The sequence below is a fragment of the Bactrocera tryoni genome, unplaced genomic scaffold (genome assembly GCF_016617805.1).
Source record: "Bactrocera tryoni isolate S06 unplaced genomic scaffold, CSIRO_BtryS06_freeze2 scaffold_11, whole genome shotgun sequence".
Classification (NCBI taxonomy): domain Eukaryota; kingdom Metazoa; phylum Arthropoda; class Insecta; order Diptera; family Tephritidae; genus Bactrocera; species Bactrocera tryoni.
Genome location: NW_024395824.1, coordinates 6,525,552 through 6,597,640, shown reverse-complemented (window position 1 = coordinate 6,597,640; position 72,089 = coordinate 6,525,552). Strand labels below are relative to the sequence as shown.

The following is a 72,089-nucleotide window of genomic DNA, read 5'->3' as shown; positions in this document are numbered from 1 at the left end:
GCTATTCCATAATCAAATTTTACCACTTAATTACCTTATTTGGAGTCGAAGAAATCTTCTACGAAATAGAGGGATTAGAATCGGATCTCCTTTTGGGATATAATTTCCTTAAAAATATTGAGGCACTTATCGATTTGCCCAATGGAAAAATTAATTATAGGGTAAAAATTATTTGGAAAATGAAAATAAAAGTATGAATACTTATTTGGAAAGCAAACTAAAAAACAGGAAGTTTCCAAAAAACCATCCGACGGAAATACCGGCAAATATAAAAAATAAATACTGTGGGGCAGGAAAGCTCTACAACGCCGACAAATTAAATAAAAAATATATTGTGGAACAAAGAAGTTCTACAACGGCAGCCGATGATAATACCGGCAATTTAAATAAAAAATATATTGTGGAACAAAAAAGTTCTACACCGCCAGCCGAAGATTTTACCGGCAATATTATACTAAAAAAATTTATTTTGGGACAAAAAGATCCTGAAACGCCAGCTGAAGATTTATACCAGCAAAATGAAAATAGTAATTATAAAGAAAATATTGTGGAACGAAAATGTTCTACAACGCCAGCCGATGAATTTGCCGGCAACATAAATGATAACTATTCGATACTGGGTGAAAGAGGCTCAGAAATTAATACCGATAATGATTATTATTCGGAAAAGAATTCCGAAATGTTAAATACTAAAAATCAGGATGAAAAATTAACTGAATTTAAAACAAAAATAAAAGGAAAAATTGCTCAAATGCATTCAAACATCAATACAAGCTTTCCCTTCATGACAAATGTGAAAGCGGAAATAAGAATGAAAAATGAGGACCCGATATGGAGCAGACAATATCCATATCCATTATCTGTAAACTAATTTGTTAATGAAGAAATAAATAGAATGATAAACGATAATATAATAAGTCCAAGTAAAAGTCCATATAACTCACCAATTTGGGTGGTACCAAAAAAGGGTACAAATGATAATGGAACACCAAAACTTAGAATGGTGATCGATTACAAAAAAATAAATGAGCATACAATTTCTGATCGTTATCCTATTCCGGATACAAACGTAATACTGTCTAATCTAGGCAAAGCAAAATATTTTTCAACAATTGATCTAGAATCAGGTTTTCATCAAATTTTAATGACAGAAAATGATATTGAGAAAACAGCCTTTTCCGTTAATAATGGTAAATATGAATTTTTGAGGATGCCTTTTGGGTTAAAAAATGCCCCTAGAATTTTTCAGAGAGCAATGGACGATATATTGCGAGAACATATAGGAAAAATCTGTCACGTTTATATGGATGATATAATTATTTTTTCGAAAAACGTAACTCAACACTTAAAAGATTTAGAAACAATTACAAAAATATTAAAAAATGCTAATATGAAAATTTCATTAGAAAAATCAAAATTTTTCGCGGAAGAAATAGAGTTTTTGGGTTATATAATAGCTCAAAATGTCATCAAAACAGACCCAAACAAAATAAAATTAATTTTAAACTATCCAATACCAACAAGCTTACGAGCATTAAGAGGATTCTTGGGACTTGCAGGATATTATCGTAAGTTTGTTAAAGACTATGCTGCAATAGCCAAACCTCTGACAAAATACCTATCAGGAGAAAACGGTAGGATTTCTAAAAATAAATCAAAAAAATTGGAAATAACTCTAGATAAGGAAGGAATATCTGCATTAAATAAATTAAAAAAACTATTGGCTTCAGAAATGGAATTGATACAGCCCGACTACTCAAAAACATTTGTATTAACTACCGATGCATCTAACGTTGCAATGGGTGCGGTACTATCACAAGGGGCTAAACCAAATACCTTCATTTCAAAAACTTTTAATAAAACAGAAAAAAATTATGCAACTAATGAAAAAGAGCTTTATGCTATTGCTTGGGCATTAAAAAATCTACGAAATTACCTCTATGGAGTAACCAATTTGGAAATACAAACTGATCACTAACCATTAACATTTGCTTTATCGCCTCGCAATCCTAATCCAAAAATGAAAAGATGGCACGCAATTATATAGAAGAATTTTCTCCAAAATTTGTATACCAACCCGGTAAATCTAATATTGTAGCCGACGCATTGTCGCGTCTTGAATTATATAACATTTCCGATGATTCTCAAAGTCAGGAATCTCAACATTCAGCACAGAGTAGTGAAAGCGTTCAAATACAGGAAACACAAAAACCCATTAATCAATTTAAACAACAAATAATATTGTGTAAGAACAGATTTACGGTCCATGAGTTAATTGAAACCTTTGGAAATAAAAGGCATTTAATAGAATTTGATACAGTAGAAAACTTATTAACAGTTTTGAAAGAATATATTCAGCCAAAGTTAGTAACGGGGATTCACTGCACAGTTGAAGATTTGCATGAAGTCCAAGAACCTCTCAAACAAACTTTTCAGAACAAATTTGTATTTACAAAACTTTTTCCAATGGATATTATTAATAGAGAAGATCAGTCCGGATTAATCGAACAAACCCATAACAGAGCTCATCGAAGCTATAACGAAAATGTTAAACAAATAGAAAAATTATATTACTGGCCAGAAATGAGGAAAAGAATGAAAGAATATGTTCGAAATTGTATGATATGCAATAAAAATAAATATGATCGCCATCCCAAGAAAATACCAATAGGCAAAGCCCCAATCCCGGAAAAAGAAGGGGAACAACTTCATTTAGACGCTTATTCAAAATTTTTAATATTAAAACATATAGAAGACAAGTCAAATATCGAAGAAAAGGTTTTAGAATTACTTCAAACATTCACAGATGTAAAACAAATTACTTTAGATAATGAACCAAGCTTTACCACACCAACATTTAAATCCTTAATGCAAAGGTTAAATATTGAAATTTACTTTTGTGATCCACGTCACAGCACAACTAATGGACAAGTTGAAAGAGTTCATTCAACAATAATTGAAATAGCCAGATGTATAAAAGAAGAATACAATATTGTCAGTAATTTAGAAACAATACTTAGAGCAGCGCAAAAATACAATACAACAATACATTCAGTAACGAATTTTAAACCAAATGAAGTACTTTATAATAAATTAAACCATGAAAATTTGCCAACAACTTTAAAGCAAACACAGGAGAAATGCTATCGTTTCATAATAAACATAGACCAGATAAGCAATATCATCCCCGCCAAATCATTTACGAGAAAATAATAGGAGAGAGAAATAAGTTAGAACCTAGATATGAAAAACAGCAAGTTAAGGAAAATTTAGAAAATAAAGTAATAAGTAATAATAGAAATAGAAGTATTCATAAAGATAATATAAAATCATAATTATTATAGGTTTCCAAAATGATCATTTTAATTTTGACTGCACTAATCAGCTCAGCAACCGCTGATGTTATAGATTACACCCGACAAGACTACGTACTTATCGAAAATGGAGATGTTTCCATTTATGAGGAATACGGGGACCTATTTCACATTACTAATTTATCTTACTTTGAAAATATAATAGCAGACGAAAATAGAAATTTGTACAGTAATAACGAACAAAATTGCGACAGCTTAGGAATTATTACACAGGAAACAGAATCAGAAATAATTAAAACTTTATTGGAACAATTAAAACAAACCCATTTTGGGCAAAAAAGAAATGAATTGGGAACACTTTGGAAATGGATAGCTGGTACACCAGACCATGACGATTTTGTAAAAATTAATGAGAAATTGGACGAACTAGTAGTAAATAACAATAAACAATATACAACAAATTCAGAAATTTTTAAAATATTAACAGAATTAACTTTCACAGTTAATAATATTAAAGGTGATACCATAAATAGGAAAATAAAGAGAAAACGAAATCAATATGTTATACATGAACTGCAAAATTTAATAAATACAATGCAACCCTTAGTGTAAAATTGGAATTTTAAATCAATCAACAATTTTACACTTTGATGAACTAAAAAACATAACATACTACCAACACGGTATAATGACAATAACAGATTTAATGGACATTTCTAAATTCAAAATAGCCCAAAAAGGAGACATAATTATAATTTATATAAAATACCCTAAAATAGAACTAACATGTAAGTACTATGATGTAAGAGCCATAGCTCAATTAGATGGTAAGCTTGATTATTGACCAGAACATAATATACTGTAATAAGTTAAATTTTTCAATATTCAGAATTGTAAAACAGAAATTTCAAAACCTACTGTAAACTAAATAAAAAAAGCACATGTTTGTCAGAAATTTTAAACAAAAACCAAGGAAAATGTAATAAATTAAAAGAAAAAAACCTACAAATTGAAGAAATTAAATCAGGAGCGATATTAGTTTCAGGAAAAAATATTGTAGATAATCAAACATTAAATGGAACATATCTAATAACATTTGAAAATTATACAGTAATAAATAATCAATCTTATGAAAACATTGAAGTAAAAATGTGGAATTATTTTAAAAGTACCAACATATAAACAATTTTGAAATTTTAGAATATTTTGAAACAACCAACAAACTGTTAAAATTAGATAATATCAAGATTTTAACAGAACGGAACAAGAACATAACAGTCCATTCATATTTTTGGTACATAATTTTTAATTTTGGGAATCATTTTCATAAACTTACTTATTACTAAAATTAAAAGCAATCTCAAGTGAAATTCCCAGCATCTCAATCCAAAATACGCAATTTCAAGAAATCACTTATAATGCTCTCTTTGGACCAAATATATAAATTAACTCAAAATAATAGTGAATCGGGACGATTCATTTTAGGAAGGGGGGAGTTAACGATAGCCTCCGCATAGAAACCTTACCCTAACTGTAAATAAAATTGAATCTTTGCACTTTGCAATTACATTGTGTCATAAATTATAAATATAATTAACGTTTTTGATTATTTAAGAATTCGATATGCTTTTTCGTTCTGACTCCAAAAATCCATTATTATCAAAACAATATCGCTCGCCCTCACAAGAAGGCATAACAATAACAATCGTAAAGAAAACAGAACGCTTAACGTTCTGCTGGAATTTGCTGTCGCAGCTAAAATTGTAATTAACTCTTTGTTCTGGATTCAATCAAGCTGATGCTTACACTTCAGCTTTAACTTTAAGTAAATAAAACCAAAATGTATATATATTAGTATTTCTGAAATAAAGAATTGTTTTGTATCTTGCAATCCACTAGAACCACACGTGTTCTCATTTCATCCGCGCGTTCGCGGATATAAAATATATATTTTTTTAAAATTCCCTCGTTGCGGGAATTAATTTGCATATATGTATATAAAAATTTCTTGGTTTATGTTCATATACAATTCTGAAACGCTACTTTAATACGATTCACAAAGGATTTAACGAAAATAAGCCGGCATTACACATATTAACTAATTAAAAACTTATTGCGTACCTATACTTTGCTTTGTGTATTCAAACACATATGTATATATACATATTTAATAAATACAAATATCAAAGCAAAGTCTATTATCTATTTATTTGCAATACTTTCCGCCAATACCCTTTATGCTCAATAAAGCAATAAGCAGAAGAAGTCAAAAAAGCGAAGGCAAATCGATAATATAACAAGAAAAGAGAGTTAAATCAATTAATCATACATAAATTTACATACATACATATATGCAAACATACATATATACAAACGAACATATGTAAGTGCATAAGTATAACTGCATACATCAATTAAGAAATATTATTAGAGAATATAACACAAAATATAAAAACAGAGGCACAATTCCGATTTCTTTGGCGCCGCGATTTGAAGGTACCGTTGGAAAGAGGAAGTCCTCCTAATTAAAAAATATACAGGGTTATAGGTACCGCAAACGCTTAGTTTACGAGATATTCGACCTTAAAGTTCAAAAATTCGCAAAATTCGAACTTTTCAAGAAGCTATTTCACCACGTTAAACCCACTTTATTCACATTTTTCTCTTCAAATTAATTAAATTACACTATAATCTTTTAAATAAATCCACATTTTACACTTTTAGCAGGTTTTTTATTTAAAAAATCTTTGTTTTATAAATTACATTTTACGCTCGTTTGAACCTCATTTGTTTACCAAAAATTACGAAGAAATGGAGCGCTGCCATGTGATGACAAGGCAATTCGCTGAAATTCCTCTTTTTCGCAAAAATTCCTCTATTCATGCATATGGATATTTTCTTTTTTAAATTTATTCAGCAAATAAGTAATATTATATACATGTATTAATAATATTATATAATAATATTATATATGTATACATATGTATAAGTAATATTATATAATAATGTTACGTAATAAGGTGTAAGGTTACAGTACAGTACGAAAACTCAAATTTTGTTTCAATATGAGTGCATGATAACCGTAAAATATAACCACTTTATATCCAAAACTCATATTTTAAATATCATTATCACCTAATATACAAACCAATGTATCATAAAAAATAAATTGAAATCGCTGACAGATATAATACCAAAATGTATAAATTTTATAACGAAAACTTAAATTTTGTTTGAATATTGGATATAAAGTGGTTATATTTTTTGGTTATCATGCACTCATATTGAAACAAAATTTGAGTTTTGGATATAAAGTAGTTATATTTTTTGGTTATTATATCTGTCAGCGATTTCCATTTATTTTTTATGATACATTGGTTTGTATTTTAGGTGACGATATATACTTATATTATTATATTTAAAATATGAGTTTGAGTGCATAATAACCAAAAAATATAACTACTTTTATATCCAAAACTCAAATTTTGTTTCAATATAAGTGCATGATAACCGTAAAATATAACCACTTTATATAAAAATAAAATGGAAATCGCTGACAGAAATAATAATCAAAATTTATCAATTTTATAACGAAAACTTAAATTTTGTTTGAATATGAGTGCATAATAACCAAAGAATATAACCACTTTCACCACTTTATAACAAAAGTCAATATATTTTTTTATTTTTAACGCAGAAAGGAGTACTACGCGATAGTACTTCAGTCACCCCGGGTATTCGCTCGGCCAGGGTTATTTTTTTAGAGCGCGGCCGAAGGCCGTCAGCGCAGAAAGGAGTACTACGCGATATTACTTCAGTCACCCCGGGTATTCGCTCGGCCAGGGTTATTTTTTTAGAGCGCGGCCGAAGGCCGCCACCCAGAAAGGAGTACTACGTGAAAGTACTTCAGTCACCCCGGGTATTCGCTCGACCAGGGTTATTTTTTTAAAGCGCGGCCGAAGGCCGCCAATGCATAAAGGAGTACTTCGCGAAAGTACTTCAGTCACATAAATTACGTATTACACATATACATATGTAGAAAGTATTTTTTATGGTTAATATAGAAAAAAGAATCACGCGATAAAAAAACAAAGAAAAATTGTTAAAAATCCTACATATTTACTGTTTAAGATGTCGCAAGGCTCGTTTTCCTCATAATTGTAAACAATCTAACCTTTTCAACGATGAGTGTGCTAAGTGATTTTTAAATTAATAATTTTAGGTAAAATATTGCAAAATAAAAGTGAAATGTAAGCTTATTTCAAAGCTTAGAGTGTGTATTTAAATATACGAAGTAAAAAATGTGAAAAATTTAGTGAAACATGGAGAAATACCATGTGTTATTAGTGCAAATTTTTGAACTTTTAATCGTGAATATTTTAAAAAATATTAGTAATTTTTACATTATTTTTGGATATTCCTCCTCTGGAGAAGCTCCCCTATCCGTACATACCCCATTTATACGGAAATTCGGTTTATTTACCCCTCCGCCAAAGTAATCGGAATCGTGCCAAAACAGATACAAAATAAATCTAACCCATATAGATATGTTTGTATGTACATATACATCTATAATGTCTATTAGACGGCGGGTCTAATAGAAACTACACAAAAGTGCATTTTAAGAGCACAAAGAAAAATTACTTTTTCCAACTCCGGTTTCAATCTCACTCTCCCTTTCAAAATAATATAGTAACACAAAACACAAAATCTCAAAAGAAAAAACAAATACGTTTAACGAAACATACATAACTTGTGAGAATTATAGAAAATACATATTAGTACATACCTACTAATAATTCGTGCATACTTAGGTACAAAGCGAATTGATCTCTTTAACGAGCTCTCAATTGCTTACGAACAAAGCATATTCATAAACACACAAACAATTCTTGCATACTTATGTAAATAGCGCATTGATCTCTTCAACGAGCTCTCAAATGCACAAAACATAAGCACATACAAGTCCAAGTATTAGGGTGTACCTAAATACAAATCATTCGGACATCAAATATTTTAATTAATAAAAAACGCGGTTTTTAATACCAATTAACAAATCAAATATTTTTTCGAACTAAAAAAAAATACTATTATTTTGCAAAAATGGCTAACAACAACAATAATCAAAAAACACCTGCAGGAGCTACACGCCCAAAACAGGTTGCTAAATTTATTTCAGAAAGTGACAGTTTAACAAGATACTGAACTAGATTTGCGGTTTCACCGATTCAAGAAAACTCAGAATCGTTATTAGAAATTTCAAAATTTGAAACGATCGGCTTACGCAATATACGAAAACTGCTTAGACCAGTACGAAGAAACAAAAGCTATGATCTCCGATCAACTAAAGCTCATTAAAGCAATTGTACCTACTCCCCACAGTAGAGTAGAGCTGCCACAAATAGACAATTAAAAAGCAAGTTCAGGCATCCACCTCGAGGTGACCGCATGTGACATGAAGGTTATGAAGAGTGGCCGTCCTTCCGGGACACGTTTACAGCCGTTTACATCAACCATCCACAACTATCAAAAGCACAAAAATTGTATCACCTCCGATACAAGACAAAAGGTCAAGCAGGCGTCATAGTAAAACAGTTCGTTCTTAATGACGATAATTTCAATTTGGCTTGGGAAGCTCTAAAAGCTAGATACGAAAACGACAGAATACTGGTCGATAAACAAGTAACGACACTAATGAACTTGCCAAAAATTAAGAAAGAAACAAGTGTAGAATTCATCAAACTAGAATCCACTGTTTCTAATTGTTTGTCGGTTCTATCGACACTGAAAATCCCCGCAGACAGCTGGGACCCTATTCTGGTAAACATATGCACCGCAGCATTACCGGAAAACTCGTTACTTCTATGGGAGCAATCGCTCTCATCACGAAAAAAGTGCCCAACGTGGCAACAAATGAAAGATTTTCTCACCACCCAATATGAAATTGCGGAAAGGTTAGAAGAAAAAATAATCAAAAGTAAGAACACTAAATACGACCAAAATGGAAGCTTAAATAGACCCCAAGCTAGAAGCAATAAACATTTAAACAAAAGCTTTTACAACACGCAAACGTTCACATCAGAACAAGGAAAACAAACGGCATGCGAACTATGTAAAAGATGGCATAAACTTAAATCTTGCGGGAGGTATAAAAGCTTAAAAGTTAACGAACGAAATAATTTTGTCAGGTCAAAAACACTTTGCACAAATTGTCTGTCACATGCGCATACATATACAAATTGCAAAAGCAAATTCAATTGTTTATATTGTCAAAACCGACATCATTCAATGCTTCATTACAGCACATATCCAATCTCACTCCAAAGAAGCGGTTTTACAAAAAGAACCAAGGGCTTAGTTGCAAAAGCAAATCCCGAAGTCCACAATTTTAAAAATTGCCAAGAGACACCACGTTGCTCAAAGGCACAAAAAGTTCAAACGCTGCACAGCGAAACACAAAGTGGACTAATTCCAGAACCAATTATCACTATGACAACTCAAGTTGAGAAAAAACAAAATCAATACCTTAATTGACAATTAAGTAAATTTCGAGATATAGGGAAACTTCCTCCTATATTAAAAGCACATACAATTTTTCGGCCCCGCAGGATGGCTTTCGCCAATAATGAAAAAATAATTCTGAACAGATCCTAGAGCGGTGGCGGGCTACTAAACGCTAAATCAGTGCATATATAAAAACATAAAATATAACAAAATCTTAAACAAAATTGAGGTTCAACGAGCACCAAATGCCCAATGCGATAGTGTGACGCACCTGGACTTACAAAAAGCAAATATCGTTCTTATCGTTCTTACATAAGCGCTCCTCATAAGGGTAGTGGATGGGAATCTGTTGTCAATTTTTAACATTCCACTTCAAAAAAGTAGCTAGAAATTACCACGGTACAATTCGAAATGAAGCCGTTCGCAATTCACGGCCATTCTCTTGCAAGATCCTTCTATTGTCACAGTCCTAACTCCAGGGCTAAGGAGTACCCATTCTGAGCCAGACGTGGAGTTACTATCCTTCAAAAGCCGATCATAAATTAAATATCATAAAAAAATTGCAACCATTGCCAATAACACAGAAAAGCCAAATAATAAATAACCCGCAAAATAAAGTTGCTTCTCTTAAGCATCTATTTGCAATTTAAAATTCATGTTCAAATATGTACATTAGGGTGAATAAAAAAAAATATTTTTTTTCGTTTGGTACTCGTAAAAATAGGTTCCTAGACACCTCTAAGAAAGCCTCCCAAGCATAAGTTTTTAATTTTAACGGGAAGGTCCTCCTACATACAGTTTTCTATTTTTTCTTATTATCAGATACAAAAATTTATATCTCGCTTCCAACTACTTGAAAAAATATCTTGTTCCTTAGAACTTGAATGCTCTACAAAAACGGTCGCCACGATTTTTTCGTGAGCCCAAACGTTTAAAGGATATTAACAGTTGAAGTTTGATTATTTTTGGGAAAATTTTTTATTACTTATGAATTTTATAACTCAATGAAAAAAAATTATTATGAATGATGAAACTCATAGTTTTATAGGAAATTGACTGCTCTATAAAAAAGTTCTCCTATGATTTTTCGATTAAGTTTACGAGATATTCATCATGAAAAATCAATGAATATTAAGGTGGATCAAGAAAAACATTTTTTTTTTCGTTTGGTACTCTGAAAAATAGGTTCCTAGACACTTCTAAAAAAACCTCTCCAAAAACCTATGAGTTTCATCACTCACAATGATTTTTTTCATTGAGTTCTAAAATTCATAAGAAATAACAAATTTTCCCAAAAATAATCAAATTTCAACCGTTAATATCTTTTAAACGGTTGGGTTTACGAAAAAATCGTGGAGACATTTTTGTAGAGCATTCAATTTCCTACAAAATCTAAGGAACAAGATATTTTTTCAAGTAGTTGGAAGCGAGATATAAATTTTTCTATCTGATAATAAGAAAAAATAGAAAACTGTATGTAGGAGGACCTTCCTGTTACAATTAAGAACTCATGTTTGGAGAGGCTTTCTTAGAGGTGTCTAGGAACCTATTTTTCCGAGTACCAAACGAAAAAAAGGATTTTTTTTGAATCACCCTAAAGTACATGTGATATATTTTAAGCCAAAAGCTGTTTTCCACATACACGAATAAATATGACAATATTACAACGCCATTATTAAATACTTTTGCTGTCAAATCCATGCCACTCCATCGGCAATACGGCGAAATATGTGCAACAACATATGTTTGGAATACTGAGCACCCTAATACGACAGCGCAATTCACCACAGCTGATGACACTTCAACCGACCTCACCACACCTGTGCTCCTACCCACTAAACAAAAAGATAAACAACAGGAGAGGACCCCTTTCGTTTACACACTGCGCCGCGTCGACACTTTTCGCCAGCACCTACAATCAACAACATTCACTCATCAACATCCAACAAGATATTCGATTCTACGCGCCACATCAACTTCTTCTACAATCGCTCAGCAGTACGGTTGGCGAATCATATCCACTCGCTTCGTACATTCGGCTATAACTTTATATTTTGTAAACATACGTCTTAAGTAAACAATAAATAAAAATGGTTATACATTTAAAACGTGTGAGCATCTTTATTTAGGTGCGAAAGTGGTTAGTGTTATTATCAAAATAGTCACATTACAAGCCGAAGTTGCAAACCCAAATAATGGGAAATTTGCCGGTTGAAAGACTTCGAGCGTTACGACCCTTTCTGATATGTGGCGTAGAATTTTGTGGTCCCATATATACGACGTTAAAAATACGTGGTCGACCACCCGTAAAAACGTATATAGCAGTTTTCGTTTGCTTCACTTTAAAAGCAGTACATTTAGAACTAGTCTCGGACCAGTCTACTAATTCTTTTATTTTTGCCCTCAAAAGGTTCATTGGTCGCCGAGGGATGTCACAGAAAATATTCAGCGACAACGCAACCAATTTTGTCGGCGCCGACTGCAAGCTGCGCGAGCTGAAGGAGGCGTTTCTAGCGCAAGCCCCAGAACTAATGGTATTCGCAGCCGAAGAAGGATTCAGCTTCGGCTTTATACCACTCAGGGCGCCGCACTTCGGCGGATTATGGGAAGCGGAGGTGAAGTCGGCCAAGCATCTGATCGTTCGCGCACTCGGCAACGCTCTACTAATGACGGAAGAGCTCTCAACGCTACTGGCCGAAGTGGAGGCCATTTTGAATTCGCGTCCCCTAACACCATTGAGCCAGGACCCCAACGACGGAGAAGCACTAACTCCAGCCCACCTTTTAATCGGTTGTCCTCTGCGAGCACTGCCACCAGCACAAGTGCCAACGGTCCCAATTCGTTGCTGCGAGAGATGGCGACTTGTTTGCTGTCTCAAGCAAAAGTTTTAGCGACAGTGGTCCAACAAATGGTTGCATCCCAAACGCAACCTGCAGCCAGAAGTTCGTTCACGAAGACAACGTAATCGGACGCGTCGTCGCAACCTTCGAAGGCCAAGACGGCAAGGTGGGAGTGGCAGACGTGGCAACCAAGGCAGGCACCATTAAGCGCACAATTCATAAACTCGCATTATTGCCTATGGAAGTTGAAGGATCCTGATCCTGTCAAGGCGGCCGGTGTTGCGCCAAGTGACTTATGTTCACAGCTAAAACGAAAGAATTTTAATTAAGCTAAATTTAAATATATTTTTGAAATATTATATTTGAATTATAAAGTTTTCCTTTCATTTACTTACCCTAATAATATGAAACATACTTACATTAATCTATTACTATCAGTTAACAAAACTAATTACTCACCTCTTTTTTGTACATACCTGTATACTTCCATTCCAACTGTTGTATCCCGTTAGTTTTAAGATTTAGGCTAAGCAACTAGATGAATTATTATTATTATTATTATTATTGTAATTAGACAGCAATCGAACTCACACGCGTTTCTATTTTCTCGCCGTCGCAATTTTCGGAATACTTAAATATTCTATGTAGGTTCAGGCAATTGGTTTATTTCTGCGAAGTGAAATATTTAAAATAATTACACAAACACACATCCCAGAAAAATTTTTATTATGTGATGTGTGATCTTGATTTTAAGATAAATTCGTACAAATTTTAATATTTTTATAGATAAATATTGGCTTCTTAGAAATAAATATTTATTTTACCGAACATGATACGGTTCTGCACACCTTTTCGCGCATGCAAGTGTCACGTGATCCTCATTCCAGGCGCCTTCCGAAAGTAGGTGAACGTTCTGAGACTTTAGTACAACTAAAACGTAGATAAATCTATGTAGGATGGAAGCAAGGTATCGATGTTGATGGGATCGACACGTGATGGCACATTACTGCAAGAAAATGTTATAAAAGTTGTCTCTGTTGAAAAATATCATTTTTTTCGATATCTATCTCTCAATGTACTTTGTGTCTACTTATTTTTGAAAAGAAATCTGACATTATAAATATTTCAGTTATATTATTTTATGTTTTGTGATTTTTGTAACATGAAAATATAGATTTAAAAATGAATAAGAGCAAGTTTTATAAAACCATTGATAGTTTAACGAACTTAATAATAATGGGCACAAATATATCCAAAATCGATCGTATATCTAGGGAAACAAACCACTGTAGACCAATGTTATTATTAAAATGAACATTAATTTTGATTTATATAACGATGGCAGAAATATTGCAATAAAAAGTGATGTGCTACGCACAAGAAAAAGTCTCGTGATCAGTCAAATCCACTGAATTTCCAGCCAAAGTTTTACTGATAACACTGTGATAGCTTTTTTCAAAAAAAAAAGACAAGAAAAAATTCGACGGTTTCTTCCTATTTGGGGTCCTACGAATCGAACTGCATCATTACTTTTTTGAGTTACAATCATGGTTTCATACAAAAATTTTTGTTGAAGTTTTTCATCAAAGTGGCCCATTGTAAGAGAAAGGCACATTTTTCTTCGGTCTTTAACTTTTTTAATGTTGACTTTTTTGGTAAACTTTCTTTAGCAAATTTATATAAATATGTCCGTTTTTCAGTTCTTAGATGACTGTTAACCCCAAAATCAATGTTTTTTGTGTCCTTATAGCCAATATGTCGAAAAAACTGAAATTTAATCCATTTTTTTAATGTTTTTTCCCGCACGTTTCGTCAATATTTTAATTTACCCTTTGATACTTATACATTAAGTGACATCTTGTAATAGTAAGAAACTTAAGCAAAGACAACGTTCTGAGCACACTAACCATTAGAAAAAAAACTTAACAAAATTTGTATTTTTTAAAAAAGCTACACTAACTATGTTTGTGTGCTGTTTTATTTTTTTTGTATCTTATAAGTGTCAATAAGTATCATAAATTTGTACACAATATTTAAATTAAATTTAATAAGACTCATCTATCAATGTCCAACACAAATCAGCAAGCAATGAGTCAAGCTTTTAACCACTGCACTGATAAGAAATACGGAGGCTGCTATATACATTTCGGGCCTAGGCAACACTAAGTGTTGCCAGATGCAATCTGACATTTCCATTGGAAAGTTTGACATTTTTTAGCATAACATCACTTAGAACGTTTTGTCATTTAATCGTGAATTGTTTTATTTACATGGAATTATAAAATTCATCTCGGCCAAAAAATAGAATTAACTCGTGAACATTTTCGTGCGATCATTTTTCACAACTTTCGACGTGGATTATCACGACAAGAGTGCATCGATGAACTAAAATCTTTGTATGGCTATGAAGCACCATCCTATAGCACTGTGAAAAACAACTACAACGAATTCAATCGTGGCCGACGCTCGCTCAAATACGAATTCCGTGAAGGTCGTCCAAAAACAGCCGTTGTGCTACAAAACATCGATGCCGTACGTGAACTGATAATGCAAGACCGTCATGTAACATACCTTCAGATAGAGGCATGCCTATGCATTTCTCCCACCAGCATACATTCGATATTGCATGAACACCTGGCCGTAAAAAAGGTTTGTTTTCATTGGATCCTGCACAATTTGACAATCGCTCAAAAAAAGGCTCGTGTGGATTGGTGTAAAGAAATGCTGAAAAAATACGATCGCGGTGCTTCAAAAGACGTTTATAAGATCCTCATAGGTGACGAATCATGGATCTATGAGTATGAGCCCAAACAAAACAGTCTTCCAAGACGAGCCAAATCCAACGAAAGTTGTTCGTGGAAGAAGCACTTCGAAGCAAATGGTCGCCTGTTGAGCGACAAAACTGGTCATGTGGCGACTGTTCCGCTTGAGCAACGTAGGACGGTCAATTCTGAGTGGTACACCACCATTTGTTTGCCTGAAGTCTTCGGAGAAATTCGAAAAACGAACAAGAGAAGACGAATCATTGTGCACCATGACAATGCGAGTTCTCACACATCGGCGCAAACCAGCGCCTTTTTGACCGGCCAAAACGTCGAATTAATGGGTCATCCGCCGTACAGCCTTGACTTGGCACCCAATGACTTCTTTTTATTCCCACTCATCAAGAAAATAATGCGTGGTCAACGATTTTCGTCGCCAGAAGAAGCTGCTGAAGCATTCAAAAACCATGTTTTGGAGGTGTCTCAATCGGAGTGGAAAAAGTGCTTCGAAAATTGGTTTGAGCGCATGCAAAAGTGTATAAATCTTGATGAAGAATATTTTGAAAAACAATTAAACCATTTTCGTTGATAAATATTCCTATTTTCATTATTAGGCCAGAAATATATATAGCAGCCCTCGTAACAACAAGTAACGTTTGAAAGAAACGTTAAATGCTTTCCTAAGAGTCAAAATTTAAGCATAGATTGCAGTAGTTAATTTGACTTTGACTTCGCGGAAAGAACATTGTTTTAGTGCCTTGTATATTAAGAAAATAAATTAAAATGAATAAGTGTCCAATTGGCCTATCGTTGTTCTGCTACGTATAATTAAAGATAGTTCCCTTTAAAAAATGATTCATTTTGTTTTGTTCCTTCGGGCGGTAATTATCAACAACATTGCATCTTAAATATGTTATCTTTGAGCTAACGCAGACTCCGATCGAACCATTGATGGCTGCTAAGAAGGGGTTTAAGAAATTATAAACACTGTTGTTGTGCGTAGTGAGTAAACTGAAATGCCTGAAGAGGAGCAAAACTTTTCAAAAATTTAGTTTTTTTTTTAATGCAGATGGTTCAGTTCAAAATTGTACATTATTTCCATCATATGTGACATTCTGCGAAGAAAAGGACTTTGAGTTGCAAGTAAAAAATTTCATAGTAAATAAAAAATTAGATCCGCTACTGGGCCAAGGAATGGGAAGGTTCGATGGGAGCAGGTAGCATGGATATCAATACTAAAGGTAAGTCTTATGGGACTTTTAATTGTCAATTTTGAGTTTAAGGGAACAAGAGTCCGATTTAAAAGAAAAAGAATTTCAGCGGAAGGAAAAAATTCTCGAAAGTCAAGAAAAGTATAAAATTTTTGAACTTGAAATGAAGAAATGATTAGCTATGGCTGCAATAAACGCTATTTACGTTTTAAAGAAATCCTTATACAAAACTGTCAACCCTATGAGGGTTTTTATAAATTTTTCATCATACATTTTGTATAAATACTTTTTACTTACATACAGACATATGAACATATATTGAATAAAATTACTCCGTTTAAAAAACTCCTTTGTTTTTATGTTGTTATAAATAAATAATTAAACAAATTCTAAATGACCTAGTTGTTAACAAATTGTATTTTTTGAAAAAAAGTTTATAAAAAAGTTATACTCTTGCCACTTGCATAAATAAAAGCTAGACAAATACCTTAAGATCCAAAGCACTATGTGCTTATTAAACGACTGCCAGTATCTTGTTTATATAGGGCAAGACCGACCTACATACGTCTAAAAAATTAATTTCCTCCAAAAAGTCACATTGTGACGCATTATCATTATAATTTTCAATCGAATCTTGGGAAATCTTCGGTATTTTTGAAATACTACCTATCGCTATCGCGAAGTATTTTTACTGCTTTCCTTTCCTGAATATGTCGATTATTATAGGCCACCGGACGTTGACTAAAGTTTTGGGATGCCATTCGGGTTCTTTGAACCCCGCTCAGCTCTCAAATTGGGGTTATAACTCCCTCCTTGGCTGTAGTGCAATATAATATAATAATATACCACTTGTTTATAATAAAGTAGTGGTATGAAGCAATTGTCCTTCCACCTATTATTCCCACCCGAGCTGCATCCACGCTATTGTAGAAGGAGTTTGCAAGAGAATATCAAGCGTGATTTGCTTCCAATGCTTGTGTTAATGCCAAGCCACTAGGCATATCTTTGGGTTGCGTCGAAAACATAATGTCGGTCGTTGGCTTCCTCAAGAAACAAAAACCTTCAAAGCACCTTGCCTATATTTCTGACAAAGTGTCTCTATCAGTTCCTTTTTGCCTTCATTTAACATAGTTGTTTTATTTATTATCAAATTCAATGTCTTTTCAACCTCGTCGTAAAACTCAGCAATTGAAAGTCTTCCTTGCCTAAGTGTTGACATTTCTTGTTTATTCAATCCAGTCTGTTTGTCGGCCGAACCGACAATTTTATTTCTTATGATTTCTACCGCTTGGTAGTATTTTGAACTATTTTTGTAGTTTTTAAACAACTATAGACAGCAAATGCAGCTTGCCTCCAACTAACATACCGTGACCTTTGGCCACTGAATTCATTCAGAGATTTAATTATTTTAAGAGAAACGGTCGGGTCTATAGTCACTGCATCGTACTCTTCCAATTTTAATGGTTGCTGTTGCTGTAGCGAAACTTTATCCAATTTGGCGGGTGTTGTTGTTGTGTGGACAACACGTGAATTGCAGTAGCTGCGGGGGCTATGTCAAGTTTTCACATAATTGTATCTATTTTAGGAACAAAGATATACAGTTATGAATAAAACATGTTCTGTATTGGCCGATATATCCAGCATAAAGCACCTGGAAGTTCGAAAATTCAACCCATTTTTGACTATTTAAGTACTATTGTTAGGATTTCAATTTGAATTCTGTCTGAATTTCAATTGTAAGTATATCTCAGACATCGACCGATATTTTCGGTCAAAAGTCAACTATAGATACTGGGGTCTAAATATTCGGTATATGAGCTTGAACAGTTTTGGTTGAATTTGGATAATTTTTGGTCATAAGGTTTTCATAGTAGAAGAAGGTAATTTTTTGCCAATTTATTTTTTAAATATGGATTTTATTCGAACCATTTGTACATTATTGAGCACACTTCTGACAATCTAGGGTAACTTGTTCAATCAGGAATATTAAAGCATAACTCGGTTACAGAGCTTCTCCCAGAACGTCTTAAGAAAAAAACACTTTGCATTGTTCGCCATAACTCGGCTGGAAATTATCCGAAAATAAAATTTTCTTTATTTAAATTTTTGGCGGCCATTTAAAGTGAAAACAGCCTTTTTCCACTAAAAAATTCCTCCATTTTGTGGGTAGAAAACACCCTTAATATGAAAAACAAAAATATAAGAAACGGTGGGGAAGGTATTTTATATGTCAAAAATATCTACAAAGTTTGAAATGAATCGGTCAAGTAGTTTTGAAATTACAGTGAACACGAAGTGACAGTGAACGGAAAAAGCAGTTTTGAGAAAAACGCGTCTAATATTTGTAAACTAAAAAGATTACGAAAAAACAATTACGCTATATTGTCAAAAGTGTGCTCTACAATGAAAATTGCTCACATGCTTTTCCCACTCTCCTTGCACTGTCCCTATTTTTTTAGTAGAAACGCCCGGATTTATATATCGTTATTTTCAGATTTATTCCAGAAATATATGTACATTTCGCATTATTATTATTAATAGTTATTATGAATATAAGAAATATATGCTTCAAAAACTGGTTCACAGTGGTTATTATGACATATAATATGTATATAAGAAATATATAGCATGTTTCGAAAAATATTTATTTCACAGTAGTTATTATGAAATTCAAATGCTTTACGAACGAAGTAACTATAACCAGCTATGTAGCAGGGCGGCGATCGAAATGGCGATGTGTGGGCTCAATAGTTAATCCAAAAAAACTATCTGCCGTGCAGCGGGGACTTTTGTTGGCTGGTATCCCGTTCCGTATCATCGAGTGTGGTGTGTATTTCAATGTGTGGATGTGAGATGCTCTCGTATGTGTGTTGTATTGATGTGGATTGTGGTGATGTCGGGGTGAGTGTGGTGAGTGTAGCGTGTTAGTGATGTATTTAGGAGTTGTTTAGGACGGGCGGCTGAGGCTCATTTAGCCATCCCGGCCCCCTTAGGCAAATATTTCAGCCTAGAATTCGTTGCAGTTGCTGAAGCATGGCTACAACGCTACTAACGCCTGAGGTGCGGCCCATTCTGTGGCCGTCAGATACTGGATGATGATGGGCCTATTGTTCGACGGGACCGTGCATTCCAGCTTAATGGCACTCGTTGTACTACGCCGCGGTTGCGGCCGGCAGGATGTTGACCGATGTCTCCCTAGTGGTTCGGTGCAGCATGGTGTGATGAGGCCAGAGGTACAATCTTTGGTGGTGTGGGTCGGCGTCAGGCAATTAATAAAATGGCCGTACGCCTGGCGTTGTTCAGGTAGCAACTCCTTTAATATGGCGCATTGTGGCAACCGGTGGGTTCGACGACATATACGGCATTGGAGATGCTGTGGGTCTGCTGCTAGTGTGAATGTTGATGACAATGCTGCCGTTCCACTACGAAAAGCCATTGGTGCGGTGGTTAGAGGCGCTGCAACTGAGGCAACCGCTTGGCGTGCACATTGACAGTCGAAGGAGTGGTTGGTATCGGAGCTGGTGGCATGTCTGCATCCATATAGATCTCTATGGTAAAGTGTTGTTTGAATTATAATTTTGTTGCATATGGTGGATATGAGCTTTGCTGCCACGTTATGAGGCATGAGTGGGTCGCTATGTTAAACGACCACTTAAGTTGTTTTGGGAGTTATATTGAAATATTTCTTTATATTCGGTTTATTTGAGCGGTTTATCGGTTTTCGTTTCGCGGTTATCGGTGGTCGGTAAAAAGCATAGTTTGACGAGCGGTTACCTGATTGCGTACGGAGATCGACTACGCGAATATGACCGTCGGAGCCTTGGTAAAGCTTCTTTATGCGGTCAAGCCGTCATTCGGTAGAGGGGAGACAATCATCATGAATCAGGACACAATTTCCAATTTTTGGCGCATTTTCTTTTATATAGTCTTCTTTCCATCGGCTACTGAAATTGTGATGGAGAATTTTTATTCTTTTTCATCTATTTAATAAGGATAGCGACTTCATGCCTGGCTCAGTTGTGGCCAGAATGGCCCTAGAGCTAGGGCTGTGAAATCTGAGGGATCTTGCGAGAGTGCCGTGGGTAGAGAGCGGCTTCGATTTTAGCTAATAATGTCGTGAATTCTTCATAATTAAATTTGTAGTTGCCAACTAGCTTCTTGAAATGAGACTTGAAGCTCTTTACAGCTGATCAAATCATCCATATGAGAAGCGTTTGACGGTATAAATTGTCAATTGATACCTTGGGTGACGTACTTTTGTACGATATCAGAGGACACTTGTTTTAAGAAATCCACAAACTTTTTTATCGCATTGGGTGTAAGTTGCTCCTTTAACTTTAAGTTCTATGAACTTGAGTATATAGGGGACTACTTTGAGGGATCGGGGCAACGATGAAAATCGATTAAGGATTTTATTATCATCCAATATTGTATGATAGGTGTCGATTTTTCGGCTTTCTGGGGCAATTATGTTGCGCATTGCCAATTGTGGCCAAGAATCGGTGGATTCTGTTAACCATCGGGGCCAATCCAACAGAGCGTGGCGGTGGCATGATCCATGGGTTTGCACCCTCTTGTACCTAGATCAGCAGGATTGTCGGCACTGGCTATGTGTCGCCATGTGACTGATCCTACTAGGTCAAGTATTTCAGATGTTCGATTAGAAATATATATTTTCCACGCGTGTAGTGGCTTTTCTATTCAGGCTAGAACTACTATGGAATCGGACCATAGATATAATTTGTATTTTGTCATGTTCAAGTGGGTCTGCACTATGGAAACTGACTTTGCTTGTAGCTGAATGCCACAGACTTCAAGTCGTGGTAGACTTATCATTTTTAGAAGTGCTACTTTTGTTTCAGCCGCCAGTAGGTGGCGTGTGGTTGCGGTATCGCACATACATAGTGGCACAATACGCAGTTTTAGAGGCATTGCAGAAGCCGCGAAGTTCCACTTTGTATTCGGGGGAATAGTTTAACCACCGAATTTGTATCTGCGAAGTGTCTTTCAGATTATTAGCAAACTGGGACCACTTTTCTAAGCGAAGAGGTTCACTTGTTCGTCCCAGTCGGTTCCGTCTGGCCATAATTCTTGAATCAAAATTTTCGCTTTTATCATAATTGGCGAGAGCCATCTTGTGGGGTCAAAAAGTTATGCCATTGAGCATAAAATATGTCTCTTTGTTATGGCGGATAAAGCGGATATGGAAATTCTGACTTTGAGTCTTCTGCCAGTTCGTGGAGTAAACGAACGGCTAGGTATGAGGCACAGTTTACGACAAAGGTAACTGTTTTCACTTTTGAAGTCGGGTAGTGGACTATTGGGAGATTTTCGGAAAATAATTCGCTGAAAGTCTTGATCATCTTTAGGTACGATTATTTGTCTATACATTTTTTTGACATCCCCATTTGAAACGTATTTAAATCTAGTTGGAGTGTGGGTCCCGTGAATGGTATATTACTTAGGGAATTTCCCGAACTGGTGGATCTTGAGGCATTTTGTTGTTTTTTTTTTTTTGTCTGGCTTCACTATTGCATGATGCGGCAAGTAGAATTTGACTTTAAAGATTTTTCCGCATGGGCTTACTTTCTCCATGTCAACTAAATCGAGGTATTTTTATAAGACACCATCATAATCTTGTTTAAGCTCACCTTTTTTAAGTAAATTTGTTTCCATACCTAGAAACTGGTGTATTGCAGAAGTGCGAGAGAGACCTATGGCGAGTGTATCTGGAAATTGTTGTTTAAGTGGTAGTCGTACGACATACCGACCATTTCCTGATCTAGTAGTCTTCACAATACTGATCTTCTGGCCTTGTAATTGAAATTCTTCTCCCAAAATTTTCTTAATTGTGTAATAAAGTATGTATTAGATATTTCTTCTACTTGAGTTGTCATGGTGGTAACTGATTCGGCTACTAGTCCACTTAGTATCCAATCGAATATAATAATTTGAGCTAGAAGGGTGTTTGAAATTTTTCCAACACCTTCTAGTCTATTTGAGCGGGGTGTTGCAGTTGGGATCTGCTAGCTTTAGGTGTGTAACCTTTTGCCAGTGCATGCTATTATATGATAGCTTCGAAGCATGTTCGTAAGTTGCGGTAAAACTATAGCTTCTGCTTGAATGCGCTTATCCGATTGGGGGAAATTCGATGGAGGTGACTGCTGTGGATAGTAGTACCCTACTTTGATTCTCGCTGTGTATCGTTTGAGTTTTTAATGCCTTTGAGCAGCATAGTGTTTCTTGGCAAGTTTCGGGCTTTTGTTTTCCGGGAGTTGCGGTTGCAACTAAACCCGTGGCTCTTTTTGAGAAAGCGCTACTTTGGGGTGTGCTGGGAAAGTTATTGAAATGCAACATTGAATGATGTCTCTTATGACAGCATACGCAATTGAATTTGCTTTCGCAATTATTAAGATTGTGCGCATGTGATAGGCAATTTGTACATAGTATTTTTGTTCTGACAAAATTATTTCTTTCGTTACTATTTAATTTTTAAGCTTTTCGCAAGATTTCAGCTTGTGCCCTCGTTTACGCTGTTCGCATGACGTTTGTTTAGATTGTTCTGATGTGAACGATTGATTCTTAAAAAAGCTTTAAATTGTTCTTGTTACTAGCTTTGGTTCTTATGAAACTTCGATTTAGGTCGCGTTGAACGTTTTTAGTTCTGACCACTTTTTATCTACGCTTTCCGCAATTTCATATTGGGTAGTTAAGAAATCTTTCACTTGTTGCCACGTTGGGCATGCGATTGCTCCCACAAAAGCAATGATTTTTCTGGTAATGCCGCGGAGCATATGTTTACTAGTATGGGGTCCCAATTGTCGTGAAAATATTCTGTGTCTATAGAACCGACAAAAAATTTGAAACATTCATTTGGATTGAAGTTTTATGAATTCTTCACTTGTTGAATTTTTGGTAAATTCATTAATATGGTCACTTGTCAACCAATATTCTTTCATGCTCGTATCATTCTTTTAGAGCTTCCCAAGCCAAATTGAAATTGTAGTCATTTAATGCGAACTGTTTGACTATTACGCCTGCTTGACCTTTAGTTTTGTATCTGAGGTGATACAATTTTTGCGCTTGTGATAATTAAGGATGGTTTATGTACACGGTCGTAAACATGTCCGGGAAGGAAGGCCATTGTTCATAACCTCCATGAAATATTTCTGTATCGCTTGCTGGCACTTTAAGGTGAATGCCTGAACTCGCCTCTTGGCTTTGAATTTGTCGCAGCTCTACTCTCGGTTGTGAAGTAGGTGCAATTGCTATAATTAATTTCAATTGATAGGAGATCATAGCTTTCGTTTCTTCGTACTGGTCTAAGCAGTTTTCACATTTGGCGTAAGTCGAGGATTTAAAATTTTCAGGTAGATCTCTTTCGTCAGATTGTACGATTGCGTCATACGTAGCTTGGAGACGTGTTCAGAAATTGCCTAGATATTCTTTTTTGATTTCTTATACAAATTCAGAATTACCTTGAATCGGTGAAGATAAAAATCGAGTGCAGTATCGAATTAGACTGTCACTCTCAGAAATAAATTTAGTATATGAAATATCTTTCAGCATTAAGCGTGTAGCCTCGGCAGGTGTACATGGGCTCTTTTCTTCAGAAATAATTTTTTGTACTTTTAGATATTCTGTTGACTTAGATTCCTTGGAATGTAAGTTCATTTATGTAGTTACTATAAGAAGTGATAATAAGAGAAAAAAAAGAAATTCTCTCAGTGTACACTGTTAACAATAAATACGTGTGAAATCCTTAAGAAAAAAATGTGTATTTTTGTTATATACGTAATGTATCAAATAACGAACGCGTATTTCGTTCTTCTTATTACCGGTTCCTATTTAGTTGTGCTGTTAATTTGTTTTTTGTTTTCGTTATATTACATTTATTTTTTCGTTTCGTTTGTTTAAAAGGTGAATTTTTAAGTTATACTTCGTGTGTTTCTCGAAACGGTAAATTTTTTTTCTATAAGTTGGTAGTACTGTTAGTGACATCTATGCTAAATTTCACGACAAAATATTTATTAGTATTTGAGTTACGCGTCGTTTTGTGAAGCTCTAAGAGTGAATTCTTCGATTTTTACTATGTCTGAATATATTGATCAAAGAAGTGCGTTATGCCCCATGTCATACTGCATTGGTTATTCGTGATCATTTCGCCTCATTTTTAACTAATATCGTGCCGCAACCACCGCATTCGCCTGATTTACCTTCGTGTAAGTTTTGGCTATTCAGCAAATTCACATGACCACTCCGAGGATACCGTTTTAACTCTAACAATAAGTAATAAAATCTTAATTCTTTTTAAAAACTAGACAAACTCAAGCAAATAACGGAGCTGTTTTGGTGATACGTTGCTCTTTAGCACGCAGGCATATCTCTTCTTTTAAGGCGATCGCAGGAATGTACCAAAGCATTAGCCAAAGGGTTTGGGTGATCACCGAGCTTAAATATACAAGGTCTTTCGCAAAAGAAACAGGACTGTTAAAAAAAAGAACAACAAAAAATTAATATTTTACAAAAGTTATATTTTTTTATTCAAAGTAGTTTCCTTATGCTTCGATACAGCGTTTAGCCCGGTCAATTAGCATTTCAAATGAGTGTTTAAGGTCATTTTTCGGAATGCTCTTGAGAATATCGGTCGTCGCCTTTTGGATAGCTGAAATGTCCTGAAACCAGTGGCCTTTCATGGGCAAATGAAGTTTTCCAAATAGGTAAAACTCACAGGGTGCCAGATCAGGTGAGTAGGATGAGTGATTAATGGTTAATATGGAGTTTTTTGTCAAAAAATCAGTGACAAGCGTCGACCGATGACACGGCACATTATCGTGCAACAGGCGCCAGGACCCTGCCCCACGGTATTGTGGTCGAGCACGACGAATGCGTGACAAAAGACGCTTCATAATACCAAGGTAAAACACAGCATTAATCGTTTGGCCAGGTGGGACGAACTCTCGGTTTACAATACCCTCGGAATCGTAAAAATAAATCAGTATTGTTTTTATTTTTGACTTCTGAAGACTACCGACTTCTGATCGTCACAGAGGAACTCACGACCTTCTTGGAATCGCTTAAACCACTCATGCACATTACTACGGGATAGGCACTGATCACCATAAACTCTTTTCATCATTTGAAATGTTTCAGTAAACGTTTTCCCAAGTTTAAAACAAAATTTAATATTTGCTCTTTGCATTTTACGACCGATGACCAAAAGCTGCTGTCACTTTTTGATCGATAACATCGATTGTAGTTATCCAATTGTCTTAAAATTTTTACAAAATGTCAACAAGAGACCAAACTTTTTATTTCATCTATCCACCAATAGGTGGCGCCACCAGAAACAGTTATATTTTAAAAATTCTTTTTTTTTGCGACAGACCTTGCATATTTAATTCTACTTTCCTCTACTTCTTTCTTTGCCATAGGATTACCAAGATCTTTACGGATATTTTCATTATGCATGTACCATGGTGAACATGTGATTGCTCTACGCAATTTTGATTAGAACCTTTGTATTACATCAATATTAGTTGCACAGGTCGTACCACACAGTTGAATGCCATACTTTCGAATTGGCTTTATGACCGCATTATATTAGGTTGTCAAAAAAGTTTTGCGGTATTTTCGCTAGTTGGCGCTGAAAGCGCGTAGTTCTAGTTTTATTCGTCGCATTCGGGTCATGCTATACCTTTTTGGAAAGCTCATTTCACGCGCTAACACATGTTTGATTGATTGTCGTTTCTTTTAAGTCGTTCGTGAGCTATAGCGTCGCAAACATGGAGCAAAATAAAGAGAAAATACGACGTATTTTACAGTACTACTTCGATAAAGGCAAAAATGCATCTCAAGCCGCCATTAAAATTTGCGCAGTTTATGGACCCGATACAGTTTCCATTTCCACCGCACAACGATGGTTTCAACGTTTTTGTTCTGGTGTAGAGGTGGTCGAAGATGCGCCACGCTCCGGAAGGCCTGTCGTCGAAAATTGCGATAAAATCGCTGAATTGGTCGAAAGAGACCGGCATAGTAGCAGCCGTAGCATCGGTCAAGAGCTGGGCATGAGTCATCAAAAATTCATTTCAATTTCAATAAAAAAAAAATTCAATAAATATACCGCAAGACTTTTTTGACAACCCATTACATAAATGTGAATAAAATTTTGAAATAATAAGTGGAGTCGATACAACTAACTTTGTTCCGCTTCAAGGGGCTAGGGCAGTTACTACAATTAAGATGGGGGGATATGCCGATGCGTGTGATCCGTTTCCTCTCCGTTTTGCTCGTTCTGCTTCTTGTTGTCTTTGTCGCCGATTTGTTGGTTTCCTTTCTACACATATGTGTGTATAAATAATTTCCATTCCTTTTTTTATTTTTCAATGAATTTTTTGATGATTTTGCGCCCTATTATTGCACTATCATTAAAGTTCCGCCCCGTTTTTATATTTGTGCAAATACTTGTATTATTTTTCGCACCGGGTTTTTGAGGGTGTTTATTTTTTGCCACTTAACCTTTTCTCGGGTTTTGGAACACAATATAAATGTAGATATAACTATAAACGTAATTTCTTTTAGTTTTCACTTTGTATATAGTTGTCTTTCTATGTGGGAGAAATATTTTTTACCACTTCGCTTGTGTACAAGTACATACACAATATATATATATATGGGTTTTGTTTTGTAGTTTGGGTAATTGCACGATAGGTTTTTCCGTTTTTTTTCTTTTCTTTGCTTTTTAGCTGTTTTTTTTTTTGGTTTGGGTAACTGCTCTGTTGGCCCGTTTTTAAAGCGGTTTATTACTATTATTTTATAACTGCACTTTATGCGTCACATATGTCATACATATATATATTGTTGTGTGGTCACCGCACTCTAATTGTTTTGCTTGTTTAGATTTTATTAAAAAAAAAATTCTCAATAGTACCTTTCTTTGATGCTCGAAGGACCATGAATATTGCACACATGCACTTGCCACTTACTTTGCAATGTCACTCTTGTTTTTAGTAGAAACGCCCGGTTTTATACGTCGTTATTTTTAGATTTATTCTAGAAATATACATTTAGAAAAATGATTCACAATAGTTGTTATGAATATCAGTACATAGTATACAAGGTGTTTTCCAATGTTGTCCTGTTTACATTCGATTCTAGCGCCCCCTGGTGACGTCATCTATATGTCGACTGGTGCGTTAGAATCTGCTGTCTTTATCGATTGTCCAGTGAGAATGTCATGACATTTCATAGATTGGAAGTGAAGTTATTGCGTTTTAAGTATCAGTATGTTGGTGTTATTGGTGCGAAAATGAGCTTCGAACAAAGAGCCAATATTAAATTTTTTTATAAAATTGGTAAAACTTTTACCGAAACGTTTCAATTGATGAAACAAGTCTATGGCGATGATTGCCTATCCTGTAGCAGAGTGCACGTGTGCTTTCAACATTTTTAAAGTGGTCGTGAAGACATAAATTACGATCAACATGTGGGGCTAGGATCGATCAAAGGAGAGATCAATAGACAATTTCAACAAGTTGCAAATAACAGGCCGAAAAACATTACAAAATGCGTCATAACTAAGCAATTATGGCCATCATATGACAGGAAAAGAACCAACGACCTACTAAATAGGCGAAGAAAAAGTATTTACAGAGTAACAGCTACCACAACAGGGCACTGGCCATTTGGGGAACATGCGTCCAAAATGGGATTGCCCTACAACGATATCTGCCGTGGCTGCGGAGTAGCAGGGAACAAGGAAACAATTTTCCACTTTCTCTGCGAATGCCCATCTCTAGCTCAGATCGGACACAAAACACTTGGAATCCATCAAGCACCAAACCTTGGATGGATTTCCACTAAAAGCATATCGGACATAAGTAGTTTCATCGAAATCTCAAAATGATTTGAGAGAGGAAGTGAATCGTAATAGCAGATACAGGAGGTTTTACGAACAGTGTATCAAAATGGCACATCAAGTGCTAATTGAGCCCGATAGGGCTGCACTCGTACCTACCTACCTAACCTTCCGGATCTCTCCACTAATTTCTTGTTCTCTGCACAGTTGTCGTAAAGGAGAATCTACAATAACTAATTTGCTTGAATTTGTATCACATATATCAACGGGCTTTAGGGAGAATAAGAATACTGATATTATATGCACAGATTTTAGTAAAGCTTTTGATAAACGAAATCATTCAATTCTTTTGATAAACTTGATCTTCTTGGTTTTCTACCACTATTTCTAAAATGGGTTGCTTCTTATCTTAGTAATAGAATTCAACAAGTCATATTTAACGATACCTTTTCTGACATAATCAATGTTTCTTCAGGCGTTCCTCAAGGTAGCCATCTTGATCCAATTCTGTTCTTGTTGTTTATTAATAACATAACATCTGTTGTTAAGTTTTCAAAAGTTGTATTATACGAGTATGCTGACGATGTAAAACTTTTTAAAACGTATACTTCAAACAGCGAAAGATGTCAGTTGCAAACAGACTTAAACAACCTAGTTTCTTGGTGTGATAGAAATGACATGCCATTAAACCTTAAAAAATGCAAAACGATGTGCTTTTCACGTAGACCTGTAGACTCTACTTCATACTCAATACAATACTTTAGGTTGGAGCAAGTATGCAGTTTTGTTAATCTGGGAATAACTATGGACTCCAAACTCAATTTTAATCTTCATGCATCTTCCACGGTTTTTAAAGCTAAAGGCACTCTGAGTTTTGTTAAACGTTGGTCTAAGAGAATTTATAAATCCGCTTACCACAAAAATTCCTTTTACATCTCTGGTGAGGAACATATTAGAGTATGCTTCTGTGGTTTGGAACCCTAGTTACCAAATCCATTCGGGTAAGTTAGTCCGTTTAAAAACAATTTTTACTTTTTGCATTAAATCATTTGCACAGTTTAAATCTTCCCCCTTACATTAACCGTTTAAAACTTATAAATCTCCCGACACTCGCTAGTCGTAGGGAGATGCTTGGTATAATATTTCTTGTAAGACTCTTGAATGGGTCAGTCTGTAGCCCATCTCTCTTATCTGATATTAATTTTAACGTTCCCGCTCGCTCTACCAGGTGGTTTTGACCCTTACTTTTAAAATTTTCTAGAACAAATTTTGAGATAAACGAATCATTCCGCCGTATATGTCATGATTTCAATTCTCATTCCAGCACATTTGATCTTACCAACTCACTCTTTACCATTAAAAAAATAATTTTATCTACTCTTAACAAGTAATATTTAAACATTATAAGCTTAAATATAATTCTTAATTTTGGCTGTTGAAATTTTTGTTTCTGTAGCTGAGCAGCTTAAGATCGCAACGCTTAAAACTCTCTTGCCTTTTATGACTCGGCTAATTCCGCTCGCTCGCGGATTGCGCCCCTCGCGTCGGTTGGGCGGGAGGAGGGTAATCGTAGGGTTTTATTATTATTATTATTATATGACAATAAACATAACTGAATTTGCTTCAGCAATCTTTAAGCGTATGCGCATGTGACAAGCAGTTTGAACAAAATCTTTTTTGTTTTTACCAAATTGTTTCCATCGATATTGAAAACCCACACAAATCTACGTATAATAATTCTACTTTTCGACTTATGTCACTAACACTTTTTAATGCTTACAGAATAACAATAAATCTTATAAATCTTCGCGTTACGTTTGACAGATGACTTAAATACAAACATTCAACAACGACGTGACAACAGAATTTGTTTTCATTCCCACAAAATAGATATTGTGTGTGTGAAAAGCATAATAAATACTTTTTTCTTATTTGCATTCCTAACAATTAGTCTTTTATGTGTCAGTTTAATATATAAAAATTAGCTAACCTCTACTTCACAAACTTATGTGCATCTTGCTCTAGATCTGGTTGACTTTACACTGAATATGTTTTATAGATCTACATTTTCGATTTTTCTAGTTTACTTTATACTGAATATAACGATCATTAAGTAAAAAATACCTACCGTTTCTCTGGCACAATATGGTTTGATAAATAAAATTGATAATTACTAGTTTATCAGATAGCAAATATTTGTATACTATTGTAACATTTTGCTACAGGGTATAATAGTTTTGTTCACCTAACGGTTGTATGTATCACCTAAAACTAATCAGCATAGATATAGGCTTATATATATATATAAATGATCAGGATGACGAATCGATGTAAAATCCGGGTGACTGTCTGCCTGTCCGTTCGTCCGTCCCTCCGTGCAAGCTTTAAGTTGAGTAAAAATAAGATATCTTATATAAAATGCCATAACTAACACTAAATTAAGATATAAAATGTCTGTGGGCAAAACATTATTAAAATATGTACATAATTCCTAACCGGCTAAAGCCATAACAACCAAATTTTCGAATCACAAATCCTAAATGAATTCGGACAGACCTTGTAAGTTGCCGAACCGCTCATTTGTTATTTAATTTTTCATTAAACGTTCAAGACGCAAAGAGCAAAATCATTATCTTATGTATTATAATGTCACATAAATGTACGTTAAATGCTCTAAATCGCACTATGAGAGAACGGCTTCAATTTTTGTTATTTTATCTTTCATTTCCAATGGGTTTCAAGCCACTATTTTTTTTCCAAAAATTATCTACCCTAGTCTAAAAGTCACAAGATGGAGTCATGTGTAGAAGTTCACTCATTATTTTACATATGGCTCAAGCAGCTCACGACTTCCGGTCCTAGTCCAAGTATCCTTTGGGTAGCCTAAGTCATCTGTATGAAGGAGAGCTAAAGTGAGAAGGCGAAGCATCCCCTCCATAGACATCACCGCCGTCAAGGAAATGCGATGGACGGGACAAGGACTGAGACGAGTAGGTAATTGTGGCATTTAATACAGTGGCCATATAAAGGAGCGCAAATTTGGTGTGGAATTCGTGGTGGGAGACAGACTCCGTCGCCGAGTAGTGTCATTCACCCCGGTGGATGAACGTCTAGTCACAATCCGCATCAAAGCGAAGTTCTTCAACATATCGCTAATCTGCGCCCACGCCTCGACGGAAGAGAACGACGATGTGACCAAAGATGCCTTCCATGAGCGCTTGGAGTGCACCTTTGAGAGCTGCCCCCACCACGATGTCAAAATCTGCTTGGCGACTTTAACACCAAGGTGGGCGGTAAGTCGGTAAATTTAGCCTCCACGTTGAAACATCCCCAAATGGGTTGAGGCTGATCGATTTCGCCGGGGCCCGAAATATGGTTGTCTGTAGTAATTGATTCCAGCAAAAGAAAATTCATCAAGCTACCTGGCTGTCTCCGGATCGAAAAACCACCAACCAAATCGATCATGTTATGATAGACGGAAGATACGTCACCAGTGTTTTAGACGTGCGTACGCTCCGAGGTCCTAGCATCGACCCGGACCACTATCTTGTTGCAGCCAAGATACGCACCCGCTTCTGTGAAGTGAAAAACGCACGTCGACTTGCACCCCTGCTCTCTGAGAGCACTTGTCAAAAACTCGATATAAGGGAACTGTGGGACAGCATTTCATGCTTTCCTTGCAACGTTACGATCGACCACAACACGTGCGGTATGGGATAGATAGAGAGACGAATTTGCAAAAGAAAAGGAGAGAGGCCGAAATGCGTGAGTATGAACAGCTTGGCAAGTTGACCGACAGGGGTACTGCTGGAAAATTCTACGGAAAGATGTGGCGACTAACAGAAGGTTTCAAGATCGGAGTATACTCTTGTGAGAACCCCCAGAGGTGATCCAGTGACGGATGCCCAGAGCATAAAAAATCAGTTATCAGATATTAGAGGATATGGTTTGGAAAACAATCTTTTAAGAATTAGTTTCGATATCTTGTTTATTTACTGAAAATTAAAAAAATTGATGAAATTTAAAAGTATTTTATGTGAGCAGTAGCCAAGTGGCAGTTCGATTTCGCTCAATTTCACTCTGTAAATAAAAATACCAGAACAATGTAAAAATTTGGTTGAAATTGGTCTACTATTTCCTGAGAGATAAGATTTGTCATAAAACCAATGATTACTATGAAATCTTTCCATACCATATTTACTGTTAAATGTAAACTATGTCAGTGTCGTCGTATAACCAGCACAGCTCATGTTCCATCGAATCCGATATTCCCCGTTGCCAATGCGCAGCTGTACACTTTTATAAAAGTGTGTACCTTCTCGATTCATCTCTGCAGCCCGAATTATTGTCTTCTGCAGCAGATTGAAAAAGTCGGACGATAGGGAGTCGCCTTGTCTGAAACCTCGTTTGGTATCGAACGACTCGGAGAGGTCCCTCCCTATCCTGACGGAGCTTTTGGTATTGTTCAACGCCAGTTTACACAGCCGTATTATTCAATCCAAGTTCAGCCATCGCGGCTTAGAGGCAGTTCCTGTCAAAAGTAGCTTTGAAATCGACGAAGAGATAGTGAGTGTCGATCTTCTTTTCACCGGTATTTTCCAAGATTTGGCGTATGGTGAATATCTGGTCAGTAGATGGTTTTCCAGAGACAAAGACAAGATTCAATCAGTTTGTTGACGGTGGGCTTTAATATTTCACACAATATGCTCGATGGAATCTTAATGCGATATTGAGGAGGCTTATCCAACGGTAGTTGGCGGAAATATTGGGGTATACCTTTTTGTGGATTGGGCAGAGAACACTTAAATTATGCTTTTACTGCCATGCAGCATGCTGGAGAAGTATTCCCTCTATAATTTTAGTTTGCTCCGGGCATCTGTTACTAGGTCACCTCGGGGGTTCTACAAGAATATTTTTATTCTCTCGCAACAAAGTTGCTAAGGAAAGTATTATAGTTTTGTTCACATAACGGTTGTTTGTAAGTCCTAAAACTAAAAGAGTCAGATATAGCGTTATATATACCAAAGTGATCAGGGTGACGAGTAGAGTTGAAATCCGGATGTCTGTCTGTCCGTCCGTCCGTGCAAGCTGTAACTTGAGTAAAAATTGAGATATCATGATGAAACTTGGTACACGTATTTCTTGGCTTCATAAGAAGGTTAAGTTCGAAGATGGACAAAATCGGCCCACTGTCACGCCCACAAAATGGCGAAAACCGAAAACCTATAAAGTGTCATAACTTAACCATAAATAAAGATATTAAAGTGAAATTTGGCACAAAGGATCGCATTAGGGAGGGGCATATTTGGACGTAATTTTTTTGGAAAAGTGGGCGTGGAACCGCCCTCTACTAAGTTTTTTGTACATATCTCGGAAACTACTATAGCTATGTCAACCAACCTGTATAGAGTCGTTTCCTTCAGGCATTTCCATATACAGTTCAAAAATGGAAGAAATCGGATAATAACCATGCCCACCTCCCATACAAAGGTTATGTTGAAAATCACTAAAAGTGCGTTAACCGACTAACGAAAAACGTTAGAAACACTAAATTTTAAGGAAGAAATGGCAGAAGGAAGCTGCACCCAGGCTTTTTTTAAAAATTGAAAATGGGGGTGGCGTCGCCCACATATGAACCAAAAACCATATCTCAGGAACTACTTCACCGATTTCAATGACATTGGCAGAAGGAAGCTGCACCCAGGCTTTTTTTAAAAATTGAAAATGGGGGTGGCGTCGCCCACATATGAACCAAAAACCATATCTCAGGAACTACTTCACCGATTTCAATGACATTCGGTATATAATATTTTCTTAACACCCTGATGACATGTACGAAATATGGGTGAAATCGGTTCACAACCACGCCTTCTTCCAATATAACGCTATTTTGAATTCCATCTGATGCCTTCTCTGTATAAAATATATGTACATTAGGAACCAATGATAATAGCGGAATAAAACGTTACACAAATACGGTATTTGAAAAATATGTAAATTACGGATAATGAAATCTCGATTATCCCTTTATCATGCGAGAGTATAAAATGTTCGGTGACACCCGAACTTAGCCCTTCCTTACTTGTTAGATTTAAAGTGAACCAAACTAATATAATCCGTAGCAAAATGTTGCGTGTGTATAAATAATTAAATGGACAATTGATATACCTAAACATTGTCTTCATCCCGTGAGAATATGAGGTATTTTAATAAACTGTGGCTTTTAGCAACGAAATTGTAAGAATTCGGTCAATGACGTCTCGTCCTATACCTTTCTTCTTTTTCTTTTTTTTTCAATATTTCTCTTCCTTTAATCATTTCGAATAATTGTCCACTCTGTCGAAACATAGTTTTCCTTATTTATCGTATTATATACGAGAATATACTATATGTATGTGTGCTATAGTGTTTGAAACCAGAATGTTTGTTTGCAGTGTTTGAGAGTCTTCTTACCGATTGGTTATACTGTTAGTTTCACACATTTTGTTTCATTTCCAAAACGTTGCGAGGTAATAATATGTTTTACAGCATTCCAATTTATGTTGTTCGTTATACTAAATGTTATTGAGCCGCTTATCTTTCACTGATGTCGCTGTGTTCGTAAACTTGGCAGCCTATCTGGCGCTTGTTGTTCCTACCACTACATTTCACAAGTTGCATTGGTTTGACTGCTTGGCAAAGCTGGTCAAATCAAATGAAACATAACGGTCACAACACGCCACACGAGCATAACTATAATACCAACGTTAGCTTTCGTCATACATTTAGAGTACTTCGGTTATTTTGATTATTGTAGATATACGTTGCATTCCAATACACAAATATTAAATTGAATTTAATGAAATCTAAAATCGTGAAAACGGAAGAAATACGGACAAGTGAATGTGCAAATTTCAAAGTGCGAGTACCGGGTAAACTTGACGGGACAAAATATTGAATTTGTTTAAAATAATTAATCAAATAATGATTGCAAGCGTTTTAAGAGTGGTTATGGAACTAACACTTATTATTAAATTTTTCGAAAAATCCATATTTTGCAATACCTGTTCAAAAAAATGTTGGATACCAAAATAAAACATTCTCTAACTTTGAATATTGAAAAATATATTTCCGCAATATAGGAAAAGCTTACAAATAAATATTCTGATATGTATAATGTGTTACGACAAAGGAAATAACCGACACGTGCTCAACAATTCCTAAACATGTACATGCATACACATGTACAAATTAAAAGCAGATTATATAGAATAATATTCCTTTAAAATATCACGTTAAATGTAAACAATGATGCGATTTTAAATACAGAATAGTTTACTAAAAATTAAATAATAATTGCCAGCCAAAATAAGCATACAGCTGTTTATTTTGTAGTTAGTTGTGCAAAATGTTAAAATGAAAATTTAAAACTAATTTGAAACTATTTGCGAATAATAGTGATTTGTTTTGTTTATAATATTTAAATACAAGTGAAAACTTAGGTCTTTTACAATAATTATATTTAATAAAATATGGCGTTATATGTCAATCATAAGTACAAATGCACTTCATTTTAACTTTTGATTAAAGAAATTACTTTGAATGAAATAAATCACTTATAGTATTACCGATTTTAAATCGTATTACTTATCCCACTTTAAATAATGGATACAATTTAACTATGATCTCTTTATAAAAATATTTCGGTTATACTATTTATTAATTTATATCAAAAGAAATTAATATATTCAAGTCCAATTAATTTACATTATTTCCATAGAGCTTTTTATTATCTATATTTTTGGTAGGTTTTGAACAAACTCGCATACATCAAGTGGTGCAAAAACATTGGGCTTTATCAAGTTAAGCGACACAGTGTCGCCTTTTACCAATTGTAGTTTGTCGGGTAAACGTTTACTTTGTTGTTGATATCGCCGCCATAGTCAGTACTACCATTTGTGATTGGGTTACTTTGTATATTTCCTTCATTTCATTTGTTCCTGTAAACTAGTGAACATCATCGAGTCTTATGACTCGTATTATTTCTTTAAATACAAGAAAGAGGGTGAATCATCCCCAGTCTTGCCACAGGAAATAGTCGTACTTAGTATTCTAACTATTGTATATGCATAGTATTACGAACACGACTATGCAAATGTACATTTATGTTCGTACGAAAGTAATCAGCGAACACATTTCGCATTTCATATGAATGTCGTAAGACTGTTTATATTATATTTATAAAATTTGTATACTTTCTTAATGACTTTGCGGACAAGTTCTTTTTAGCGGGTTTCCCTATATATAGGGATTGCATATACCTATGTATATCTTATTTATAAGACATGGAAGTCTCAAGGTAGTGAAAGAACTACTTAAAGCTAGACTTCTTTGAATGAATTCTAAAATCAATTCAATGTCTATAGTGGCACAGATTCGGTTGAAATTTTTTACATACTAATTATTTTATTTTCGACTCAATATATCGCTATTCTGAACGAATGCGCTCCCCAGCAGGGGACCACTGCATACCCCAACCCAAATGACATTTGGGCAAATAGATAACCACATTTACATGAAAGGGTTGTGCTGGTTCGTTTGTGAATATGCATAGCAAACATTTTTGCAACGTCGCCGTTGTAGAAAAACTACTGGCACCAAATATATATTTTTTTGTCTACATTGCAGTCGATTAAAGTCATACATATTGCTCGAACATAGTATTAAATCAAAGCAACTGAATGAAAAAAATATACATACTTACATGCATGCTTACATTGAAATTAGAGCATTTTTATCCAGAAGCGATGATACCATTGATAATTACTTGGCTGAGTGAGACTACTTATTACCGTTTTTAATTGACTGTATAATTAACAGAATGCAGCTAATAATGATTAATCTTTAAGTAAATTCTCAAATCCATTTCTTTTCCTTTTATGGTCCATGTTAAATCAACCCACAGTTTTGGAATGCATGTGGGTAAAGGATCTTAAGTTTGGAATTGATTCCTTCGAGCACTTTCACATGGGTTAAAATAATTTGATGTGAAGATTAAAAATGATCGGCTTTTAGTTAATCTTAAAGACAAAGTGCTTGCTACGTTCTATGTAGAGAAACCACGCTGTCATAACATTCGTTATTCCGAATTATTATTCTCCGTAGATAAATACTCAAACTCGGGAAATAGAATTTGAAACTTTTTCAAAGAAGTTGCGCCGTAGTGGTATACTTTATATAGACTTGCGGCGACTTATGTAAAGAAAACCAATAAGATCTGAAATCAATGAACACGGAATAAGTGAATACAAATCAAATGTGGTTATGCAAATAATAAAAGTAACTAAATTTTGTATGGTTTGCTGTTTGAAGTCGATTTATTTCGCTATTGTTCTTCTGCCACTAATCAGTGCAGAAAACCTAACCAACGGAACCAGTGCCACGAGCGTCTATCAACCATGGAAAACAATATCATCAAGAGTTCCAATATTAGTCATCGTAAGAAATATAAGCCACCAATATATCACTGCAGCTGTAGAAACAGGTACATTTGCTACCATATACAATGTGTATTTCTTTCTCTACGTCCATCAACATCTTCGTCGAAGTTTTCACAACAAAACTCGTGATACAACTAATTATATTATATGCCTCAACAATAGCAAAAATTTCAAAGAAAACGAAGACAAGTATGAAGATTACAATGGGAAAATCAATGAGTTTAGTAGGAGCTTGAAACAATATTGGAAGCAAAAAGAACTATCATTAAAAAGTAGACGAGATATTGCTGGAGTTAAAAGCCAACTTTCCTGCGATGATATATTCGAATTAGCATTGTGTATGATAACTGCCATTTTTATAGAGGTTATTCCGATTACTATTCGCTATGCTTGCAAAAAAACTGCACTTTGTTGGCGAAGGCTGTTCTGCTGTTTCTATCATCGAAACTACACGAAAACGCCTTATTTACGGCAGTATTTACATCAGCAGCATCGTGCTGTCATTAACTGTGTTTGTGATGTTTTGAAATTGAGCACAATAAAATTTAAGAGAAGATCGGATCAACAACAAAAACATTTATGTATACTTCATCAGAAGCATTTAACCGTTTTTGCAGTGATAACTGGGAAAATATTTGCACTTTTTATTCAGGGAGCATCTACTCAGTCACCCGAGATAAGCGTGCCAGCTATTGCCGACAGTTTGTATATCTCAGGAGAAAAACTTATAATTTTTCCTGCAGTGCCAACAATGATGGCAACTACAGCTATTATTGCACAGAACTGTAAAAAGTTCTGCCACCATTATTTGCTAAAAGCTGTTATAATAAATCCTATTACATTTTCATTTTATGCACAAATTACAGCAGATCATGTGCATTGTATTATAATGCCTAAAGAAATTCGACTGCTTCCGAAACAGATAACTTATCTGGTATGGGAAATTCAACAACTAAGAGAGCTTGACATTTCTTGCGATTATAAGTATTTCGTTTGTGGCGGAAAGATAATAGAAAATAAATTTGTATATGCCGCTAACGAGAACAAGGACCAGACACTGCGTCACAATCTGAGAAGTTTTGCAATACTTCTACTATTGATTGACTACTATGACACTGTCTATGAAAACTATGACAATAATTATGCAAAATCTCAAAAAAATTGTTACTTGAAACTCTTTGAAGAGCAGTTATTGAAAATATCTAAAGATTGTGGAATATTATCTATACAGATGAATAGTTTTATAATCGGTTGTCGGAAAAAAGTGAAGTATGGTCGTGATATTTCCGTCATACACACAAATTCAATATTTAAAGAACTACAATCAGGTGCAAAGCGTAAATCTAAGCCTAATTTTGGAAAACATATTAAGCCAATGAAACTACGAAAAGCATCACCATATTGGAATGTGCCATTTCGCTCGGCATCAACATTCACATGTCAACGCATACAAGATAAAAGTACCAATTGGAAAGAATGCTTACAGGCTATAATTAAATTCGACCTTTGCTGTTGTTGTTGGTGTTTCTATTGTTATCGTCGTAATAGTATCTCTGAAAGAGTTTCGAACGGTTTTTGTAACAAATGGTATAGGTGCTATCCGTGGTATCGGAGGCAATATGCTTATAAGTTTCCGCACTGCATATATTGCTACTATTATTTACATTGTTATTATTCTTTAAATCAATATTGTTGCTACTATTGTTACTCAAAATTTTTTATAAAATCCGTAATGTATCCATGCAACTGCTCAAGTAATAAATCCAATCATGACTTCCGTCAGTACTGCCCTAACACAAAGCGGAAGGAAAAGAAAACTAAGGAGCAGAGAGTTTTGCAACAATTGAAGTGCTTTCGGAATTTTTTTCGACCACAATATCCGACAAATACGAACTGTATAAGTAGCACACTCTCTGCATTGTACTTCTGTCATAGAATTTATTGGTTTCAAAATAGGCAGAACTGTTGTTCACACATCACCAAGGCTAACACATTGGTTAATGCAATGAATTCGGTAAAAACTGCTTGTGCCGAGACAATATCAAACAAAAAGATTGATTTTTTCAATTCCATCCGATCTACCGCTATATATTTAGGCAAATGTGTGCACAATGAACTAATTAAGTTAGAAGACTACATACGTAGACACATAGTTTTAGTGCTTCAGATTAAAATATCAATACCCCGATCGACTGCCCTCGCAATTAAGGTAACAAGAGATCAACTACACCAACAACAACAACAAATGGTTAACATTGCACACGATCAGCAATTAAAAATGAATTATTTATGCAAAATTTTTTGCAATAATTGGAAGAGGCACCGACGGAGGAAACGGCGACGTCGTCGTCGACGCATGAATAAACAAGAGCAGCAGCAACATCAATCCGTCCGACTACAGCAGCAACACATAAACAATGAGAAAGAAACGTTATTAAGTGGCATGAACAATTCTCGTTTGCATATATTGGATTTTAATGCGTGCAAAGCTATCGCCACAAATGTCCCTGTGCACATGATATTATCAAAAGCACCAACTGTAACAATGTTGGCCGCAATGCGTTTTACAAATACCAAAATTGCCTTGACCGATGGAAACCGAAAGGATGTGATAAGTCCGTCTCAAACACCTGCACTGATTTCTTCACCATCATTAACAACGACAGCTAGTACAAGATTAAACCGAAGCCGCAGCAGGCCGAATCTTGTTTGGCTTTTTATTGGACTGGTCTGGTTTGAAGGTCCAAAATATGTCAATTGTGGTATGCAGAGTAGTAGTCAATCCTCACAATCTAATCCTCAGTCTCAATCACAACCACAGACAGCAACACATACAGCAGAAGCAACACTTGAACCGCTCCCAACGTCGGTCCTACTTTCCCAACGTCAGCAACATAAAATTCCACCACCACGTATAACGTCGAACTTACTTTTATTGACACCCAACCATAAACAAATATTCAAAGGATCGATGTCATTTATACAGAAGGGATCAATTGCCGAAATTGCCGACACCGCTAAGTATAAAATTAAGCAAGGGACAAAGAGCAGTCTTAATAGCAAAGTAATGCATATTGACAATTGTTTGCTTCCGCCTAGACGTGCTTCCATAACGGCCACAAAAACAAAAGGAAAGCTTTCACGATCCTACGACAACGATCCCATAATGTTAACCGATCGCAAACGATACAACTGGCTGGAACCAGGGGTGAATGTTGAGGCAAATTTCTTGGATGAAGAAGGTGAGTTAAATTAAGTGAAATTATATATGTGTAAGTATGGTGTTAGAAATGTCCCTTACGGATAAAATATTTATAACATTGGAATGAGTAAGCAATTTTTTTTTCCATAATACTCATGAAGCAATTTGTTAACTCAAATTAAGTAATGTTAGAATATTTTATACTCTTGCAACATGTTCCTACAGAGTATATTAGTTTTGTTCACTTATGGGGTTAGTAGGGTAATCTGGCCTGTTTTTTTGATATTTTTTTTATAGAAACTTTTGTTTTACAATAGAACTTTTTTCACATATCGTGGAGTATATAAACAATTTTTTTCGGAATTTTTTGTTGACATCTGTCGGAGAAATGGCTGGGTGAATGAGATGCGTTTTTTCGCTGGCGAACACGATTTCTCATGTTTGGACCATCTGAAACACAAAAACCCGATTTATTCTTAAAAAGTGCGTGAATGTTTATCGTCCCTGTTAGAATCATGAAAAAATGTTGTTCAATAAAAAAGTAATTAACTTTTGTTTTTGATTTTTCGCCATGTTTTTTACATAAATTTTGTCATAATATTGTGAATAAATAATAAAAAATTATGAATCTAGTAGGGACGATAGCTAGGCGTTTTGTGAACATAAAAAAAAATTATGCAAATCGGTTGAGTAGTTCGACCGGAATCATGTCCGCCTGTTTACAAAAGTATGTTTTGAGAAAAACGTGTTTAAAGTTTGAGCTGTGCACTCCGAGCGCTCCAAACGTCGAGCGGTGTTATTATTTTTGGGCCTTTTTCGAAACCTTCCAATGGTAAAGAGGATTTCTACATTAATTCTAAGGGTATAAGGGAACAGAAAATGCGACAAAAAAAATTTTTGAAAAAAGATTATCCTACTTTTGCCTGTCGAGATGCAGTGTAATCATTAATTTATGTATATATAACCCTATATCAATCTCGATTAGTTAAGGGGTCAGAACAGTTGTTTGTATCACCTAAAACTAATCGAGATTGATATAGGTTTATATATACATATATTAATGATTACACTGCATCTCGCCAGGCGAAAGTTTATGACATAGTACTAACTGTCAAATCTATTGCCATTGCCGTTGCCAAATCTGTACATATGTGAACATTTGCTATCATAACATAATCATTTGCGAAATTGCGTCGGGTGGGAAGGTTCAAGCTGATATCCGTATAGCGCATGTTTTCAGCTTTTGAACCGTTTAAATTTTTATAACGATGAAAAAATGTATGTGGAAAATAAAAAACAAGTATAAATATATTTTTATGTACAAATGTATTAAAAAAATTTCATATTTTAAGACTTAAATAAGTGTAGAACAATTTTTATATACCAATTAAATTAATAAATTTAATATGAGGTTTTTTAGTATAAGTTTTCTGCAAATTAACATTATTAAAAAAATAAATGTTTGAAAAAATATATTAAATTATTTTGAAAATGTACTTACTTATTATTTCGTACGTTATTTTTATAATTTAACACAACCCTCTTAATACTCACGCTATTAAATTTAAAATAACCGAAATGAAACTGCCGTCCGTATAAATAGTAGGGTGATTCAAAAAAAAAAAATATTTTTTTTTCGTTTGGTACTCGTAAAAATAGGTTCCTAGACACCTCTAAGAAAGCCTCTCGGAGCATAAGTTTTTAATTGTAACGGGAAGGTCCTCCTACATACAGTTTTCTATTTTTTCTTATTATCAGATAGAAAAATTTATATCTCGCTTCCAACTACTTGAAAAAATATCTTGTCTTAGAACTTGAATGCTCCACAAAAACGGTCGCCACGATTTTTTCGTAAGCCCAAACGTTTAAAAGATATTAACAGTTAAAGTTTGATTATTTTTGGGAATTTTTTTTATTTCTTATGAATTTTATAACTCAATGAAAAACAATTATTATGAATGATGAAACTCATAGTTTTGTAGGAAATTGACTGCTCTATAAAAATGGTCTCCTTTGATTTTTCGATGAAGTTAAGCGTTTACGAGATATTAAATGTCAAACATCAATGCATATTAAGGTGGATCAAAAAAAAAAATTTTTTTTTCGTTTGGTACTCTGAAAAATAGGTTCCTAGACACCTCTAAGAAAGCCTCTCCAAAAACTTATAAGTTTCATCATTCATAATGATTTTTTTCATTGAGTTATAAAATTCAAAAGAAATAAAAAATTTTCCCAAAATTAATCAAACTTCAACCGTTAATATCTTTTAAACGGTTGGGTTTACGAAAAAAATCGTGGCGACCGTTTTTGTAGAGCATTCAATTTCCTACAAAATCTAAGGAACAAGATATTTTTTCAAGTAGTTGGAAGCGAGATATAAATTTTTCTATCTGATAATAAGAAAAAATAGAAAAGTGATGTAGGAGGACCTTCCCGTTACATTTTATTAATGTCAATTTCATATTCATAATCATTAAATCGCATATATGTTTGTCCGTTAGGTGGTTTCTATATTTATATTGGATTATTTTAAGATTGGAAAAGGCAGCTTCACAGTTTTAGGTTGAACCAAACATAGAATATGGCTTGTAGATCTCGTTTATTGTGTTCTTATATAAAGTTGAATCCAGATTCTCCCCAATGGCACAGTTACGCTCCTTTGCAGACTCCTTAGTTCAGTTTGAAGAGGTTCTTTTTGCTGACTTACATATGTCACATGTAAGTGGGCTATCGTGGAGAATAATAATGTTGCTAATTTTATCAAAATCCTTGAATCTCTTATTGAAATCAATAACGATTGATTCCAATACTTCCACATATTCATCCAATTTACTCACGCTTGCTGTTTCCAATATTATTTCTTCTGTATGTGGTAAACTTGTGACTTTTTTCTCCTTAAGTTCGCTAATCAAAATATTTAATTTTCTTTTAAATTGGCCAACATTATTAATAAGTTCCGATATAAGTTTATTTTTGCCTTGTAAAGCGAGATTTAATTCATTTATAAAGCTGGTAATATCACTCAGAAAGGCAAGGTCTAGTTGGAAATCTTTGTTGGCATTATGTTCGCTAAGCTTAAAGATTCCTCATCATTGAGCTCTTGAAGGAAAAGTTGGACTTCATCTTTGAGATTAAACAATCTTTGTATACTTTTCCCACAACTGAGCCATCTAACTTCGGTATATAGAAGCAGGTCTTGATAATCCGAAGATAGTTCTTCAAGAAAAAGTTTAAACTTTCGGTGGCTTAGAGCGTGGTGTCCGCCTCTTATTTTATTAATTATTTTGATGGAAACTTCCATGGCTTTAACAATATTTAATTTTTTAGCAAATAACGCCTGCTGATGGATTATACAATGGAGTGAGTATGTTGATATTTTTTTTATATTTTTTTTGTTTTTTCCCAACATAACTCTTGCCCCATCAGTACAAATACTGCTCAGTTTTTCAATGTCTAACAAATTTAAAACATTTTCCTCGATAGCCTTATAAATTATTTCCCCTGTGACATTTTTGTGGAGAGATATCACAATTAAAACTTCTTCAACTGTTTCGAAATTGCTTCCCTCTGATTTTGCACAAACAATAAGCTGACATATATTATTTGCATCTGTGGTTTCGTCAAATGACAAGGAAAAAAACATACAATTTCTAAGTCTATCTATTGAACATCTAAAAATATATGAACTTATTTGTTCTGTTCGACGGACTAGCGTGGGGCGAGACAAAGGGACAGATTCTAATATCCGACAGGCATCATAACCTTTGTTTCCAAAACAACTAAAAAATTCAGAGCCCAAATTAAAAAAAAAAACCCTATCATCAAATGGGCGTCCTTTTTTCGCTAAATAAAGAGCAACTATAAACGACGCCTTTTCCTTTTGCTTACCCTTTTCTTCAGTATCAACTGCTTTGTAAATGTTCATTTTTTTTTTAAATTCGCTAATTTGTTTTCTCTTTCGGAAATTTCAAGATTAGTAATATCTTTATGAGAATTTAAAAAATGCTTTTCTAAATTGAAAAGACGCTTACTCTTAAAAGTACTCTTGCACAACATACATTGCGCAAGATTATTTTCATTTTCATACATAAAAAATTGATTCATTTTTTTGCTCAGTGCAAGAACAAATTTTGCCGTAGCGAGTGTCTGATTTGCTTTAGCGAACGAGTAAGGTGTTGCTTGTTCAAAATTCAGACAGCAACCAGGAATAAAGGGTTGTTAAACTTATTCCAGTGTGAGAGCGCCTCAAAATTAGCGTTTTTTATAACATTTTCCATTATTGCCAGATTGAACAAAATAACAATTTTTGGGCATTTATCAACCCAATACCCAACATTTAGTACGAATAAAAATTACTAAATAGTGGTTATTTATTATATGGAGAAACTATTTAAATCTTTTTAAAGTATATTATAACATATGACTTTTGACCTTTCAATACCCAATACAAGGATTTAAGCTTGTTAGCTCTCAATCATTAAACGTTTTTAATCATTATCCATTGAAAATAATACTATGATGCTTCAAATTACAAAACGTTTCATCAAATACCTTTAAACTTCACAAATTTATTTAATTTTGATTGTTTTACCTATTTTATAAGTGGTCTTGAACAATGCAACAAATCCCTCCGTTTACATATATTTTTTTGGTAAGATTTCAATCTGGCCATCGCTCGTTTCCAATGGCAAAACGTCAAAACCTCCTGAACTCGATCAACTGTCAAAGTTCAGGAGGTTTTGACGTTTAGCAATTGTTCTCTCATTTCCAGTGAGAGAGGAGTTAAACATCTCTTTATCTCTGGTAACTGATTTGTTGTCGCTTGTTCTGCTGCGAAGCTTCGGGTATGTTGGTGTGAAAAAACGATCGCTCAATTGTAGGTATGAGAAAACGAAGACTAAAACAAGAAAAAACGTAAACTTCGGTTGCACCGAAGCTAAATACACTTCACAGGTGCATTTCTGTAGTAACTATGTGTTCAGCTTGTATGGAAGCTATATGCTATAGTAATCCGTTCTAAACAAGTTTTTAAGAGATTACATTGTTGCCTTAAAAAATAACATATACCAAATTTCGTGAATATATCTTGTCAAATGTGAAAGTTGTCCATACAAAAACTTGATTCCGGTCGTTCAGTTTGTATGGCAGCTATATGCTATAGTTAACCGATCTGAACAATTTCTTCGGAGATTACATTGTTGCCTTAGAAAATAACATATATCAAGTTTCGTGAATATATCTTGTCAAATGTGAAAGTTGTCCATACAAGAACTTGATTCCGATCATTCAGTTTGTATGCTAGCTATATGCTATAGTTAACCGATCTGAACAATTTCTTCGGAGATTACATTGTTGCCTTAGAAAATAACATATGCAAAATTTCGTGAATATATCTTGTCAAATGTCAAAGTTGTCCATACAAGAACATGATTCCGATCGTTCAGTTTGTATGGCAGCTATATGCTATAGTTAACCGATCTGAACAATTTCTTCGGAGATTACATTGTTGCCTTAGGAAATAACATATACCAAATTTCGTGAATATATCTTGACAAATGTGAAAGTTTTCCATACAAGAACTTGTTTCGATCGTTCAGTTTGTATGGCAGCTATATGCTATAGTTAACCGATCTTAAACAATTTCTGCGGAGAATATTTTGTTGCCTTAGAAAATAACATATACCAAATTTCGTGAATACATCTTGTCAAATGTGAAAGTTTTCCATACAAGCATTTGATTCCGATCGTTCAGTTTGTATGGCAGCTATATGTTATAGTGGCATGATATCGGCCGTTCCGATAAATGAGCAGCTTCTTGAAGAGAAAATAACGTTTGCAAAATTTCAAAAAGATATCTTAAAAACTGAGAGACTAGTTCGTATATATACAGACAGATGGACAGACGGACAGACAGACAGACGGACATGGCTAAATCGACTCAGCTCAACATACTGATCATTTATATATATACTTTATTGGGTCTCCGACGATTCCTTCTAGGTATTACAAACTTCGTGACAAACTCCACGCAATTGTGGTCGAGGTACTGATCCCATTATACCTCGACCAGCTCCTACTATTATACCCTGAACAGGGTATCAGGTACCCTGAGCAGGGTATCAGGGTATAATAGTAGGAGCTGGTCGAGGCTGGTATAATGGGATCAGTACCTCGACCACAATTGCGTGGAAACATTAACTTTTTATATTCAGGCTAACTTACCTTCTTCATGTTATCGGAGTTATCGGATTTATGACAAATCCATAACGGTTTTTAGGTTCAAAGTCAATTTACTTGTAACGTGTATATACACATTTAGCAATCGATATCGAGTTGCGTGAAAACGTTAGCTACACATATTCAAGCTATTTAATCTTTTTCATGTTATTTGAGTTATCATTAAGCCATAAAACGGCAGTGCATTTGGAAAAATTCCACTATTCGGAAACGCATAAAAGGTCATAACTAGGCCGCAAATCAAGACACTGTACTACAATTTGGCGCAATGAATCACATTAAGAAGGAACACATCTTTAGAAAAAGGGCATGGTCCCGCCCCTAATAAGTTTAATGTACCTTACAAACCAGTAGAACTATATCACCCTAATTTGTACTGTACCAATTCTTTCAACCATTTTTACGGCAAATTTCTATAAATCAATAACTAAATGCTTCAGAAACAATAAAGTTTACATTCAGGATGGCGCAAGAGAGCTTTATTAAAGCCGGTATCAATATTGGCCGCTGGGCATGATACCACATATCTCGGGATCTACTCGACGGATTTCAACCACATTCTTTACACAAGATTTTTCTTACCTTCCCACATTACACAGGGAAATGATGGGAATCGTATACTAATTCCCATATAATACAATTTTAAATTTCTCTTTATTCTTTCACATTCGAGTATATAAATAAAACACCCATTAATATAACGGGATAAAATTTTGCACGAATAGTACATTTGAAGTGTACTATTCACGCACCTGGCTAGTGAATATGTAGTGCCTGTCAATGAGTGAGATATTTAAGTGAAATTCGAAGAGAAACCTTTCCTGAGAATAGTACGTCTGAATGTTGGATCGGGTGAATATTGCCCTTACCTAGGGTTACCATATTCCCATATTTGTCAGGGAATTCCCTGATTTTGACCTTCGGCACTGATTCCCTGATTTTCGTGAAAATTCCCTGATTAGTGTACATACGCAACGGGACTGATTTTGACTGAGACGGATATGGTAACTTAACCCCATTTACCTAATATAACGATTTGCTAACTTTATCCCCCACATATCGACCAATATATGAGTTATCTCAATGAAAATGGGAAAACGTGTTCATGAAATAGATGGTTTTGCTCCATTTAGTTTGGTGATGGTTGGTGAGACACCCTAACGAAACTCAGGAAGCATTTTATTAGTATGTGATATATGTTAATAGTATGAGTGTAATGTAAAAATAGATAAAATCGGCTCAATTTTATCCCCACCTCCCATATACCACACATAATCATTTTTGTTTTTCTTACAAGTTTTATGTCAAATATGTCGTTCAGTATGCAGTTATGTTATGTTATGTATACTTGAGAAATATTATTAATGCAATCAACCCGACCTGGCTCTAAACCGTTCAGGTTTATCAAAATGTGATATTTTAATGTAATTAAATGAACAAAGTTTTCTTAAAAACTATGTGATTTAGCGCTGAATTTTGGTCTATACCTTGGCCTAATGCTCATATTCCTGCAAGTTGCAAGAGTATAAAATGTTCGGTTACACCCGAACTTCCTAACTTGTTATATAGTACAAATCAATTATTTTTACTCATTCACAGCACACAGTGCACATAGCGACCACGCTCGTCTCGAGTCTATTAAGAGACAGATATTGACTAAACTTGGTTTAAAACAGAAACCCAACGTATCTCACCCTCTTCCAAAGCAATTTATATGGGACACCATATATCGTGCAGACGGTATACGCAGCGTTGTCAGTGATTTCGATTTCGGTGAAAATGGATCACATCGAATGGAATTAATGTCGGAAGAAAATAGCACAAAAGAAACACGAAGATCGCATTCTGCAAAAGCAAATGATATTACAAATCTTTTACATAACAGCCGAGGCTTCCACGATGGTGAATTCGCTAATACGATTGGTAAGAAAAAGCTGTTCAAAAATTTCTAAGTAGAAAAAAATATACATCAAGATAAAAAATAAGAAAAATTGGCCAAAAATCAAATATTTATAATATATAATATATTATAGGGTGATTATTATAATATACTTATGTATCATGTGATTCAAGCCAGCGGCAAAAAAATAAATAGAATCTCTCTTAATCTAGGTTCAGTTGCCGAAAAAGTTTTCAATGTAAGTTATAACGATTATTTGCATCATGCCCGGTTTGACGAGTCTAAGATATTAAACGATAGCAAAATAACGAATAATTTCACATATCTTATGCATATTAGTAAACCAAAGCCAAATAAAAACTTCCTAGGTGTGGATGAACCGGGATATAGTGATATATATATTTACAATGATAAAGATGATTTACTCGAAACAGAGACCGACGAATTAAATCACAAAGTAAACCATGGTATTCATAATGCCGGTGAAGCTTATTCGTATGCTGAAAACGAAAATGGGTATAGTTTACACCATCGGAAATATCCTTTGTCAGCAGATCAAAATAAAAACGAAGGTGATGATTTTCTAGGCGACACACAAGAGCTCATCATATTTGCGGAGAAAGGTAAGAATGAAAAATCATAACACAAGGTCTCATAAATAATTTTATGTTAGAAATAGGATAAATAAATTAATTTATTATAGCGTTATTTAATGTAATATAGCAAGAATACATCCAAATCCGTCCGCATATGTCGAGGTGTTTTTGTAGAGTTCCACATATAAATATTTGCATACATGTGTAATTGGGAATAATGGTAACTGACGGCAATTAAGTAGTCCTTTGTATGCATACCCATACATACAGTGTAAATATGCATAAATGCAAATGCAGACAAGCTCATTCGTACACATGTCACCATGTGATTATCTTAACTTGTCTTAAATGTAAGCACTTTATGTCTCAACTGTGTTTTATAGAGTATTCCAAAGCTAAGAGCTCTTCAATGCTCTTACATAAGTATACTCACAAGTTATATGTATTGCAACATGTCTGGATATCTACATATGTAAGAATTGTTTACTCGTCCGTCTGACAGCTGTCTGCTGGTGTCATACTTGGTTGCATGAATACCTACCTGCATTGGTCACTTAGCTAAGCTGTATGTTTGCCTATACTGTCGTCTAGCTTATTATTCATTTTTCCGTTGTTGAGGTGTGGCAAAGAGCCTCTTAATCACATAGTATACGAGTATGCCCATCAATGGTGTTTTAATATGGTGCTAATGTGTGTACGCAGACTAAAGACGAAGTAAAATTTTAGTCTATGTCGAAGATGCCAGACAATTTGTTGATGAAAGTTATATAATAGCTGAACGCGCAATGCTACTCTACCCTATGTGTCTAATTATATTACATTCACCTATTTTGGAATATTTGTCTTAATTCAACCGTTTGTACAAGTCAATGAGCTGAATTAGTTGGGAAATATAAAGGTATATGCATTTAATTGTGGAATATTTCCTACACATTCAATGGTTATTTAATCCGTGCGATTCTGTACTGTGATACAGTCTCAAGTCTCTAAATTTGAGATTTTAAATTAGAGACAATTTTTGAGACTTGAGACGATTTCATTATTCAGAGATGTTTTTACACTTGAATGAAAATAAATATGTCGATAACAAATATTCAATTTTCTATAACATAGTCAAAAAACATAATTATCAATAAAAATAAAAATATATGTTGACTTTGTTTCATATTATTTACTAAATTTATGTAAAATTGATTTATTTCTAACCTTTTCGTGTTTGAGTTGCTTAGAAAATATGAAACAAGCGGCAATCCATGGTCACAAAACTAAAAAGAACTCTTGTCTGCCATTTTGAATATATGTATATGAATAGTTCTTTTACATAGTACGTAAAATTATATTGATTTCAACTCTTATGCGCTTACATTTTCATACAAAATCACACAGGCAGCACAGGGTGGAAGCTGATCAATACGAGATAACAGTTTTGAAGCGTTTTCAGCGCCGACTCACGTGTTGTTTAGTTCGTTTGTATGTCATATTACATATGTCATATTTTGCTTACAAGGGATTAATATTTTCAAGAGAATACTTACAACAGGAATTTCCTAATCTATCGCCAAGGATTGAATACCCATATTTTTTACGCCCTTTACATTTTTTGTTTTAAATAAAATGTTATTCGACCTAAATCAGAGAGTTTTGAGTAATATCATTGAGTGCAGTCGACATCTAAGTGTACTCCTCAATTGCGACAATTTGCAAATAAACCAATCTGAGGTAATTCGTTGGTGCGTGCGCCATGGGAGGCATTGATGTTGTCAACACGTTTCACATCGATTTCCTTGGATTAATGGTAGCAACTGGTAAAACTCAGTTAAATCAAATCACATTTTTAATCGAAGTTTGTTTTTTTAAACAATAAAAAATCATATAAACGCTCAAATAATTAATTTTCGCGGGTTAAAAAAGTTCCCTTCAGCTGTTTCTTTTACTCGTTATTTCAGCGTATATTAAATCAGCTGTACTTCTGTTCTAACAATTTCCCGCTGCCATACTGGCAAAAAAAAACCTTCTTAATCAAACTGCATTATCGACCAAACGACAGGTTTCTAATACCCAGTAGGGAAATCATTAGAAAATAAAAATGGTCAAGCCTCTTCATGAAGTGACGCCGAGAAACAGTCTCAGTAAAATAAGAGAATTAGAAAAAACTAACTCTCTTATAAATGAGAGGCTTAGAACTTGGGAAGCGATGTGCAATCAGTTACATAAAGATAACATACAAATAAAACGAGAAAACGAAGAATTGAAAACTAGTAAAAGCAAGCATGTGAGTGTTGAAGCAAAACCTTCTAGTATGAATGTACATCAAATATACGAAGCCGATGAAGATGAGCTAGCTAAAGAAACTGAGTGGATACTCAAAAAAAAGCGCTCTTCAAAAAAACGCAAAGCTGATACTTCTCCAACAATTGTCAGCCCTTCGAAAAATAAAAATAAAGAGCAGGCGGCCAACAATGATACTAAAACCCACCGCCCACCTCCTATTGTAATAAACGACGTAAAGTAATATTATATATCTAATAAATAACAACTTTTAATAAAGCTTTTGAGCAACGGAGCCTACAAACTTAATGTCTTCGATTCAAACAATTATCGCACAATAACAAAATACTTATCTAATTAAAATATACCTTGGTTTAGCTACGAGAGTAAACATAGTAGGCCAATAAAGGTAATGATAAAAAATTTACACCACTCATGCGATACACAATCCATTTTAAATGATCTAAACTCTCAAGGTTTTAAGGTCATAAATGCAATTAATAAGCTTAAATGGAAGACTAAAGAACCGCTATATATGTTTTAGTAGTATTTGATGCTACCGAAGACATTAAGAAAATTCACCAGATCAAAACCATTCTTAGTACCGTTGTCAAAGTTGAGCCTATTAAAGCATCTAAATTAATTCCACAGTGCAAAAACTGTCAAGCTTTTGGACATACAAAAAACTTCTGGGGTAAGCCATCGAGGTGTGTGAAATGTGGAGGCAAACATCCTACTATTGAATGCAGAAAAGCTGAAAAAGACCCTGCTAAATGTTGCAACTGCGGCGATTCTCATCCTGCAAGCTACCGTGGTTGTGTCGTCGCAAAAGAACTGCAAAAACTTAGAGATAAAAAGATTGGTAATTCAGTTGAGGAGAATGCCAATGCTCCGACGAACAAACCCGTTGTGAACAGATGAGAAGTAAAAGCCCTCCCTTCCATTTCTAAAGCTTCATTTGCGCAAATAGCTGAACAAGGCCATACAATTACAATTCAAAAAAGTAGTCCGTTATCCCAAATCTTGGATAAACTAAATGAGCAAGAGAAACTATTTAAGTCCTTTAATCAAGGACTCAGCGCTCTTGAGTACCATCTACAATTTATTGATGAACAGTAACTCTTTGAGAATAATGCTATGGAACGCTAATGGTCTTTCCAAAAGTAAAAATGAATTAGAAGTTATTCTACACGACAGAAATATTGACATATGTCTATTATCTGAAACTCCTTTTACGAACCAATCATTTTTAAAATTTTAAAATTATTAATTATATCACACACTACACCCAGCAAACTCAGCACGAGGAGGGAGCGCTATAATTATCAAAAGCCATATTGAACACTGCGAGGAAGATCAATTAAATTGCACAATCACCCTTGTATCTTATTGCTCTGTATAGTCCACCTAGACATAATATAAAATAGAATAGAATAGAAACGTTTATGAATTTTTTAAAAATAATATGAAGGAAGGTACATCATTGGTGGCGACTTTAACGCAAAACACACTCATTGGGGATCTCGTTTAACTACAAACAAAGGGCGAGAACTTCTCAAAACTATACAAGCAGTTGGATGTAAATTTGTTTCTACAGGAAGACCCACTTATTGGCCTACAGATAGTAAGAAATTGTCAAACCTTCTGGACTTCTTTATAATCAATAAAATACCGAAACTCAATTTATGTACAAAAGATTGCTCAGACCTAAGCTCTGACCACTCTCCAGTGCTACTAACTCTTATGTAAAGCCAATCCAACGTTACGGCCGCCAAGCCAACGTTATGTAATAAACACACTAATTGGTATAAATTTAAAAATATACTGAATAAAGTCGACCCAAAGCTTAAGCACATATCGACTGGTATTGAGTTGGACTGTGAGGTTGAGGATTTCACAAAAATAATTCAAAACGCTGCGTGGAAGAGTACACCAAATACCCGCGTGAATCTAAGTGGTACCAAATACCCAAAAAACATCTTAGAAAGTATCCATAAAAAGCGCAAGCTTCGACGACAATCGAGCACAAATTAAAGAGTTCAAAAATTTTTCCTTCAAAACTTATCTGGCTAAACTCAAAGCTGATAAATCCAGCGACTATTCACTCTGGAGAGCTGCAAAAAATATTAATAAACAAATAAAATATTTAGCACCATTAAAACTAAACGAAACTGCATGGGCCAAAACGAATGAACAGAAATCTGCGGTATTTGCAAATCATTTGAGCAACACATTTACGCCTAACGATGGGTATGAAATAAACTGTGAAAATAGTTGGATGATCCATACATCAGCATTTCTCCTGTTACTATTAAAGAAATTAAAAATCTTATCGGGAACACAAGACTCAAAAGAGCACCTGGGTACGATTTAATAACTGGAGAAATATTACGCAATTTACCAAAGAATTGTATAAAAAAAACTTGTAAACATTATAAACAATGCTTTATGCCTAAGATACGTGCCATAGCTTTGGAAAGTATCTGAAGTCATAATGATACCCAAACCGGGTAGGCCAGTACACGCTGTTACATCATATAGACCAATTTCGCTGCTGCCAGCCTTATTTAAAATCTTTGAGAATGTACTCATAAATAGGCTCAAAGCAATAATCGCTCATAAAAACCTAATACCAACACATCAATTTGGCTTCCGTGACCACCATTCAACAGTTGACCAGGTACACTGAATCGTTAATTTCGTTGAAAATACAATCGATAAAAAGAACGTTTGTACGGCGGTCTTTTTGGACGTGTCTCAAGCTTTTGACAAAGTTTGACATACGGGTCTACTGCTCAAATTAAATTCTGAAATAATTGCTTCGTACTTAAAAGATAGATACTTCCGCATTAAACAAGAAGATGCATATTCAAACTTGCAACTGATAAAAGCCGGTGTTCCCCAGGGAAGCGTGTTGGGGCCAATGCTTTATTTGCTTTTTACCAGTGACTTCCCATCTGATTCTAGTTATATGACAGCGACATTTGCGGATGACACAGCTTTGTTAGCAGCTGGAGAGTCAATTGCAGTCTCTAATCGACGAGTATAGACAGCAGTCAACGCAATTACTAAGTGGGCATCTAAGTGGCGCATCAAATTAAACGACGCCAAATCAATTCATGTCGACTTTACCTTGAAAAAGCCGGCATATTGTCCAATTTATATAAATAACATTCCTATACCACACCATAACAGTGCCTAGTATCACCTTAGATGCTAAGCTACGCTGGAAAGAGCATATCAAAAAAAAGGAGCGAGCTTGATATGAAATTTGGCAAACTTTACCAGTTAGTTGGCACGAAAACCAAGCGATCAATACAAAACAAACTGTTTTTATATAATCAAATCCTAAAGCCAGTTTGGGCCTACGGAGCCCAACTATGGGGTTGCTCAAGTCAAAGCTGTATTGCCAGCATTCAGCGCTTTCAAAGTAAGGTACTAAGGACTTTAGTTAATTCTGTGGTAAATGAAATCTCCAAATTAGCAAAGTATCACGAACTGAGGCTTAGACAGCACGTTAATGAGGAAGCCTTCAGACTCATCGAAACTGCCGACCTAGTAAGACAACCGTAGCAGCAAATGTATTTCGTAAAATTTAGCTTTTATGTATCTCTTCTAATTATTTAGACCAGAATTGTTGTAAAGATTTTAGTTTTATATACTAGGTACAATGTAAAATAATAATAATAAAAAAAAACAAGGACTAAATCATTTGAGGTTAAAAGAACTGTTACGAACGTGATCAGAAATCTCGCATTCACTCTGCGGTACCTAAAAACAGCTTTACGCTCTGCTCGGTTTTGAGTGTCCACTCTGCAAGCACGCAAAGAGCAGATTAGGCAAGCATTGGTGCAAGGGTTATATCCTTATAGGATTTATTGTTTTGTATGTACTGTTTATGTATACTTAAAACAAATAAGAAAGGCTTCGGTTAGTGTGTAACATTTTTTACTGTTGTAATTCTCAAAGACAAAAGGTGAGAAGTAAGGAAGTACTAAATTTAAATTTAACATAAGATTTTATAATCTCTCAATTTGTAGGGATCGAGTAAGGGGAAGTATTTTTAGATATTGGCCAAACTTTATATATAAAACAAGAAAAATCGTTAACTTCGGCTGCTCCGAAGCTATAATACTCTTAACAAGTGCAATATACATATATATTTTAATCGGTCAGTTTGCATGACAGCTACTATACTAAATGTAGTTCTCCTATCTGAACAATTTCTTCGGAAATTGTAGCTATGCTTTAAGTTATAATCTGTGGCAAATTTCGTGAAGGTACCTTGAAAAATAAAAAGTTTTCTATGCAAGGACTTGAGATTGATCGGTCAGTTTGTTTGATAGCTATACGGTACAGTCAGATCTAAGTAATTTCTTCGAAGATTATATCTTTTAGATAACTATATCTGCCAAATTTCATGTAGATACTTTTTTCAACTAAAAAGTATTCCATCCAACATGTTGAGTTTGAACGATCAGTTTGTGTGCCAGCTGTATGCTATATTGTATAGTATACATCATACATAAGTAAAAAATTTATTCAAATGATTCTTACATCAATTTTGAACACAACTGATTTGAAACATAAATTTTTTATTTATGAATTGTACTGACTTTTAACATAAAAGGATTAAAAAGTATCATATGTTCGTCCTCTAGTCCTAAGCTACCTCCTCACCAATTTTCTCCCAAATCGGTTCAGCTATTTTTGAGTTAGAAATTGTGTAACATAACAATGGTTGCAAAAAAGATAAACATATAACTTTGCAAATTTTCATATTTTTCCGTCCGGGTACATGACGAAATTGCGTTTCATTTTTATACTCTTGCAACCAGTTGCTACAGAGTATTAAAGTTTTGTTCACCTACCAGTTGAACGTATCACCTAAAACTAAGCGAGATACATATAGGGTCATATATATAAAAATGATCAGGATGAAGAGAAAAGTTGAAATCCGTGCAAGCTGTAACGTGAGTAAAAATTGAGATATCTTGTTGAAACTTGGTGTGTACTTTCTCAGTACAAAAAAAAATAGTGTTCGAAGATGGGCGTAATCGGACCACTGCCACGCCCACAAATCGTCATTAACCGCAAACATATAAAATGCCATAACTAAGCACTAAATTAAAATAGAAAGCTGTAATTTGGTACAGAGGATCGCAGTAACAAGAGGCACCTGAGGGCAAAAATTTTTGAAAAGTGGGCTTTCTTTACAAGTTTAATGTACATATCTCCTAAACTACTAAAGCTATAACAACTTCATTTGATGAGTACAAAATTTAGAAAAGCTTCTACCGACAGTGAGAAAATGGATAAAATCGGAGCATAACCCCATTCACTCCCCATATAACGGTACTGTTACATGCTACTAAAAGCGCGATCAATCAATTACTAAATGCGCCAGAAACATTTAATGTTACCACCACCACCGAAATGGTATAAGAGAACTTTATAGGAGCTGGTGTGGAAATTGGACGATGGGTGTGGTACCGCCCACTTTTTGGTGAAATCCCATATCTCGGAACCCGACTGACCAATTTCGACAAAATTTGGTACGTCCTTTTATATTTATATGTCACATTGTAAAAGTGGACGAAATCGGACAACAACCACGCCAATTTCCCATATAGCACAATTTTAAGTTCCATTTGATTCGTTCAGTGTCCAGTACATAAATGAAGAAGAAATTAATATAACGGGATAAAACTTTGCTCGAGTAATTTCTTTAGTGTGTGCCTTCTTATGATCAAAAATTGTTTACATCCAATTAAAACTGTTCAAGCCCCTAACTACCGAATATTTAGACATCGGTATCTATAATTGACTTTTTATCGAAAATGTCGGTCAATGTGTGATGAATGTCTCTTATAATGATATGTCTGTATGTCAAAAATGAGTTGAGTCGGACCAATACTTCCCTTAGCCCCAAAATACAAAAATTTTTGAAATTCTGGCTGACCTTGCAATGCACATATAACCCAATATGTGAGTTATCCCAATGAAAATAAGAGAGCGTGTTTTACTCTTTGCAGTGTATCTTAGTAGGTACCTAAAATGGATAAATTTGAGCAAAAAATTGGCCTAGCCTTTATATAACGAATATCAGGATTTTCGAACATGCGGCTGCTTTACTCTGTATAATTGGTTTTACACCTTAACGTATTTCCCTGGCTTTGATTCTTGCAAGTTAAAATAGTATTAAGTGTTCGGTTGCAACCGAACTCATCCCTTCCTTACTTGTTATATATAAGAAGATACTTATTGGTAAGATAAGGATAATTAAAAAAACTGCTATGTTTATTCCCTGCATTAAGAAGCTGATCATAATTACTTTATGTAATGCTAGAGTAATATCCACTTTTAAGAAAGAATAAACTTAAACATAAGTATGCCTATTCTTACAGGAAAAATGATTAAACAACATCGACTAGTTGAGTTCGCACCACAAACAAAGTACATGTCAAATGAAAAATTTTTTGTTAGAAAAGCTGAAATTCACATTCGTATTGATAAATTGGCAACAGGGTGCAACGATAATGCGAATAGAAAAAATCGTGGATGTGGTGGCAATAAAACGAAACCCAAACTTTGGATATTTCAAGTAATGGAAAATAATACAACAAAAAAGGTAAACGAAATCGATGTAAATTAAAGTATGTCAACCATGTATATATAAATTCAGTTCAAAAGGTATACAATAGGGCAATTCACAATCTGGTGCAAATGGTCTTGCATATTTGCAATTGCAAATTGCTCGTCACTTGTGATTACCATTTGCACCAGATTGTGTATTGCTCTCATATCTTCACGAAGTTACCAGTTTCGTCAGGACTAACATAAAATTACAGACTTTTCGTTTAAAATTAAAAACAATAAAATCTCAAAAAAATCCGAAAACTTGCAAAGATAAATTATGATATGTATTCGTACTTAAAAGGAAGACGTAATTAAAAGGTAAGGTGAGGGTATAATATTGGGTAAGCTTTGGTTTAGTGGAGAAAATAGATGAAATTGGTTTAAGAACTGCACCAGCCCCATTTGCTACAAATAATGATTTTCATATTCTAGTGTCGAACATACTAAATCAATAAAAATGTAAATTCTGTACATCTGACAGTAAATTAAAAATATTAGAGTCCCGTAGTTCACGAGGGTATACAATGATCGGCTTCTCTTCAAATTACTGTATACTTAGTCTGAGTTTAGATGTAAAAACTTTCGTTGTTCATTATCGGTGATTTCTCTTTTGGTTGATCCTTCCGTTTCTATGGCCTTCTAGTGTCGGACCGTTTTGCTTCCATTTCCCTTCATATCATTTTCTCAAGATCTTGCACATTTCATTCAAGTGGTACATAAAAAATATGTTTCATATCTGGGCTGTAGGACGGCTGCGGAAGCGTTAGAAGCCGGCCTTGGTTAAGTAGCCGTTCACAAGAATGGCGGTGTAAGTCGGGGTGTTGTCGTGGTGCAACTTCCAACCGGCTGCGATGTTTTGTCGGACCTGATTGACCCTTCGTTTGAGTCTTTTGATTACTTCCACGTAAAACTTGGCGATGACGGTTTGTCCAGGAGGAACAAATTCATGGTGGACGATTCCATTCAAGTCAAACAAGACAATGAGCATCATTTTCACTTCGGATACGTTCATTCTTCCCTTTTCTCGGCGAGAAGACGCCGGCGTTTTCCACTCGGAAGATTGCCTCTTTGTCTAGGGATCATACTCAAGATCCATGACTCGTCACTTGTGATTACGTTATGCAAAGTTGGGGGTCACTTTCACACATTTTCTGCAGATTTACCGAGTTTCACACAGAAATTAATAGCGTACCACTGCTCTAACGTACGCTGCGTTTTCGACTTGCGCCACTCACAGAAACACGTCGCGCGAAAATGTTTGCCCTTTCCCTCCTGGTGCTCGGAGACAACAAAACTATATACGCCATTTTCTAAAATATTTCGAATATATTAAGCATATTTGTATATAAGTTTGCATATAACAAAAAATATACTTACGCATAATATATGTTTGATAAAATTAAAATTTAACAACAACATACCACCAAACAGCTTCACATACTTTACAACTTAGCGTAATTCAAAGCACTCATAGAATTTTAAAACAAAGAGAAATGTCGAATTAGGTAGCACTAAAATGTTACAAAGAAGAAATCAAAGCGTGTTGCCGAAGCACGAGCAACTCAGGGCCATTTTGTCTTTGCTCGTAACTTATCGGAAATAAACTCTGCGTTGTCGCAAAAATGTGTAAAAAGAAAAGAAAGAAGATTTTTATTTTTAGATTTTACCTCGTCCTTTATCTTTGCAAGAATATAAAAGGTGTTTAACCTAATTAAATACAATGAGTTAAATGACAGGCAAAGTCGTATGAAATTCATTTTCATTTCGTGGATAGGTATTACTGAGTTGTGGTAGCATATAGAAGAAGAGTACTACTTAATATTGCCAGATTTATTTTCAAGGTACTAATATCGAATGTAAACTTTAAAATTTTCGGGATTATGCGAAATGGTAACAATGAAGATGTTACACTTTTTTCCTTCTAATTTTTAGTTTGAATTTTTGGTTTTAATTTTTATATATGGCTATATATTTACATCGAATTTCAAAAAGCAATGTGTAAGCCTAACATTTTTGTTACGCTTTCTTTCTACATTTTTGCTCTATGGTGTTTACACTGTGTTTCATCAGGTTAGCAATCGTTAAGTTTATATAGTTTCAGTTTATCAAATCTAAGAAGCAAAGAAGAAGAAAATTCTAACGAATCAATGTTAAATATAAATAAATACACCTTTCACCTTTTTATACTCTTGAAAGCAGAGTATTATAGTTTTGTTCTCAAACAGCGGCAGTACGTACCACCTAAAACTAAGCGAAATAGATATAGGGTTATATATATATATATATAAGGTTCATATATATATATATATATATATATGTGATCAGGATGAAGAGACAAATTGAAATCCGGTTGACTGTCGGTCTGTCCGTCCGACCGTCTGTCCGTGCAAGCTGTAACGTGAGTAAAAATTGAGATATCTTGTTGAAACTTGGTGTGTACTTTCTCAGTACAAAAAAAATCGAGTTCGTAGATGGACGTAATCGGACCACTGCCACGCCCACAAATCGTCATTAACCGCAAACATATATGTAAAACGCCATAACTAAGCACTAAATTAAAATAGAAAGCTGTAATTTGGTACAGAGGATCGCAGTAACAAGAGGCAAATCTCCTAAACCACTTAAGCTACAACAACTTAATTTATAAGTACAAATCTTATAAGAACTTCTACCGACAATGTGAAAATGGATAAAATCAGAACATAGCCCCTCTCACTCCCCATATAGCGGTATTGTTACAAACTCCTAAATCGCGATAAGTCCATAAATGCGCCAGAAAAGTAAACATTTTCCGCCGGGATGGTATGACACCCACCCACCCACTTGTTAGTGAAATCGCATATCTCGGGACTTGATTGACCGATTTCGACAAAATTGAATTTTAAATGCCTATGACACGTTGTGAAAATGAGCGAAATCAGATAATGACCACGCCTACTTCCCATATATGTAGCACAATTTTAAATTACACTTGATTTTTTTACTCAACCACTAGGTATCGAATATTTAGACCCCAGTATCTGTATTTACTTTTGATCGAAAATATCAGTCAATGTGTGAGATATATAATTGAAATTCTGGGATAGTGCTTCTCTGATAATGGTATGTCTGTACGTCAAAAGTGGGTTGAATCGGACTAATACTTTCCTTAGCACCCATATATTTAATTTAAGATAATATATATTACCCCAACTGTCATATACTAAATATAATGGTCTTCGTTTTATCACAAACTTATGTGTCTATCAGTATAGGAGTTATATATAAAAATGCTTGGATTTCGATCGTAATGTTGACGTTTTACACCATAAAGTATTTCCCTAGCTTTGGTTCTTGTAAGTTGCAAGAGTATAAAATGTTCGGTTACAACCGAACTTAGCCCTTCTTGTTTTAAATATTTTTCCTCCTCCTCTTTAGTGGAATACTGCCAACCAGATTTGAAAATCCTACCATCCCCACGTCTTCTTTATTACATTGATGTCAGGTGTGTAAGGTTCACTGCATTTAGGTGAAGTTTTGTTTTTCAGTCAGATATATACACCTAGGCAGTGAGAGTCGAGGGTTTATCCTGCAAAGTTCACAAAAAAATGTTTAAATGAAGGAAAGTAGTTTTCAGTACGTTTTTATACGCTTTTACATTCATATTAGTATTAAAAAATTTCAGTTCGTCCCAACCATATTAGAATATAGTTCCCCACACCACTCACACGACTGTCGTTCCAACTGATGTTTCTCCTTCCAAAGATCATAGAAATAATAATTGCGTCCATTGGACCTTCATAGTTTTATGAATTTATCTGAAACAACAACATACAGCCAGTCAGCTTTCAAACTGTGTGCTTGTTAACATCGGAAATCACTTTATTGTTACCGCTCTTTTTAATTCGACCGTAATCCGATTTATTACGCAAGGAATTGTATTTAAATACAATATTGTTGTTGAACAGAAAATAGCTAAAACCATATAACAGAAAATTTTTATGTAACCTGTTGACGCGCAATATATATTATTATTTTGATTATAACTAAAAACATATTCTTACTTTTATTTTAAAGAGCTGCGATAATTCTCCTCAACTTTGTGTTACTTACGATGTGGATATAATGAACTTAGGCTGGCAAAAATTTGATATAACACTAACTGTCCGGGACTGGTACACACGAGCACCGACGGAAAAATTGCGACTTCTTATAGATTGTACTGGTTGTGGCAAGCATTATATTTTACATTTGTTTAATCAGCCATTGGAGAATTCGAAACAGAAACTATTATATCTCCAGCGGGAAAAACGATACCGTTCGGTGAAACGTAATGATCTTGTAGTACACTGGAGACAACCACGTTTGAACAGTAATATTATTTCAGAAAGACATAGTGATGTTAAAGAGCGAGTAGAACAGCGTCCAAAAGCAAAAATTTCTTTGTTATGTAATAATATTTTTAACTGCAAAACTAAGAAAAATTTCACTTCAAAAATAGACAACTATAAATTGAATAACGTTCGTACAAAATTATTTCGGCCGCATGTATTATTAGGATATTCAGATCAGTCTAACCGACTGCAACCACAAGTTCCTCAGGCCCGAAGCAAGCCGAAAGTTAATTCACAACCGCAAAAGTATACGCGCTTAAAAATCTCATCAGAATTAAGTCCTAATCGACCATTTTTGGTATTGCGAACAGAAACAAGACGTCTTCGACGTGTACGACGACGTGCAATTGATTGTATTGGCGCAATACATGGTCAATGTTGCAAGGAATCGTTTTATGTGTCTTTCAAGGCATTGGGTTGGGACGACTGGATCATTGCTCCACGTGGCTACTTTGCTAATTACTGTCGAGGAGATTGTACAGGTCCCTTTCGCACTCCTGATACATTTCAAACTTTTCACGCTCATTTTATAGAAGAATATAGAAAAATGGGGCTTCTGAATGGTATGCAGCCGTGCTGTGCACCAGTAAAATTTTCAAGCATGTCTCTTATATACTATGGTGACGATGGCATTATTAAAAGGGATCTTCCAAAGATGGTAGTAGATGAATGTGGTTGCCCATGAATAAAATACGTATATATGTATGTACTCTTGTAAAATATTGGTTGTGCTGAATCAACTTAATTTAAAAATTTGAATATTAATATATACAGCAAGACATATTATTACAAATTGTATAAAAAATGTATATGTACTTTAATTCTAAGTCGTAGCTGCATCGAAAAAAATATACTCACAACCCTACAACTTTACGTTTTAAGCTTTTTCACGCTTTTCTATCATATTACAAACACATACTTATAACTACGGAAGTATGGAAAGGATTAAAAATAAATTTGAAAGAGGTCTGTATGAAGCAATTTTTCGTGCTACTTTTGCATTGGACTTATAGTTATATGAATGAATGCTTGAGTGGAGCTTATAATACTTAAGAAAGGGTCTATAAATAGTTTTGTGTACATACGCAAATAATTTTGTTCGATAGTCAACAAGTAGTACTTTCGTAAAGGAAAATTTATTTTCATTAAGAATCATTGATTGGTGCCTTCAATTATTAGTTACAAAAACATCTTTAAACATGGACATAAACACATATACCATATGTAAATCGTTTTTGCACATAGTCATATGTAAATAATCAGTATTAAAAAAGAAAAAAATATATGATGACTAGTGTAAATAGAGAGACAAATTATTTTTCATAAATATGTGGGGATGAGATGGTCTCATATATACCTTACTTTCAATATAACCGAAAATTACTATGTAGCAAATTAAAGATATCATATAAATACATCAATTAATCTTTACAAATTAGTATTGCACTGTACAACTCATAAAGTTTACCAGTTGAGAACTTATCGCTCACAATTAATGTATTGGTGTTTTAAATTACAAATATTACCGCCCCGAACAAAGCTGATGAAATTAAAATTAATCAAAGCGAGTTCTACTTTCCATACATATTAAACAAAATTATATTATTACTATATCACTTTGACTTTGTACTAAACAACACAAAAAATAGGCATGTAATTCATATTAGATATGATTGACTGATGAATAGTTTATATGTATGTATATGCTTATTCCTAAATTCTCCAATACTATTTCCCAACTCTATAAAATTAATTTTTTAGCCTAACATTAGGCATTGGTTTTGATAACCTTCAACATTGTTATTTCATGTTTTCTATTTTTTGCCCGTTCCCATTGACAAAAAGAATTCAAATAATAACAATCAGACCTTCATCACCACTATGTACATTTAGATAATGCACCTGGCTCAGGGAGAAAGTAGAAGAAAGGCATATATGTAAATAAAAGAAAACGTTGTCCTTTGAAAAACTACGTACATATACATAGATACGTATTTGCAAAAGTTAATCACACCCTAATAAATAAAAATATATGCATGGTACATGTATACCCCGTTATCAGAACTAGTCAAAATCAATGTCATTTTATGAGCCAAAAACTAACTGGTCCTGAAAATGTTAGACATTTTGCATTCGCTATTTTTCCAAATCAAAATATTTTAACATATATTTATTAAAATGTTGCAATTTTTTTAATTCAATTTATTTATTTTTACTTTTTACACCTAACCTAGATGTTGATTTCAATGTCTGTAATGTTTGTTAGTATCAAGTTGGTATGTTTCAAAATCCGTCAATTGATATTTCGATAAGGCAGTATTCTAGCTGACTGGTTGTTAGTATGCAATTAGCAAATTAGTCTCTAGGGTACATATGGGCAACATGCATATTTTACAATACAAATACGTGCAAATGTTTTGTAAGACGATTAAGATGAAATTCTATCAACACTATTTGTAAATAAAATTTGTTTATAAATCTTATAAACTAGTTAATAATTAAAATACATGATTCACTCTTTATAAAATATAAATTACACAATACATCTACATAAATATTTAAAATATTACATAATCCATATTTCATAGTTTTTTTTAAGAAATATTTCATATATATATTATTTCGATAATACTCGCAATACACATTCGTTATGACTTCATTATTTCCGAAATATTACAATGAAGTACCATTACAACAATGTTACAAATTAAATTTTTTGGTTTCTTTTAATATTTACCAATAATAAACTTAGAGGGTCGTTGAAAATAACTTACCATAATATATTGTTGAGGACAGCAATGAAAAGCAAAAGTACCTGAAGGGTCATTAGACACCCCCAATATTTTTGCCCTGTGAGGCAATAATTTTTTGTTTTCGTTCGAGGGTGGGAACCTAACTACATACACTTTTTATGAGTTTTCCAATGGGCCAAATTTTTAACGAATCATCGCGATTATCACAGTGGGCTTGAAATACTATGTAATGCTACATTGATCAACGGGCGATAACATTAAATAATATAAATATTTCTTTTAACATAACGAGTTATTTTCATTCCATTTTAACAATATCTATATGTTAACATTTCCTCATACCAGAGATATGAACTAATTAGAATATTTGGTGAAAAGATATTCCTTAGTTTATTGAGACGATTCGATCAATCGAATTCCGAATTCCCTAAAATCGTTAGAAGGATCCCATCACAACAATTCATAAATACGCACTATAAGCATTTAAAATGGCAACTTATTGCAGAGGACTTTTCTTAAATCAAACTTCTTTATACAAATATTTTCTTGCAAATACGTGAACTTTTGCACGGCTGGCTGCGCAAAAGATAATTCTAATAGTTCATGTTCTTCAATAACAATATCATAGATTAATCAACATAAGATTTTAAATACAATAACGTTTGAAATATTCATCTTAATAAAACCCGAGCACTATAATATATGTCTCTTCAATATCCTCATACAATTTAAAAAGACTTATTCAATTATCATTATTATTGTACACCTTCTAGAATTAACTTGCTAACTCAACTGTAACAAATTTTCTAGACTAAATAATTTCATTCACTGTGTTGAAGAGATTGTTGCACATAGTCTCGTATTGTATACTTATTTAAAACAAAAATAAAAATAATACTACGTAGATGCTTCGAATAGCATATTCAATAAAGCAAATATCTCGTAAATGACTGTTAGCGAGAATTTGGATCATTCAATCCGTAAAACATACTTTAAAATCATTTTGTGCATTTGTACAGCTAGACTAGGGCTACAATTGCAAATTTATATAGAGCGAATAGCCTGTGCCGAATAAAAAGCATACTAAGTCACTTAGCTCTCCACTTTTTGCTAGATAATAACACAAACTTTTGTATATAGAGAACATACAAAATGCATGTATACAAAAATAAATATATGATAACTATATTTTATAATTAATAACTACACTACTACAATTTCTATACATATAACTTAACTGGAACTTATTAAAATAATGGAATTATTCTGTTCAACAATAAGTATTTATGCATATACATATATACACCTGTTCAAGTAACTTACATGCGATTGCACATTCTGTAAACTTCATTACCTAAATCCTAATCATATTAAATAATACTCTATTAAGCTCAATTGAAATATATAATGAACAACAATATTAACATAAGCATACATAAGAACAGCTTTTTTTCAAAGGCAAATGCCATACCTCATAGAAGAATCCAGAATAAAAATTCAGTACTTTAGCAATTAACGAAACTTGGGTATATACATAAGTAGTGCTTATAAACAGCTAGAAAATACGGATATGTATAATGTTCGTTTCACCATGCAACTTCGTTCTGAAACAAAATTTAAACAGCCTTAAACATTATACCCATTTTTCGTAAACTTAACTCGAATTAATTTGATTTTTCTTTACATAAATTCCTTCATTTTCCTTAAATTTTGAATAACTTGTATCCATTTACAGTAAAATTGTAAGCAATCTTCAGTTGACAACAAAATATTATTTTAAATGGAGATAAGAGAGAGTTGTCACTGAAAAAATAAATCTTACAGGCTTATTTTAGTTCTTTACGACGTTGCTTTAAATACAAGTACTACACAAAGCTGAAATCCAAGGTCAAACCAATTTATTTAATACCCAGAGCGCATCTCACAGTAATTAGATCGTATTGAAAACAGTAACGAAATATACAATTTAATGTTATTAAATACATGTACTATTCTAATAAAAAAATTTATGAAAATACTCGAAAGCAATCATTAGAAACTGCTGTTCTATAAAACTAAATACATGAAACTTAACAATATGATAATAGAGGTGTACTTTCGCACTTCCAAATCCTACGCCAAAATATGCAAGAATATGAGAACAATTAATTGTAAAGTCTGAAATATCAGCGAAATGTATGTGTGTATATGTATTATGGCAGCTAGCACAGGGTTGCAATTATGTTGCTACGCTTTGTTGCCCTCAAATTAATTAGTAGAAAATTTGCAACCCTTACATATTTTTCCTTTGCGTGTGTTTTGTCATTGTACCATAGCAGGAATTGGAAAATTTTGTACTCTTGGGTTCAGAACCCGCTCGTTTATAAACTTACGACGATAATTTCATGCACTCATAAATCCTCAGGATCTAACGGTCTTGTCTTATGCTTGCCTTTAGTAGTGGTCTATATTAGAAATGCGAAACTATCGATAGTTGGACCACTCGATAGTTTTTCCCCTGAAATCTACTTTTCTTCTTCTTCTTCTTAATTGGCGTAGACACCGCTTACGCGATTATAGCCGAGTTAACAACAGCGCGCCAGCCGTTTCTTCTTTTCGCTACGTGGCGCCAATTGGATATTCCAAGCGAAGTCGGGTCCTTCTCCACCTGTTCCTTCCAGCGAAGTGAAGGTCTTCCTCTTCCTCTACTTCCCCCGGCGTGTATTGCGGCGAATGCTTTCAGAGCTGGAGTGTTTTCGTCCATCCGGACAACATGACCTAGCCAGCGTAGCCGCTGTCTTTTAATTCGCTGAACTATGTCAATGTCGTCGTAAATCTCGTACAGCTCATCGTTCCATCGAATGCGATATTCGCCGTGGCCAATGCGCAAAGGACCATAAATCTTTCGCAGAATTTTTCTCTCGAAAACTCGTAACGTCGACTCATCGGTTGCTGTCATCGCCCAAGCCTCTGCACCATATAGCAGGACTGTAATTATGAGCGACTTATAGAGTTTGGCTTTTGTTCGTCGAGAGAGGACTTTACTTTTCAATTGCCTACTCAGTCCGTAGTAGCACCTGTTGGCAAGAGCAATCCTGCGTTAAATTTCCAGGCTGACATTGTTGTGTTGTTGGTGGTATTAATGCTGGTTCCTAAATAGACGAAATTATCTACAACTTCCAAGTTATGACTGTCAACAGTGCCCTCGTTCACTGCCAGACCCATTTTCTGTGCTTCCTTGTCCAGCCTGGAGAAAGCAGAACTCACGGTGCGGGTGTTGAGGCCGATGATGTCAATATCATCGGCATACACCAGCAGCTGTACACTCTTATCGAAGATGGTACCTTCCCCATTTAGTTCTGCAGCTCGAACTGTTTTCTCCAGAAGCAGGTTGAAGAAGTCCCAAGATAGGGAAACGCCTTGTCTGAAACCTCGTTTGGTATCGAACGGCTCGGAGAGGTCCTTCCCGATTCTGACGTAGCTTTTGGTGTTGCTCAGCGTCAGCTTACACAGCCGTATTAGTTTTGCGGGGATACCAAATTCAGACATGGCGGCATAAAGGCAGCTCCTTTCGTGCTGTCGAAAGCAGCTTTGAAATCGACGAAGAGGTGGTGTGTGTCGATTCTTCTTTCACGGGTATTTTCCAAGATTTGGCGCATGGTGAATATCTGGTCGGTTGTTGATTTTCCAGGTCTGAAGCCACACTGATAAGGTCCAATCAGTTTGTTGACGGTGCGCTTTAATCTTTCACACAATACGCTCGATAGAACCTTATATGCGATGTTGAGGAGGCTAATCCCACGGTAGTTGGCGCAGATTGTGGGGTCTCCTTTTTTATGGATTGGGCATAGCACACTTAAATTCCAATCGCTGGGCATGCTTTCGTCCGACCATATTTTACAAAGAAGCTAATGCATGCTCCTTATCAGTTCTTCGCCGCCGTGTTTGAATAGCTCTACAAGAGTACGCTCCAGTCTTGAAACCTTCTGTAAGCCGCCGCATTTTTTCGAGCATTACCCCTGTCGGCCAGCTCATCCAGCTCTTCGTACTCACGCATTTCAGCCTCTTTCTTTTTCTGTCTACAAATGCGTCTCGCTTCCCTTTTCAACTCTCGGTATCTATCCCATTCCGCACGTGTTGTGGTCGATCGTAACGTTGCGAGGTAGGCAGCCTGTTTTCTCTCCGCTGCGACACGGCACTCCTCGTCGTACCAGCTGTTCTTTTGCACTTTCCGAAAACCAATGGTTTCGGTTGCAGCTGTACGTAAGGAATTTGAAATGCCGTCCCACAGTTCCCTTATACCGAGTTGTTGACGAGCGCTCTCAGAGAGCAGGAGTGCAAGCCGAGTAGAAAATCGTTCGGCTGTCTGTTGTGATTGCAGCTTCTCGACGTCGAACCTTCCTTGTGTTTGTTGGCGTGCGTTTTTTGCTGCGCAGAGGCGGGTGCGAATCTTGGCTGCAACAAGGTGGTGGTCCGAGTCGATGCCTCAACCCATTTGGGGAAGTTTCGTCGTGGAGGCTGAATTTACCGACCGTAGTGCCAAAGATACCTTCTTTGCCCACCTTGGCGTTAAAGTCGCCAAGCACGATTTTGACATCGTGGCGGGGGCAGGTCTCATAAGCGCGCTCCAAGCGCTCATAGAAGGCATCTTTGGTCACCTCGTCCTTCTCTTCCGTCGGGTTGTGGGCGCAAATCAGCGATATGTTGAAGAACCTCGCTTTGATACGAATTGTGGCTAGACGTTCATTCACCGGAGTGAATTATAGTACTCGGCGACGGAGTCTCTCTCCGACCACGAATCCAACACCAAACTTGCGCTCCTTTATATGGCCACTGTAGTAAATGTCACAAGGACCTATTCGTCTCTGTCCTTGTCCCGTCCATCGCATTTCTTGGACGGCGGTGATGTCAGCCTTTATTTTCGCGAGGACATCAACCAGCTGGGCAGCGGCACCTTCCCAATTAAGGGTCCGGACATTCCAGGTGCATGCCCTCAAATCGTAAGCCTTATTTCGTTTGCCATGGTCGTCATCAAAAGGGGGGTCTCTCATCCGAGGCTTGTTGCTTCCTTTCATTGGGGGTGTTTTTTTACGTGGCGGGTCCCAAACCCTGCGCACAACCCTATGTAGGGAATGTTTCGCCTTCTTACATTAGCTCGCCTTCGAACGGATGTTCTTAGGCTACCCAGAGGATACTTGGTCAAAGACCGGAAGTAGTGAGCTGCTTGAGCCATGTGTAAAAGAATCGTTTCTGGCCACTCCCAAGTGAATGGCGATCAGAGAACTTTCCTCACTTGCGTGAACTTCTACACATGACTCCAGCCTCTTCACTAGTTTAAAATAATAGACTGACCTTGCACACTTCATTTTTATGAAATAATCTTTGGGCTTATTTATAAAACAAAACATCAAGAACAATCTAAACCGCAAAACAATAATAAAGTTAAAAATATTCGAGTTACTATATAAACTTCTCTGAGAATTGAGGAGTTATAAAAGTTTACAATATTCATACATTTCCTATTGTAATACGAGATCATCAAAACTATACTTTAAATACGTTTCGATAGAGTACTTTATTCTCAATAATCCACTTGTTTTTGTTTAAAAATAGAAGTGTATATTTAGGAGTATATATACATATGTATAGTATATTGTGTAATTCGATCACAATCAAATGTTCACATAATGTGTATGAATATCATTATCTTATTTTTCAAAATCAGGAGTCCTGAATAAAATGGATGTTTCTTTACAATTTGTATATTTCCGCGGTTCTTATGTCTTATTAAAGCACTGGAAAAATTTTTTAATTGCTTCTGCATGGTATATTCACACAAGTAGGTTATGTGCAATCACTGGAAATCTCTATCTAATTGTAAATATTTCCAGAACATTCTGTCTGAAGCATCCGTTAAGTGTTCGATGCTTTAGAAGGAATGTTGTCGAGTGTAAGCAATAGTGAAATTTAATCATTTGTATATTATTGACTGTACTTATGTATTTGAAACTACTCGCGCGCAACCAAGCCAAGTATGAAAATATGCAAGACATCTATCAGTAAATCACTGTTAATAACCCAACAACGCTATCAGAGATTTCTGTTAAAGTTACTATGAGTTTACTACACGTATGATCGCTCAATCATTTCTAACACATTAGGCTTATGAGTTGCA

At 34.9% G+C, this 72,089-nt stretch overlaps 1 protein-coding gene and 1 long non-coding RNA gene across 5 annotated transcripts; one reads left to right on the top strand and one right to left on the bottom strand.

The window, feature by feature from the left end:
- Positions 1 to 13,257: 13,257 nt before the first annotated feature.
- On the bottom strand, positions 13,258 to 35,022 carry LOC120779537. Its single transcript, XR_005705678.1, has 3 exons — positions 34,942 to 35,022; positions 13,483 to 13,664; positions 13,258 to 13,327 (listed from the first exon to the last, which is right to left on the bottom strand). It is a non-coding gene; the product is annotated as an uncharacterized LOC120779537 (long non-coding RNA).
- A 289-nt stretch (positions 35,023 to 35,311) lies between these two features.
- Positions 35,312 to 64,055, top strand: LOC120779536 (inhibin beta chain). 4 transcript variants are annotated; one of them, XM_040111882.1, is made up of 7 exons: positions 37,838 to 38,011; positions 38,130 to 41,209; positions 49,006 to 49,329; positions 49,519 to 49,929; positions 58,578 to 58,801; positions 62,866 to 63,118; positions 63,176 to 64,055. In XM_040111882.1, exons 1-7 carry the CDS (start codon positions 37,926 to 37,928, stop codon positions 63,865 to 63,867), a joined length of 5,070 nt encoding a protein of 1,689 aa, XP_039967816.1. In that variant the 5' UTR covers positions 37,838 to 37,925; the 3' UTR covers positions 63,868 to 64,055. The 4 variants fall into 4 exon arrangements, with proteins under 4 accessions (XP_039967818.1, XP_039967817.1, XP_039967816.1 ...); XM_040111884.1 differs by lacking the exon at positions 37,838 to 38,011 and adding an exon at positions 35,312 to 35,399 and having other exon boundaries at positions 39,928 to 41,209; positions 62,866 to 64,055; XM_040111881.1 differs by having other exon boundaries at positions 62,866 to 64,055.
- The last annotated feature ends 8,034 nt before the right edge of the window (positions 64,056 to 72,089 follow it).

Excerpts from the sequence above, each read along its gene's own strand:
- LOC120779536 (XM_040111883.1), top strand. The coding sequence starts at position 37,792 with ATGCAAATAATAAAAGTAACTAAATTTTGTATGGTTTGCTGTTTGAAG. Across the intron at positions 41,210-49,005 it reads AAATTTCTTGGATGAAGAAG|CACACAGTGCACATAGCGAC; the intron begins GTGAGTTAAATT and ends ACTCATTCACAG. Across the intron at positions 58,802-62,865 it reads AAAATAATACAACAAAAAAG|AGCTGCGATAATTCTCCTCA; the intron begins GTAAACGAAATC and ends TTTATTTTAAAG.